Source organism: Pezoporus flaviventris, unplaced genomic scaffold (assembly GCF_033815535.1).
Source record: "Pezoporus flaviventris isolate CSIRO_AGI_PZ_B2104156 unplaced genomic scaffold, CSIRO_AGI_Pfla_v1 ptg000002l, whole genome shotgun sequence".
Classification (NCBI taxonomy): Eukaryota; Metazoa; Chordata; class Aves; order Psittaciformes; family Psittacidae; genus Pezoporus; species Pezoporus flaviventris.
The window spans coordinates 88,957,142-89,029,038 of NW_026892550.1; the positions used below are offsets into that span (position 1 = coordinate 88,957,142).

The 71,897-nt window shown below is 42.4% G+C and overlaps 2 protein-coding genes across 2 annotated transcripts in view; both read right to left on the reverse strand.

The window, feature by feature from the left end:
* Window positions 1-12,071: 12,071 nt before the first annotated feature.
* On the reverse strand, window positions 12,072-42,754 carry LOC133274979 (tyrosine 3-monooxygenase-like). The gene is made up of 12 exons (XM_061464624.1): window positions 42,557-42,754; window positions 41,454-41,631; window positions 40,152-40,240; window positions 36,858-36,925; window positions 35,635-35,685; window positions 31,786-31,931; window positions 24,576-24,711; window positions 23,870-23,939; window positions 22,134-22,190; window positions 19,900-19,995; window positions 14,626-14,759; window positions 12,072-13,030 (listed from the first exon to the last, which is right to left on the reverse strand). The coding sequence occupies exons 1-12, from the start codon at window positions 42,752-42,754 to the stop codon at window positions 12,871-12,873; spliced, it is 1,383 nt and encodes a 460-aa protein (XP_061320608.1). The 3' UTR covers window positions 12,072-12,870.
* Window positions 42,755-46,045: 3,291 nt separating this feature from the next.
* PAH (phenylalanine hydroxylase) overlaps window positions 46,046-71,897 on the reverse strand; it is a 41,255-nt gene continuing 15,403 nt past the window's right edge. The window contains exons 4-13 of the mRNA XM_061444997.1: window positions 64,737-64,825; window positions 62,486-62,553; window positions 57,611-57,807; window positions 57,119-57,254; window positions 55,758-55,827; window positions 54,347-54,403; window positions 53,237-53,332; window positions 52,781-52,914; window positions 49,778-49,893; window positions 46,046-46,591 (exon numbers count right to left, since the gene is read on the reverse strand). Of these exons, the coding sequence (XP_061300981.1) occupies window positions 46,548-46,591; window positions 49,778-49,893; window positions 52,781-52,914; window positions 53,237-53,332; window positions 54,347-54,403; window positions 55,758-55,827; window positions 57,119-57,254; window positions 57,611-57,807; window positions 62,486-62,553; window positions 64,737-64,825 (1,007 nt within the window). The 3' untranslated portion in view covers window positions 46,046-46,547. The remainder of the gene's footprint in view (window positions 46,592-49,777; window positions 49,894-52,780; window positions 52,915-53,236; window positions 53,333-54,346; window positions 54,404-55,757; window positions 55,828-57,118; window positions 57,255-57,610; window positions 57,808-62,485; window positions 62,554-64,736; window positions 64,826-71,897) is intronic.

Sequence of the window (71,897 nt, forward strand, 5' to 3'; positions counted from 1 at the left end):
TCCAGTCAGGCAACTGAATTACTAGTCGTTTTAAAACTCTCAGGCTCATTCTTTTCTTTTTTCCTCATCTTTTTCTCTTTTCCTCTTCTCTTTTCTATTAAGGTCAAATCCTGCTTCTCCTGATGCCAATAATAAAACTCACATTGATTTCAACATGAGCAGGAAATATGCAGTTTGCTGTTTACCACAACCACCACAATGAATCTCTGGGAAGAATTCATTTATATTCATTCCAACGATGCCATGAAAAATGGGCTTTTGCTATTTTATCACATCCAAACTGTTGCTCTAACTCTAACATCCTAGCTATTGCTAACAAGTCAGTGATGATTTGTAAACCAACAATTTATGGTAACCACATTCCATCCCCATTATGATGTGTGGTTTGGAAATGGAAAAGTAATCAAGACCTCCTGTTAAGAGGCTTTATTTCAGTTGAATGTTTCTGTAAATAAAAGCATTTTGAAAGGATCACTGCTATATGTTTCTAACTCCAAATTGTTCATTTGATCTAGGCCCCATCTACACTCCAAATTCCTGCAGGGTCTGTCTGTCAGGAGTGTGAGATCCCCAATGGTGGCATGAGCATACTGGCAAAACCGTTTCCATCTTTAGAAATATTTTCACTCAACTGGATAGTTTCACTAGACTGTAACAGCAGTTCCATTTCTTGGAGACAGCTATGTCCATTCCTTTGAATACTTCATAATACTTTATCAGCACACTATAAGGGTACTCTGACATAAATAAAGGCCTCCTACCACAGTTACAGTAACGATGAAGAATTATACTCAGACCCATGGTATGTAGTAACGCCCTTGGGAACTAAGAGACTGCGTAGTTTGTGCAAGACTTTGTCTTGGTTGTAAGGGTTGTGGGCAGTCACTATGACACTAAGGAGGACTTTCCAGCACTTTGATGGGAGACCACCTAGAATGACTGGTAAATAGATTCAAACAAGCAAATTTTGTTCCAGTGCTAGGTTCCAGTACCAACTAGTTTATGAGCCTTCTCTTGATCTCTTGAACACTACTACACTCTGTCCTTTCAACCCTGTATAAGGAGCCTAGCAGCCTGGATTTGAGGTCAGAGACACTTTATTTGGTAACCTGCTAAAGGAGATACCAAATTAGGCAATCTAGAGTGTGTTCTAGTTAAGCAGCACTAACTGTGATGTGATATGAAGACAGAGACCACACTTATTAGGAGATAAAACGCTCTTCCTACCCCTTCCTCTGCAGCAAAAATCACTAGTTGATTAGTTGATGTATCCTAGGATTGATCACAATTCATGGGGGTAGTAGGATGTCAGCTCAAAGGGATTATATGAATGCTCTGATTTTCTGTTGAACAAAAGACTGATTACTAAAAATCACTCTCAAACTGACTTTTGTGACCTAAGAGTATGAAAAGGTTTTGAAGCATGTATGAAGTCCATGATAAAAAGTGTTCATGAGCTTAACTCCAGTTTGATGTTGTCTTTCCCACTCCTAACTCTCTGCTGCAAGAGCAGTGCTTTCTCATGAGTTGGTAACACAACCATTCACATTCTCCTGTGAACTAGACCTCTGAAACGTGTTGTAAAAAAGCAGCATGTGTAAGGGAGAGAATAATAAAGTTGAAGTAGTTTCCTGATCTGTTAGTCATGCTGCCAGGTGTGGCAGGCAGCAATGAGAGGTGGAAAGTGGGAAGAGGTGGTAGCTGGGATTGTCTGAAACCAGTAGTAGTGTTGCCAAAGGCAAAACTATAATCTGAACTAGCTTTAAAAGAGAGCCTAAATATCTCACTAAAGAGATGATCAACATATAGTCCTACAAACTGCTAGATATGGGTTGTGGTGGGCCTTGAAAGGACAAGTTCTACCACGCCACAGTGCAGCCAGAGAGCCACTCAAGTGTGATGTTAGGGACCATTGCAGCCCAGGAATTTTCATCCCCCTTGAACAGAATTTGATAATATCTGGCCTCACCAGTTAGGGAAAAAAGTCAAAAATCTCAAGGCTGGGTTACATGATTTTATCCCTACCACTTACTGTTTCCAAATAGCCCTTTTGGGCATGGAAATAGATTACCGTATCTCTCCTTTATTTTCACAAATATTTGCTATCCCAGTGTATATGTCTTCATCCTAACAAATCACACTGTTCTTTAATTAGAAAGTTAACAAAAGGAAGAAGTTTGTCATCGTTTGTCCAATAGTAGGAGTCTTCCCGGTAACTGGACAGAAGTTAAACCTGCTTAATGCTAATGCTGCGCTACCACCTTGTGGACAGAAGGTAAATAGCACTGAGCTGCTCGACACGCAGGTACGGTGTCCATATGAAATAAATACAGCACCCGGTGGGAAGGTTACTTTGGGCAGTCCAACTGAAAAGGACAGTGTAGTCTGAATCCTTCAGCCTGAGCCAGTTCAGGATCTGGGCAGCCAACGGAAGCCAGATTGTGAATATCTGCTGGATTTCTAAAGTGTGAGAGCAGGTGATGGGTATTCCTCAAAGGGATAGGACGGCCTGATTCTCCTCTAGGACAGAGACAGAAACAAGTAGGAATAAAATCATGTTCCTATCATATTAGTTTACTAATGCTTTTATATAGGCAACTCCTCTGATCTGCCTGCTCTCAACTGCAGTCCTCAGAGCTGCTAGCTCCTTTCTTGACTTTGTTCTGCCTGCTAGCTCAACTGACAAGTCCTTTGGCAGTGTAATACCCTGGAGTTCCTACTCCTCTATGGTCTTCTTTCCACATGTTGGGATTAGAGCACCTCTGCATTTTAGTGCTGTGCTTCAGGGAAAATAGAAACAGAGCACTACCCAAAATTTCAGTTACTGAACATGCTATTAATATTATTGGTAGCCTGCTCATCAGGATGGGATGAAGAGCTTCCCCTATGGCATAGGTCTGTTATGGCATTAACAGATTCCAGAAGAAGGTGTATTCTAGACCTCATCTTCCTTTTCCCTAAAACTGAAGGCAACCCCATGGACCAAGAGAAGGTTTACTGACTGATGTGCTTCCTCACACATGAAATACACTAAGATTTAAAAAATAAGTGTTACTCAGGCATTTCAATTACATGCCAAAGATGATGGTTCTGATTTGGGTCTTATATGGTTGAAGGCAAAAACTTTCAGGAGACTGAGCCTCTTGTTGGTCAACAGGTTAGAGATCCAGATTTATAATGATGCCAAATTCTCTCTGTGGCCTGATGTGACATAAAATCAAACTGAGGCTTTCCACATCCAGAGAACATATCCAAAACTCCCCAGTTTATCTGATATTATAGAAAATTCCTCAATTGCATTTCTATTAGGGTAGATATTCTTTTGGTAAATTAGGCTTCCACGGGAACAAGAACAAGATTTTGGGTCTCTAACATGGCTATAAATTGCCTTAATGGTAGGTAGCAGGATTCCTGCTGCTTTTCTCCATCTCACCTCCCCCATCCTCTACATTTTCATAAAACAGTTTGAGCATTTTTCCAGAATTTCCTCTTCCGAGCTCAAGAATGGTCAATCCTGTCACACAGGAAGGCAAGGAAAGACACCCGTGCAGGAGGCCTGCAAGTGTGAAACAAGTAGCTCCAGACAAACCTAAAACAGAAAAAGAAACATGCAAGAGGTGGCATTAGTTTCAGATCTCCCATAAGGAATATAGATATATCGTGCAGGGATACAATTAGGAAAACCAAAGAATCTGGTAAGCGATGTAAAGGGCAACAGGAAGGGCTTCTACAGACATATCTGCAGAAAAATCTGGAAGAAATGTAGGTGTGCTGCTGAGTCAGGTCATGGAAAAGGCTGAGGAACTCCTTGACTTTTTGGCTGGAGAAATGGGGCAATGGGAATCTCAGGAAACTCAGTGAAGTACAAAATCCTGCACTTGAGGATGATTAGCCCCATGAACCAGTGCAGGCTGGGGAGATCCACCAGCTGAAAACAAACTTGTGAGAAAAAGTCTGCTAGCCTGGGGCTACCAGTGGTCGATAAATTGACTTTAAGCCAGGAATCTACCTTTAAGGCAAAGATGGTCAACAGCATCCTAGGCTGCATTAGGGAGACCATTGAAGGTGGATGGAGGAAGGTGATCCTTCCTTTCTGCTCATCACCGGTGAAACCACATCTGGAGTGCTGCAGCCAGGGCAGAGCTCCCTGTACAAGGACATGGACATACAGGAGCATGTCTAAGGAAGGACCATGAACATGATTTAGGGATTAGAGCATGTGAAATACAAGGAGATGCTGAGAGAGCTGGGACTGTTCAGCCTGGAAAAGAGAAGGCTCAGAGAGATCTTATCAGTATGTATAAATACCAGATGAGGGGAGTGAGGAAGGTACAGACTCTTCTCAGCAGTAACCTGTGAAATGACAAGAGGCAATGGGCATAATTTCAAATACAGGAAATTCCATTTAAACATAAAAACCTTTTTTTTTTACTGTAAAAGTGATCAAACACTAGAACAGGCTGCCCAGAGAGGTTGTGGAGACCCTGTCCTTGAAGATATTAAAATCCTGATGGGACACAGTACTGATCAACCTGCTCTAGTGACCCTGCTTTCAGTAAGATCTTGGACTAGACAGACTCCAGAGGTCCCTTCCAACCTCTGTGATTCTGTTAAATAACATGTTCGTTATTCCAGACACAGTTCTGATAGGAGCAATGTTCCTGTGCACAATTTTTTGTTCCCTTTTTGGCAAAGGGAGGAAAAACATTTCTATCTTTTGATTCTGCTTGCACGATAACATTTAGCTCACAACTACTGTGGGACATGAATGAGTCCTCATGCTCTTTTCAGTGCTTTTCTCTGCCCTACTTCTCCTGTTACCCAAAGAAACTTACTTAAGCATCACAGCCCTCTTCTGGCCCCAGCTTCTGTCTTACAAGGAGATGGGAAAGACCAAAGTATATATATTATTTTTTGGTCTGTCAGAAAAACAGAATAAGCTTAGGGCATGAAGGGTAGTAAATGTATTGCAGGTGTTCTTCCTGTGCAGCCATATGGAATAGTGGTCCTTTAATTCAGGATCTGATTGCTCACACCTTGTTCTGCCTCAAGTGCAGCAAAATTACTACACGGGACTACCATGAATCTAGGACTCTCATTTATGCTTCCCTGCTGTCCTTTTGATCCTCTCTTCCAGTGACCAATACTGTGAAATAGCAAAGGTGCCATGGAGAAATAGGTTGTGTACCAAAGACTTTAATCTTAAAGATATGTTAATTTCATCTACTGAGATCTTGCTAGTGACAAATTTCCATGTCATACCAAAAATAACAGTTTCTTTACTGAGGGTGGAAGTCTGGTAATGTGACAAATGCTGAATCTGTTTCTCTGGAGAGAAATTTCTAGCAGAAGACTCTGTGATGGTGTTGTAGGAGGAATTCAGAGCAAAACAGTTCTTGCTGGGTTTTGTTGGTGCCCTCAGCTACCGAAGCACATTCTTTCTCACTTACAGGAGTTTGGTTACTTGTGTAAAAAATTATTTCTTTTTGCTCCATGTTTCCCAGTTGTGTCTTCAACATAAAAAGGACATGGAGCTTGTTGGAGCAAGTTGGAGCAAGTTGGAGCTGTTGGAGCAAGTCCAGAGGGCCACAAGGATGACAAAGGGGCTGGAGCACCTCCAGTATGAAGACAGGCTGAGAAAGTTGGGGCTGTTCAGCCTGGAGAAGAGAAGGCTGTGTGGAGACCTCACAGCAGCCTTCCAGTATCTGAAGGGGCCTACAAGGATGCTAGGGAGGGACTCATCATTAGAGACTGTAGTGATAGGATAAAAGGGGTAGCGGGTTCAAACTTAGAGGAAGTTTAGATTTGGATATAAGGAGGAAGTTCTTTACTGTAAGGGTGGTGAGGCACTGGAATGGGTTGCCCAGAGGAGTGGTTAATGCTCCATCCCTGGTGGCGTTCAAGGCCAGGTTGGACAGAGCCTTGGGAGACATGGTTTACTGTGAGGTGTCCCTGCCCACGGCAGGGAGTTGGAACTAGATGACCTAAAGGTCCTTTCCAACCCTAGCTATTCTATGATTCTACAATTCTATGATATTATCTATCTTACTCTGTCTTGTATGCAAATATAAACAGGATTCCATAATGTCAAAACTGATATATTAGAAAGTGCAAAATTCAAACTTCCTTTCATGAATTCTCAGGCGACACAGCAGGCCATGTAGCATAGCCTAAGACAGCTCTTTTGTAACTGGTGTTGTAATAACTTTTTAATAGCACCTTAAGATACAAACTAAGCCATCAGTGGGAATCATACTGGGCCAAACAATCTTCTGTAATAACTTTAGTTTCTTCAGCTGTTAGTCAGAACCTAAAGACTTTACAAAACTGCTGGAATATAAAGAACAATTTTCATAAATTAATTAGAAAAATCTTTGTACAGCCCATCTTTGCCATTCAAGGTGTTATAAATTATGTGTTCTCTAGTTTTCTGCATAATGACATCATTGCTTCCTTGATTCATTTTTCAGTCTGGTTCCTGGACAAATAGAGATGTCAAAGCAATAGGAAAGTCAGTTTTCTCCACTCGAATTTGTTTTTTGTCTAACTCCATTTAACCAAGTAAGATATCAATGCAGAAACTAATCAAGTACTGAGAAAATATGCTTGCATGGTTTGCCACAACCCAAACAGGCAATATCATCATAAAGCCATTACCACATTAGTGAGAGAGTGGAATCATTACCAAACTATATGCACTTACAGAGTTATTGGATGATACATCTGTAATAGAAAATTCCTTCTGGTAAGCTTTGACTTGTTTGCTGCATGGGGATAAAGATCGTAATAGGAAAAAAGTTAGAAGCAACACAGCAATTAGCAAGTTTCATTTATGAAACCCCTTCCCCCTCAAGCTCCCTGCAGCTAACATAATGTTTTGTAAAGGGGGGCTAAAATTCAGATTCAGTTATAAAACCTGCCTTTGTAGGACACTAGAGACACAAGAATCTAGTGAAATCATTTTGTTTACTCAGATTTAAACCAAGAAATATGAACTAATGCAAAAGGACCAAATTGAAATGTCTGAAGTACAAGACTTAAGCACTGTACAAAATTCATACCATCATCCAACACACATACCATTTCTAACCCATCAGTTTTGGGATTGATTCAAGGAAATACTTAAAAACGTAAAGAAGATCATCCATGTAATATTGTGAGATGTTCTTGAAAGACGGCTTTTGTTAATAAACAAACTAATAGGTATTTTCCTTCTACAAGTCCATTTTAATTGTCTATTTATGTCAGAATATTTACAGTGTGCCAGTTTACCACTTCATGGAATATTTCTATAATACTGATAGTTGGGTTTTCTTTTCTCTGTCAGTAAATGTAAGAGGAAAGTACTAAAGGCTGCACAGTAACATGACTATGAACGAATCCGTCATTTTTACTTCCATGTTTTAGCTCTCAGCCTGGTCCACAGAAATTTTGCTGTTGATTCATAGTCTTTAAGTGGGATCGGTCAAACTGACATTGCTAAAGGCAACAGCATATCCTGTTTTCTTGCATGCCATGCTCAAACTCCACAACTTAAGTGACAGCTGAAATATGCCACATAATTTTAAATGGTGTCCAAAATCGTTACAAACCAGCCAGTTCAGATACTGAACTTCGAAACTGGAGGATTTTTCTAGTTACTCTACCCGACAGGTGTTATGTGCTATGATGTTTTATATTTAGTAGTTTATGTTAAAGTCTATCTTTTGTGAAAAACGTAGCTTGAAGGCTAACACTGCTGGTTGTGGATGGGAGTAAAGATTTGGCTTGGGTACATTAAATGGCAGCTGTCACCTCTTTTACCCAAATGTAACTATTTCACTAGGTCTTAACCACCTTTGGCAACGGCCAGGTTTAAGTTTAAGAGGGTCCGTTTGTTGCTTAAGTTCCATCAAAATCCTGGGAAAACAATATTGAACTTTCTCATGTTCGGTCTGCTGATTTTTGCCATTTGCAAACACAGGTCAAAGGGATCAATAAATAAAGAGAAAAAGAAAACTCTTGACAAAATAGATAAGCAGGGTAAAAGACAGAACCTACCATACAGTCACAGCACTAATGATTTCACAGTCATCTGCCGTAGGGGTAGTGCTTGGCCAGCAGCTTGCTTTCCCCTCCTAAGGTATCCTTCACTCAAAATTTAGGATTCTTATGTTTTGCAGGGCAGCAAGACCTCATCAGCTTCAGCTTTCCCACACACTATTAAAAAATCCTTTCACAAAGACCTCTTTTCTACTTTCTAACCTTTGTATCCTGTGCTGAAAGTAAATGTCCTTAGATAAGGCTAAAGCTCCTCAGGCACAGTTAAGAAAGCTTAGCTGGCCTTGGTTCATCTACAGTTCTACAGGTAGGAAATTTCCTCCTTTGTGCTAAAAAGCTCCCTTTCAAGCAGAAATGTTTCTCAAGTACAATGAAACAGCATATGCAAAACAAATATGCTTTAGGCCTATCTACTGGCCCTTTCCATTCCTCATCCCTTTGCTCTGCCGGTTTTCAGCCAGACTCTTTCTAGTCTGACTTTCTTTCCCCTAAGGAATTCTTGTGGTGGGAGAGAGTGCCAGAGATTTTCTTTCACTTTGGGCCTCAGCCACCAGCATTACCCAAAGTTAATGTATATTTAATATGATACAGCCAGTAACCCTTTCTGCCAACTTCTGATCATAAGCCAGCTGAAGAATGCTGAGAAGTTATGTCCTCTAACTAAACCTCAAAGCCCACGTATAAACTCCTGATTAGTGGTGGGTGAGATTACTAGGGATGTATGTATATACCCCTCTGTTTCTTTGCCAGCTGGAATTCCTCCATGCTGTAGGATATCTGCAGAAGCAGGCTCCAGAGAACCTTCTGTTTTTGCAGTACGTGCCTAAGGCAAAGATACCAGAGGGTTTTTCCTGGTAGCTTCATTCCTTGCCTCAAGCAGTCATGTTACACTTCTGTGCGTGATTAATTTGTTGGGCATGATTTACTGGGTAAATTATGGCATTTCAGTGATGGGTGTAAGGGGATCTTCGTGCGTATAGTTGTACATAAAACAATTTAATGGTTTAGGTTTCTTCAGGAATACGCTATCATTTCCATGGAAGTTTGCTTTTCTGTTTTGTTTTCTTCTTTCTCCATGGATCAGCAGAGACAAGGAATACTGACTGTAATGAAGTTTCCTCTCTTGGGAAGTCTTTTGTTTGTTTGTTTGTTTCTTGTTCCACCTCTTTGGTGTGTCTTTACTTAATTAAGGTTTATGTTCACCAGGTAGTATAAAGGTCAAAATGTTAAGGGATCCAGGGGGAAATGTTTGAGAAGGTCTTTCTGAGGGTGACAGCTCTGCCTTGTAATACAATACTATTTCTCATGGGAGTGGGTGGGAGGCCTGCCTAAATTTCCTCTTCCTGTCCTGCCAAATTCCCCAAATTGCATAACTGTGTATTCTCCTTACACAGTGGTACCCTTGGCATCCCTAGTAAATCTGCAGGGAAGCAGTGAAGCAGCTGGAGGCTTGAAGGTGGACCAAAATTGGTAGAGGATAGACTTGGTTAGCCAAAAAACAAAACAAACCCAAACCCACAAACTGAATTACTAACTCTCCCATGTATAACAGAACAACACAATACAGATTTAATAACATACACTATTTTGTTCTAAATGCACTCCATCTAGGAAAAATAAGTTTATCGGATAAGCAAAGGACCCATGGGGAGTTCATCAGTTCAGTTTCAAGTCACAAGATGTGTTTTATTTGGCTTTGGAGGCTTCTTGTGCAAGATTAATGTGAAACTGCTGAAATGCAAACTGACAAAAAGACATATTTTTACTGGTTGGTGCTTTTTCCTCTGTGCCATTATTTTCATGAGGAGGCCCCATAACTGCCTTCCCCATCACCCCTGCTTTAGACTGACAGGAGTATGAGGTACTTCTTGGGTTCTGTGAGGAAATGAAAGAATGACTATTAGAAAAGCAGCATGACCAGTGTACCTCATAAGGATGTAACACTGAAGGCTTTCACTTTATCACTACACTGAATCAGAAGAGAAGAATTTGGACCTTCTTAGAGGGGAGTGTCAAACATGGCTATCCTAGGGTAGGTCTTGCCTGAGTAAGGAGGGTAAGGTTTGCCTCCTTTGGAAAAACTTGTATGTTTCTTTAAAGTTCAGGTAGCCAAATTCATTACTTTTGAAGCTTTGCTAAGCTTCACTAGATCCTACCTTAGCCGCATACACTGCCTGACTGTCATTAAGACAATAAAAATGCAAGTACACCCGCAGAGGTTTTGACAATCCTGGTTTAACTGTCTGTGTACAGCACTTTAAATAGGCTCAGTACGGTCTCTGAGATTGTTCAAGAGAGATCGGGTACTACTCAGCGTGTGTAAGGGTGGGAGAATCTGGCTCCAAATGGTTTCTTTTTCTCTCCTTGCTACAGGAACTGGAAAAGACAAGGGTGTGTGGGCGGGCCTGGAGTCCCTCCAAGGAAAGTGTGAGGCCTTGGGCAAAACAAATCCATCAGGTCTCTCATTTCTTCCAAATATAGGTCTGTTCTGAGCAATAGCCAAGCTCAAGTCTAAACTCCACATCCAACTGTTTCAGAGGGAATACATGAAAAAGACCCTATGGCCTACAGAGTCCGTCTACAGAAAATATTTTGATAGCTCTTCCGCTCTGGCATTATCTTTCACTTAAAAAGAAAGAAAAAGAAAACACACAAAACTGGAGCACATGGTTCAATTTTCACTGTAAAACAACTGATTGATGAAAATGATACTTCTGAAAACAATCTGTTGCGAACTATCAAGCATTTTTGCCTACGCACCAATTGGCAGGAATAAGACAGATAAATTATTACAATATGTAACAAAACAAATTGCTCTGAAGAGAAATGGTATTTCTCTGCGTGTGTATTAGCAGGATGAGTAGAATTAAATCCATGAAAGTATGCTGAGAGATCATTCTCCATCACAGCAGAAAAATACTGGAAGCAAAGGAACTCACTTCAGCTCTGTCACTGTCTCTACCAAAACAGAGTTTATGATATGCAAGTGTTCTCTTGGAGTAGAGCAGAAGAATCCTGGACTTAAAAACAAAGAATAAACTTGGGATGTATCTGTTGTTGAGTGGAAGAGGTTTCAGAGCCATTTTTGCCAAGATACTTCCAAATATTTCAGGCATCACCACGTATTAATAAAATGGAGCAATTGCAGCAGCTTCCTAAACCTTGAATACTCTATTACTGCCCACGGGATAATTTTCTGATGTGCTTATAGACATGAAGATTTAAAAGACAAAATCCCATTAACTTTCAATAATACTTTCTTTAGAGCCTGGCGCATGGACCAATTACAGAGATAAGCGCTCTATGCAGTAACAGCATCTGAATTGTTCTGTTGTGACTTTCTGTGTGCATGCTCCTATCCCACAGCAACCAGTTAAGGCAAAGATGATGACTCATTTTCCATCAAGAGCCAAAGCACATCACAGTTACCTCAAACTTCATACCCTGTACACTGGCAGTTAGTGGATAGCCGTGGATGAGCCTACTATCCAATCTACTTTTGAAAAAAATAAGTAGAGCTTCTAAATTACACAAGGTACCTTGACACTTGTGGATCATGATCACCCACCCTGAGCCATGAGATCCATGTTGCCCTTGTAACCTGCACCAACTCTGCACTGTTGTTAACAGGAGAAGGAATCCTAGGCATAAGCATTGTTGTCTTTTCCTGAACTAGTCTCTACTTGTGGATAAGAGAGGAAAAAAGGGGACACAAAGAGCATGGGAGTCTGAAAAATGTAATTATGAGCTCTATTCTGGGAAACGTATCCTGTAGAGTATAGATAAATTTCAGACACATCTCAGAGAGGGACTGGAGAGGGAGCAAGATGAGTTGGAGTATGTATCTGATATTGTTTCCACAGCAAAGCTGTATGGCTGCTAGTGGTTGATCTTAAGTTTTGCACCAGGTGTTCCATATATTTGGCCTTTTGGCTGTTACTACAATCATCATGACATCAACAAGAAACACAAAGCATAGCTTGCTTTTGAAGTTCTTCAGGGGTATCTGAAGATGAAATACTAATGGGACTTTATTTTTTAAAGGCTTCTTCAAAAATCATTCCTTACACTTAGATTTCCTTTCCAGGATCCAAAATTCCTTTTTAAATTAAGCATCCTTGTATGTGACAGAACCAGAGTATCATGAGCCTATTATTTTCTGCCTTTTTTTTTTTTTAGCCAAGGGACAAACATTCTGAGAAGTCAAATATGACAGGAAATTATTTTGACATATTTGAAGGCTACTGAATGAAATGAGTGTCTAAAAAATAAATAGTGAGCAGAAGTAAAGGGTTCCTTTTATAAGCTTTTGCATTTGCACATTGTAAGGGAACCATTCATAGTTTGTGAGCACAATAGCTGATAGTAATTGCTAACAGAAATGAGCTAACTGCAAGGACTGCTAACAGTAGGCAACTAGCCAACCTAAAAAGACTGTGATCATGTCATTTAAGCAGCAAGTAAAGGACTGTGTAGCAGAAGAGTTACTGTGCTATTCTGTGACAGATAACTTGAAAAGGTGGCAGGTGAATTAAAAAAACACCTGTAAGAGTCCAATAATAACAGATAAATACACTCCAAACAGCTGTAGCTCATATCACCTACCAAAAATTGGAGTAATTTGGTCTTGCTTGTCATTGAAATATACTCAATAGGAACTTATTACTGTGGCTAAATCAGCAGCCTAATTTACAGTGAAAAGATTAGCTTAACGGAGCCGTTTTGCGGCTTAAAAACTTTCATATGCAACTACAACTTCATCACTAAATCTTCAAGTGCTGGAACCATCTACAAGTATCTCAGTGCCAGGTGAGTTGTACTGCTGTAGTTTTAAGAGATGTTTTCAAGGGCCAAGCAGAGGTTTTTCAATTCCCCTTTCATCTGACAGAGTGCCTTCTTGACTTTCTGAGGTGTGTTCATAACCTCTACACTGCTGGTGAATGGGTTGTAGTGCAGAGAAAAGGGCTTCTTGATCTTCATTGTGTAGTTTCTGTGGAGGGAAGAAGACAGAGCTGCTAATTCAGAATTCGTTTCCCAAAGCGTAAAACCTGCAGGACCTGGTTTCTTAATATGTAGGCATGGACTTGTTGGAGAGCAGAGGCTGCTGTGACACCTCCTCACTGTTACTCGTTAACGTTGTCTGGTGCAGCACACTCTCCCCACGGCTGAGCTACTTGCAGCCCAAAAGATCTGCAGTGCCTGCTTTTCAGTGTGGCTGGCTCAGACCCGCCTGCGCTCTTACAGCTCTATGCTAGCACAATTCAGAGTTATTACAACCACAAGCTGAGGAATGCAGGAACACAGCATGTCTGCTGCCTTCACTTCCAAGAAATAACCTGGAGTAGCTCTCCGTAAAATTCTAAAAACCTGTTGATAGTAGGTATCTTGGACTATTTTTCTGTCTCTATTAAAAAAAAAAAAAAAATCATGATTTCTTGCCATCTTTGACAATGTTTCCATTAAGTACATGCTGGTAGGAGCCCCCTATTCTGATGTTGCTTTATGGTTTTAATTCTGACAAGGTTTTTGTGCCTTTGGTTATTTTGAGCTGCTTTGGCTGCACAGCTATCTTGAAAAACATGTATGAAAAAGCTTCAAGTCTGAGAATGGCGTATTCCCTATCCTTGCAAGTTCTTTTCAGGTTTGCCTGAGTCAAATACTCTTTAAAGTCTTCTTATTTCTGCCAGTGAGTTCTCAGCCACGTTTTTACACACATTAACAACTGACTGTGAACCTTCACATTTAGAATGAGGGGCCTAAATTGCTATTGTTATAACCCCAGCAGACAGTGCTTCTAGGGAAGAGGCAGGGGGAGTAGGGAAGTCTGGCCCACATTCTCTTCCTCTAATAAATTCTTCATTTCAGCTCCTGCATGCTTTCTCCCCAGTAGTTCCACAACCAGCCTCCTGCCTCCAGCCAGAATTGGTTATGTTGTTCTAACTGTTGGAGATGAAGGCCAGGATTTGAACCCTGCTTACTTTAAAAAGAATAAATCTTTACTGCATAACACAGTCAAAGAAATGCATTTAGAAACACCTCTAGCTAATTTGAAATAATGTTATTCAAGTTGCAGTCAGCTACTTTGTAGAAATTAGATTGCCTGTGAATGCTGATTCTGCGTTCTTGTGCAGATATAATCAGAGGAAAAAGGCAATCTTGTTTTTAAGACCCCTGCTGATCCATGTTAATTCCTAAGTCTGCTATAAAATTTATGCATGGCCTTGGGTAAATCAGTTTTTCATGACCTCTTATTTGTATGAACTAGCACATTGGCACCCCAACTGTTGGGTTGCTCTCTATTCTTACTGTTCAGTTTCAGATTTTACTTCAGAAGTTGCTAAAATGAGGTACTGCTAAGATGAAGCATGGGACAGGGAGTAACAATATATAGTTATGGTTTTCTGTGAAGCTTTTCTGAGATAAACAACCTCATGTTTACCTTTGCTGTGAAAAAGCCACTGTGCTAATGAAGGGCACAGTGAGATAGCCTGCCATGGTTAATGCAGTTGAGGTGGATGTATTTGAGATTAGGATTCAAGCCAGTGTGCCCCCCTCAATGAAGACACCTACAAACACTTTACTTACTGAAGCTTGGCCTTGGCATCTTCCAGACTTTCTGCTATGAAATAGACAGGTTGAAAGGCTTGATCCTGATAGGGGTGAACTGCAGTCACTTCTGGATCAAAAGGCTTGTACTCTGGCTTGTTGGATAAAGCATACTTCGCAATGGGAACAACATAGGTTAGAGCAGGTGAGTGAATGTAGCAAGAATTAGTGCCCACATAGCCATGAAATGCTCTTTGCGAAATAGTTGAAGGTAATATCAGGTCCTGTTCTGTTACAGGTGAAAGCTGCTTTTCATAATTAGTAGCTAATAAACCAAATAGTACATAATTTTTAAAAGAAAAAAAAAGAAAGAGAAAACCAAGACACGTATTTCCTGCATTAAAGTGATGTATGATTTGGTACCAAGGCCACATTCTCAGACAGGGAGGGGAAAGTCTATGCCAGCCCTGAAAACTGAATATCTAGAAAAAAAAATAACTTCGTGCTACTTTCTTTTCCAGCTAGTATCATAGAAGATTCACAGACCTGTGCAGCACTATTTCAAAGTCCCCAGCCACAAATTTCACATTTCCTGCTGCAAGGAAGAACAGACAGAATGCTCCTTGTATTTTTTGCACAGCTCCATGCCAGTTAAGCCACCTAAAATCTTCCCTGAAATCCAATATATAAATATGCACTATACTCTGTGGATGCATGCTTGTGTTTTGGGCCCACAGAGGTTCTTCTATTTTTTCTTCTCAGGTCCTTCTACATTGTCCCCTTAGGCAGACAGGAGGATTATGGAAGTCTCTCATGTCCACACTGCAGTCCATAGGCACAACTATTATTTGTTTACACATACTGGAGATACCTTCAAACCAACCAGCACCAGAGCAGGGAACAGCATGGTTGCTCAGGTATTGGCATTGGCTATCTAGCACATGCACAAAGTCCTGGGAAAACAGCACAATTCAGGCTTAAAGTGAGCTCCTGCATGGTTTTTCTGCCCCTGAATCCTGAGTGAGATATTTTAAAGCCAGATTAGCTCCAGTGAGAACAGAGCTGCGCTGGTAGATGTGCTAAAACCTGGTTTGGTCTCCAGTTGTCCAAGCTGGGAGTGCCATGGCCACTTTGATGAAGTGTCCTTTGTACAAGGATACTTTGTACAAAAAGGGAAAACACAACTCATTCCAGTCGATACTGAGACATTTCTTTCCACCTTCAGCCTGGGCAGTGGGCCCCATCCACCTAGGGACAGCCTTTTAATACCCACCTATTCTTTGAGATCTGCCTGTTTGTGTTTCTGTCTTCTTCCCCAGCCTTCAGAAGCCACCCTTCATTGTTTGATGATCCAAATACCAATTCCCATGGTACCTGTATATAACTAGTAGATGTGCATGACACTTCACAAGACTTTCAGCTCAATCTGCTAACTGGAAAAATGCAGACAGTACCTTAAGCACAGTTTTGGATATTACACTGAACTGAACTTGAACTCTCCATCACTGGAGGCCTGCCTTAGCTGGTAGGCCAATTTGCTGCAGAAGTGGTGCAGAAATTAATACAGGCCTTAAAAAATAAAAATAATTATATATAAACTGCTAAAAGATCATGTTTTTCCTGTTCTCCATTTGCAGTGTGTAATTGAAGAATAAATCTTGGAGAGCACTCTTACAATCTAAGATGGATGGTATACACAAACATGAGGCTGCTCTTATAATCTTAGAAGCTCTGGGGACTAATGGGAAAAGATTTCAGAAACTCAGAACCTGACAGGGGTCCCACTATGCTGTCAGTTTTGAAGCAGAACTGAAATCCCATTGATTTCAGTGGAAGTTCAGCTTAAAACCGGATGGCCTTAAAGGCCTCTACAAGTTAAGTACTTCTTGTGCTGCAAGAAAAGCATATGTAGCACTGAGTGCTGCCAGAAGTGTGGTATGAGCCATAAGATTTTACAGTATGTAGGACACAGACCAGCTGAGTGTTAACAGGAGAAGCATTTTGGATAATGTAGAACAGCTGACAGAATATAGTGAAATAAACAGTGCAATACTGAGAGCTGTTGGAGAGGAATTCTTACAGTTCAGAGGAGGCAAGGTTGGCCAGCAGTCAGACCCATTACAACTACTCAGTTTAGACTTGGTATGGCTATCCTGTCCCTTCTAATACCTAGCTGCTGTCACTAAATTATTTGTTAAATAATACATATTCAAGTGCAAATCACATGCAGAGGATTTCTAGCTCTACTTCTTATCCTCTGCCCTTCTCCCATGTTATGACCCCAGTTTGAGCAGAACCAGCCCACAGAAAAAAACTACCTGAAGCTGAGTTCAAACTGGTCAGAGTGGGTGCTGTGGAGAAGAGGAAAGCATTTTGAAGATTTCATAGTCAGGATGTGGTTCCCTGGGTTACAGTCACACACCCACAGACAGTCGGTCCAGTCTGCAGTTCAGAGATGTTCCCAGGTTCCTTGCTGATGATGAGTTCTCAGACAACATTAGCTGGACATGCTGCTGCTCACCCTCTCCAGCTGGTTAGATGTTGTCTTCTTGTAGCCAGCCACCTAGCCTTATTAACTCCTGCCTTTATTGCCTCCTCAGTGTTCATCATCCTGCTGTTCCTGGCTCTGGAACCTTCAGGAATGAGGAAACTTCTTTGCGCAGGTTGCTACAGCATGTCTCCTTCTATCACATGAGCTGCAGTTAGTCTGCCTGTGCCAGATATGCTGATCAGCTAAATCATATGGAACCAAGTTTGGGGCCTCCATGCAGAAGCCCTCATCTGGACCCATACTGAGAAAACAGATGGATAATTACAAGGATGGACAATGGCTTTCTCCCATGCAGTAGCAAAACTTATCTAGAGCTTTCTCAAGAGCCAGGCTAAGACTGCAAAATGAGCTTTGTAAGAAACTGAAAGCTATCATAAGCCTCACTATCTTCTAAATTTCATCTTCTCTAACAAAGCTGCCTAGACACTGCTGTACCTCTAAAAATATCCCTTCTATAAAATAAGCATTGCACTACACATATTTCCTCTCTTCAGCTGAGAAAGAAACAGTTGGTATACATTTTCAAGTTGCTATCAGGTGCTTAGGCATGGGACCTCAGCACTTTACTCATACTGCCACTCTCCATACTGAAGTTAGAATCAGATGCTTATGCAGTCTAGAATGATTCAATGTAAACATTTTTTTTATTTTGGTTTTTTTCCAAATAAAAACCTGTGAGATAAGTCACCTGTAAAAGGAAACTTCAGCACTTAAGGCAGTGGATATAATTAATCTGTGTACAAGAAGTTTGAGATGTTCAAGGTGAAGTGCACAGAATCCACTAAGCTGCTGTCTCAAAAACTATGTGGTGATGTACTTGCAGAGGTCACATAGGGATTGTACACGGCATACAGCCACATTGTTGGTGAATTGCTTGCCCATCTTCAGACTGTCTTAGGTGTTACATGCAAGATGGACACACTTTTGGAAGCGGGGTAATCTTTCTTCGTCACCTATTAAATATAAATGTTATCACATCTGCATGTAATTTCAGTAATGTGATGAATGAAGACTTAGGTGGACCCAGCTGTATCAAAAGTTTATCCAGCAGCATTACCCAACAACTACTGATGATAAAAGAATCCACCACTTACCAACTCAAGGACACTTCCACTGTCAACCTTAGTGGCAGGGAATTAGAGGTGCAGTTATACTTTTGTGTTATATAGCACAGTTTTGTGAACAAGCAGCTCTTGCCTACCACTTTAATCAAAAGCAGGAGAGCTAGTCAGTGTCTGGTGAACAAAAGGGTAGAGAGGAGAGTAAATTTGATATACTCAATTTCAGCCACCAAATTGAACATTTCTGATGCGACTTTTACCTTCATCTGTGTCAGAATTAAACAGAAAAAAGGAGGTAACATCACGCAGACAGATTCTGTGGTGCATATTACTAAGAAAGCTACGTAAGTATTGGAGTCATTATTTTAGTAGCATGTTTAACATGTAAATGAATTTAAAATTATAAGGTATTCAGGCAGGCAGAGTAGAATAAATGTTGCCTTGAACTGTGCTTTGTTATTGGACCTTTTTAGTTTTATCAGGTGGACAAAAGCAAGCTCTGCAAATCATATGCCAGAATTTATGCACAAAGTCTCCAAATTGCAAGTGTTGGCAGAAAACCAATGCTAAACTCAGCAGGAAGGCTGACATGTGGGAGGGTTCCCCTTTCTATATATTAACTCTCAACTGCCCCTCTGTAGGGACTCCTATTATAAATGTCTTGAGATATGTTAACATGCAGTTTCTTCCTTCTGTCCATTGACTGGAAAGCTAGCTGACCTGTATACCATTAGGAGAGTTTTGTAATATGTTTATTGTCATAACAATCCAACCATCTCCAGTTATGGGAGTCCAAGCTGTGCTAATCCTGCAATGGTTTCATATGAATGTATCATGTAGCTAGCTGTTAGGCTGATGTGTCTATGTGTTAAGATATATCACCCATGAAAACAAATGGTTTCTGGTCTATAAAAATGCTTGAAAAGAATGTTTTTTTATTTTCCTTTGGCTCTTACTAATTCAAAAAAAATCATCTATTATCTGCACAACCCAAAGCAATTGAGACCTAGTGATACCAGTTTAGGGCTTTTAGCTTCAGGGCTCTGTGAAACTGAGGACAAATTACTGCCTCCCCTGTAAGCTGTTTTTCTGAAGGAGGGGAAACCTTTTTGTAAAGGTGTACAGCCCCTCCTTCTACAGTTAATCTGTCCAGGCAGGACACTGTCAAATCTGTGTACGCAGATTTTAATCTCCATAAATTTAGTTTTGAAATGTATTTATGAATGTGAAATACTAAAGCATTTTCTTTTTTGTCAGTGTCTGTGATATTTACAATTTCTTTGCACTTTATTCTGTCGATGACTTTCTGATTCATATATGCATAAATGGCAATGGCATGGATGAAGTATCGGAGCTCATTATAGGCATAATATTGCCCTCTAGTGTGTAACTCAGAAAGGTACATGAGTTTGATGTTAAAAGTCAACTGTATTAACTGGCCAGGAACACTATGAAGAAAATCTAACGTTTTACAGGCTGTTTGCTTTCACTGCATTTCATCTCTTTAGGTGAAAGACAGGTACAATCCTACAGTAGTTCTTCCCCTACTCAGTAGCTTCTGGGAAGGAAGAATTAATTTCTTTGAAAAATACGTATTTTACATCATATTGGTTTGTGTGAAGAACCAATATTTTGCTTTTACCAGAGATTTCAGCAAACAACATTATGGAAATCTTTCAATCCCATGCATTTGATACATACCATAAGTTCCCCATAGGACGAAAGCAGTCCTGCCCCGTAAGCTTTGATCGATCCGTTTTGCTTGCAGAGACCAAACTCCACAGTGAACCAATAAACCTGGTAATAAGAACAACTTGTGAAAAACAGTCTCAACAGGTAGTTCATTTTTCCTTTCATTTTCTTTCATCCTTATATTTTAATGTCTTTTTATCTTTAAATTTTACACTTGTATATTTTAAGAAAATTATTTTTTCTCTCAATGCATGTAACAAACACATATTTTTTTTCAGAACTTGCCATCCTTCCTATTATCACTCCCCCCCAAAAAAAAATGAAAAAAAAAACCAACAAAACAAACCAGTAGTGATAATTATATGTGTACATAACAACATAAAGTCCTACTCCCTTCTTTCTTTGGAAGATGTTACAAATTACCCTGCAACCTCTTAGACCTGAGTTTCATCACAGTCAGTGGAAGCTGACAGATTTCAACCCATAGTTCCCAGAAGGACAGGCAGACCCCTATTGCAGGTTCAAGACCTTAGGAAAGGTACTTGAAAGGGCAGCTTCCTTTCTCCTTTGTCTGTGTGATAGCATTCAGAAAAATTGAAGAATGACTTCTCCTTTAGCAGCAATGTGCCCCTTAAGTTTATACCAGTTATACCTTTATAATGTTGAAAATAAAGATACGTGCCACTGGGATTCTCTTGCAATAAAGTATGCTTAGGACCATACTTCCTTTACCTGCTGGACAGTAGTGGGATAAAAGCAGCTCTTGGCTCTGCCAACCTGTTAGCCCTTCCCTTATTATAGCACCTAAGGAAATGGGCAGTAAAGGACCAATTCTGGTCAAAGCCTGACCCCTGAGCAGCTGGATAAATGTTGTGCAAAAGAAAAACATGGAAAACATGAGGCATTTCAAGAATATGGCTCTGTGTCGCAACTCTTCAAGGCTCCTTTAGGGACACATAGGTCTTTGCTGCCTTGTACACAGGGCTTGACTTTGGCTTCAGTTTAGACGTAAGTATTGCATTCTCAACACCCTTCTCAAAGAACTACAGGCAGGTTGTAAAATAATTTGAAACTCTATGCCATTCTGTTTATTCTGCTGTTTACTTTCTTCTATTTCTTTCTCCCACTCTCTTTCGTATCTTTTAATTTTGATGACTTTGTTTCAGCCTGCAAATTTACTTCTAGAGAAACAGCATGCCGGGATCTTTCTTTCTGCAGAAACCTAAGATGCTTTCTCTACAGTACAGCTAATAATTCTTCATTCTAATTGTGTTAATAATCTTAATTCTTATTATTTCAGAGTGAAAAGTCTTTCAAGTATCTCCTCATTTAGCAGAAGGTCTTTTTGTCTGAAGAATGAGACTCGAAAGGAGGAGGAAAAATTCTTTTAAACGTTATCTTAGATGTCCTGAATTTGGCTTTTAATTAGTGAGGTTCTTTCAACTCTCACTGTTTTAACAGGATACAAGATGCAGTACTACTGGCATTCTGGAGACAACATAAACACTGGCAATTTTCCATCTCTTGTGCACCACGAGTGGAGCTGGGGGATGTGAGGAATTTCAGAAATGACAGTCTCCTCCCATCTACCCCCTTTCCTGAATGAGCCTCACCCAGCTGCAGGAAGGTAAGGCTTCTTTCCTCCCTTGAAAAAATCATCAAGACTTGGAAATAGCTGCCATTATTGGAAAAACAAATTATGTGGCCTCCAGCCCACTTTCAGAACAAATCACGATAGCAGCAAGGGACTGCATGACTTGTTTTGGCAGATGTATACAGCCTAGTGACTCAGAACTGAATGGCAGTACCTGCTCTCAACTTGCTTTTAAGTGCTCACCTATTTTGTGAGATTAATGACTATAGAGTGAAACAAATTCTGACAGTTCTCCGCACCTTATGTAGGAGAAAATGCAGAAATCAGATAGGGTATCCAGTCTACTAGGTGAATCTGGAAAGTGAGTTGGTTGATATTGTAGTAACTCAGCTTCGGCAGTATATTCTTACAGAAGCAAAAAGTATAAGCATTCCCTCAGGTGGAATCACATGCTTCTGGGGTCTGCCACAGGGGCTCCAGCCCCTGCTCCAGTACCTCCCTACTGTTCATGAGGAGAGACAATAATCCTGATTCTCCTATTTTCGTAGCTAATCTGAGATACTGCAGAAGAGCCTTCCCTGCACAGTAAGGGATAAGCAGTGAATCGTTTGAGTTTTGCCTCTGATATTAAACTGCCATCTGTACTTACTGTGGCCAGTTTCTCAATCTCCGCTTCAGATGATCCAAGAGAAGCCAGTCCAATATCCTAAAGCAAGTAAGCAAGCAGGCAGTGTTACACTAGTGTGATTATTCAGCCCAAGGGAGAGAAAGAGGGGAAGGGGGAGGACCACATCATTTCTAGCATGAATAGCATGAACTATTCATTGTTTTTGTCACCCAAAATGACCTTCCATGGCTTCCAGGATGCCTACCTCTCCCTGGCCCCCAGCTACATACCACTGGGAGCAACATTAGATGAGTGTTTAATCCTCAGTGTTCTCTGTGTAAAGTTAACTATCTCTTGTCTTAATGCTGGACTATTCGTGGTAGAGATTTATGGGAAGGCATAAGAAGGAAGGACAGCAAGGTGGGTTTTATCATGGCCATTGCCTTTCTGTGTTTCACTCTCTTTCTGACAGCCCTTATGACTGGGTCAGATCCATTCAGGGAGGATTCAGTTTACTCCAGTCTGTGCTCCCTGTTGTTATTCTCACAATAAGAATCTGTAGATGTCTCATCTTAAACTATCCCGGGAGCCATATCATGCAGAAAACAATCAAAATTAGGGCATTTTCACCATTCATCATCTCATATTGAATGGAACAAAAAAGAATATTCATGGGGTGAATTTCAGCTGTGAAAATACTTCATGGGAAAAAAAAAAAAAGTGAAATGTGAAATTCATTTAATGTGATCCCATGCTGTATAATCTGTGTTATAGATGAAAAAAAGAGGAAAGCTGAAAGTTCTGAAATTGCTATAATCTCTTATTTCTAATGTATCTTCAGTCTTGGTACTGAACTGAAGATGTTTCTTCCAGAATAAATTATAGATCGCTAGGATATTTTAAGTAGTATTCATCTGAATCTGATAACAAACAATATATATGTCTAAAATGGAAACTGGCATATATCCTAGTCAATACAATTGGAAACCACATTGTATGAGGTAAACTGGCTTTTTTTAAAAGATATTCTGACAAGGACCTATATTGTGTGACCTTTGTGCTCTTATTGCCAGTTTCCACACTGACCACTGATTGATAAGCCTAGAATGTGAGTTATCTTCCTCCCTCAGCTATGGTTTTGAGGGACATTCATAGTTCTGAAGTCTTTAATTACACAAGGTCAGTGAGTTCCCTTGGGTCTGATGCTCACTGCTCACACTAAATAGCCCCTTTGTATACAAAGAAGCCCTGTTTCCTTTTTGGAGCCTCCTGATCAGTATGAGCAATGCTGTGAGAATCTGGTGAGTTGTAAAAGGAAAAACAACTCTAATGAATGACACGGTGATGGACACAATTAAAGTATCATGTGAGATAAAAATGTACATCCAGAGACAGAACTAGCCTGGGGGCTCGATGGCTGTTGTTGGTTAGGTTCATGTGGTTGTAGGACAGGAAACCAGAGGAACAGCATAGTCAGCACAGCTCAAACATGCATCACCACAGAGGCTCCACTAGCATCCTTCTGCAAATTGGCATGGCCCTCCCACAGAGAAGTCCCACATGCACTGCCTATCCTTCCTTTTACACGATATCCACAGGGAGCAGTGCTACCACTCCCTTGGAGTAAACATCTCTCAGAGTGCTGCTAGCCCACCACCTGAGGCTGCAACTCAAGTCTAAATTAGTGTTTCAAGCATGGTGAGCTGCATGCCTCTGAGGCACAACTGGACTGCTAGCCAGAGCAGTTGGTTAAACAGCCAGCATAACAAGCGTCTTACCTGTGAGAACTGGGCAAACTCTTCGTCAGCTAACATGGGAACATGACCCAGTAACTCATGGCAGCAGTCTCTGGAAAACAAGTGACCTTTATATTTAATAAAGGTATCTTTTCCTATCCTACATGAACTTCCTGTGAAGGACTTCAGCCAGTAGATCCACAGAGGGAACAAATGTGGGAGATGCTCCACAGTAGCTGCCTCCATACCTGGTTTGTCTCTGGAGGGAACATGTCAGAGCATTCCCTTTCACCATGGGGATCTAGCTACTCCCCACTGCCTTGGCTATTGTCTCACTTGGGATGGCATGAGCACCAGTCTCCTATGTCACAACATCTTTGAAAGGCTCCTGTTTTGTCCCAGCATACAACAAAAGTCTGTGTGAACTTGTAATTTCTCATGAAATGTAATTGCTGTTGTCTGGCCAGCACTTACTGGGAGAGTTTCACAGCAGGCAATCAAACCCCAGCAGATGGTAACTGAAGGCAGGATGAAAAGATTAAACCAGATATTCTCCAGTCTCTTCCTTCCCCAGACAGCTTTGCAAGAGAGACAGAGATCCACACCCTCTCATGCATGACTTCCCCTTCGAACTCTCCAGCTACCAGTTTCTCAAATTGTTTCATTTTGTGGACTACTGGACAGACCTCCAGAGTGATTCCCCCAACACATTCAGAAGAATGAAACTGTGCCAGGGCACCAAACTTACGGTTCTGGGGAATGCATAGGAGAAGAGAAATGCCTTATATACTGTGTGCTCTGGAAGACACGAAATGCCAGGCTGGCAAGGAAGTCACGAGCAGACAGCAGCCCTGCAGCTGGTCTCAGCTGGAAACCTGTTCTCTCTGCAAAGGGAAGTAAGTCTGAATTTAGGCATTTCTAGGCTTAACTACATGGCACACGTACTTCAGGTAACCAGTTTCAGAGGACTCTTGTGCTCTGTTGCAGTAGCTCTCTCTTCCAAAGCACAGTAGGAACATCCTGGCTTATCATTATCAACATGCTCCTAAGCTGCTATGGGTCCATTTACTGCAACATCAAATCACCTAGCCATCCATCATACGCTTATCCATACTGCCTACTCCAGTTTACATTTTTAGCACATTTATACACATTTATCTACTATGTCACACATATCAGTGGTATATATGAGGTCACATATGATCCTTACGATCAAACATGGAACAGAACTGGTATTTTCAGTCTTGACTAGTCTATTCATTCTTGGATTCTCTCTCTCATTTCCTATACAACATTTGTAAAACTAAAACAGGAGCTGAATAAGAGCTGCATCCCACCCCTACCCTTATCTGAGAGCACCTGGCTCTTCCCCAGTACTAGGTTATTCTTTAGCCCCGTCCTGCAGACTTTCTTATTCCTTACACTGAAAGCCCTAGTACCTTGCACTGTTGAAGACGGAAGGTGGACCATGGGTCTGGGTCTGCTCCAGTCTGTGCAGTTCTTCTGCTCCTTAATGGGCCTAGTTCAACATATCTCAGTGGCAGATTTAGAGCATACTATTCAACTTCATTTCCCTTTATGAATGCATGCTCCATATGTATAAACTAGCTCAGCACTGGCAAAAACTTCTTATCTATTTTATCCTTCTGTACTTCATTAGAATGGGAACACACAGAAGAAAGAGCAAACAGGTCCTTGTCAGAGATAAGGGTGCTGAAATTTGGCCTTAACCATTTAGTATCAGCTTCCATCAGTGTTTTCACCCATTTTTCTCCTCTGGGTTTTTTGATTTTTTTTTCCCATTATGTTTTTCTAGAACTAACTGCACAGTCTCCCTGTCATGTGATACTACTTGTTTTGCTTTGCATGTGTCCATAGAACAGGACCAAAGGATGCAAAAATTTGGAACGATAATTTCAGCTATCAGTGTTACTCCAGGACACCCTGCTTTGAGAGGTCTTTTAGAGATGACTAACAAAATAACCAGCCCTATGGTCAGCAGAATACACAATCTGCATTTCCATGGGAAACACATTGGTGGTCTGCAAAGCTAAGAAAATTGAAAATCACTGCTTTAAAAGAGAGCCAATGATAGCCTTTTTGAAGGCCTATATTCAAAATCTGTGTTGCATTCTCAGTTCCCATAAATGACATTTCATCGTCTTTAAAGTATAAAACAACATTGAAAAAAAATCAGAAATGGCTTTATTCTCCCTTCTCTGTCCATATTCTATTGTGTTATGAATCCTGGAACCTAATTTCTTTTATGTAAACAAACAAAAAAATCCCACCCAGAAACCAAGCCATTTACAAGTTTTTGGGGTGGTTTGGTTTTTAATGTTTCTTCCAGCATTTCTTGTCTTGCTCTGTCTGGCAATTAGCACTTCTCTCATTTATATAAAAAAAAAAAAGAGAGAGAAGAAAAAGGAAGGGGGAGGAAGGGAAGACTTCACTGGAAGAATTAGAAGAGACAAAACATCTGAAGTGATACAGGACTTTAGTGGACAGCAAGGAATGCTTCTACTTGACAATGTGAGGTAGAGGTGGTGAGCATTTGTCATGGTTATCTTCTATTGCCGCATCAAATACAACGGTAATGCATACAGAACTACCTCAAAGCTGAACCTCAACAAAACCCACGGAGATTATGTCTTCATCTTTTTTATATGCTGAGCAAAGGTATCAGAGTTAAACAGGGAATCAGAAGAGATTATAATGCAGCTTATTATTCTCCCCCATCCCCAATTAATAAAGCAGAGTGTTTGAGGGAACAGACAGTCTACCAACTATGCCTCCTTTGGCACTGATCAGAACCTGGCACAAGAAGGGTACTCCCTTGCTGCTGATGCCATACTAAACCAATCCAGAGGAATGTGAAAATCTCAGAATCCAGTCATCTTTGCGTTAAATTCTGAGTCTGAGTAAAGTGAAAACTGCAACAGCTGAAAAACATATCAGACGAGAACTAAGCCCTACGTAACTCAGTTTTGGAAGGACTATGAAAGAGTCTAGGAAAATTTATATTGCTTTAGCATCCATGTTGGAGGAGCAGGAGGGAAAATGAAAATTACAGCCTATGTTCCCTGAGGTGCCCTTTTAAATATAGGCCAGTGAATCAGACAGTCTGCTGATGGAACAGACTTGGCCAGTTGTCTTGAAAAGCCATAGGAAAAAGTTATCTGCTGGAGGTAATATCTGCAAAATCCGAACTTCTATTTCATTACTGCACAATAAAACCAGCAATCAGCAGAGAATTGGGGGTGTGGCTGATTGGACTTGCTGCCTAAAGACCTACGAAATAAAAATGAGTTGAAGAAAAGGTCTTGAGCAGTTGACCTAAAGTGATCTATAAGGCTTAATTCTTGGCCTTAAAAACTCATGTGTATAGTCCTGTGCATTGTAGTGTCAGCTTACTTGAATTCACTGGCTGTAATTTCTTCCAGCTGCAGAGGACAATGAATGCCTAAATCCTAACATCTTTCCTAGAAAGAAAGATGTGCTTAGGTTCATCTAGTTAACTCTTCAGAAAAACACTTGACAGGTTGAACAGTTACATGGTTAACCATTTAAACCCCCTTTAAGTACTTATGAAGTACTTATGATGCAAAGTTCATTTCTGTTCAGACCAGCCTCAGTAGCAGGTCACATAACAGTAGACAGATCTTACTGTTCAACTTTCATTGAAGTCAAAAGGAATAACTTGTTTCAGTTCACAGATACTGCTGGGCAAAAGAGAAGATGGATGTTTATCTGGCTGTGAGGGCTGGTTATAACATGATCTCTCATACAGATCATGTTATAACATGATCTGTTATAACAGAATATCCCCTCCTCTCTCTTTCTGCATCTCTACAGCTTATTAAATTCAAAGCTGTGCTAGGGGTAGGTTTTTCAAAGCTGCTCCACAGGATGTTCACACTGGGCATACATTAGAAAGCATTTGTCAACCAAGAAGGTGGTCAAACATCGTAATGTGCATTCTAGAGAGGTGGTTGATGCCCCAAGCCTGTCAGTGTTTAAAGAGGCATGTGGAACATTAACTTTTGGTCACCCCTGAATTGATCAAGCAGTTGGACTAGATGATCATTGCAAGTCTATTCCAATTGAATTATTCTATTCTGTTCTGTTCTATTACATTCTATATAAAGTGTTAGCATCACATATGCTAAAGAATATTCCAGTTCTTAGAGGTAGTATTTAGCAAAGATACGTGCTAGGATTTATGTCCTACATGGGAGACTGGGGCAATTCAGGGCTCACCAGGAGCTACCAAGTGACTGGAGGAACTGCCCTATGCATTTCCACACAGGCTGTAGTTGAAATACATCCACTGTATGCCAGAAATTCTGGGAGACACATTGCAGTCTATAGTTTGGTCAAGGTTTGATTGGTTAAGCACTGCAGCACAGTGATGTGTTGCAGTGCTCAACTCTAAGACAGGAAAGAGCCTAAGTGCACAGTTGATTGATGAGTTGCGAGGAGAAAAATTTCTCTCCTTGTTAACACTGGTGGTAAGAGCTACCCGAATTAGTAATAAATCACTACTTATAACTCATTATAAATCATACCCCTCATCCAGTGGCTGCTTGGCATGAAGCTGTCTTTAACACAGATTTTACAGGCCTTGCAGATGCAGGCCTGTGCTCAGACTGAGTTTGTAACAAAGGGACCTTGCAGTAATGTCAATCTTCTTATTAGAGGGAATCATCAAAGATAAGATATTAGGTCAAAGCCCCATATAATGGAACTAAAATAACTTTAGCAGCCTAGTTAGTATAGGAGGGAAGTAAAATGGATAGTTGAATAGAAAGGAAAATACATAATGCAAACATAGAAGAATCCCTACAGCTGTATGTAATGGTGCTCATGGGAGATGATTTTCATATGCCAACCCTCTGGTTCCTTACACTAAAGGCGCAATAAAATCTTTGTCATTGAACAACTTAATCTTCCCTAAAAGATGGCAATGTCATAGAAAACTTCAGCAACAGAAAGCTCATGCAAGTTCACTAGCATCACCTACTGATACATGGAGCGGGTGACTAGATTTCCTGAATATTGTATGTAAATATAACTTAAAGTTAAGCCATACTTTTTATTATTTATTTCATCATAGTGATCAGCTGACCTCCTTTCTCTGGCAGATCTCCTTATTCCTGAGAAAGAAGAAAACTTTAAAAGCCTTAAATGAGGAAACACACTCGCACCATGAACAACCGGCTGATGCACTGGTAAAGAAGATCAATACTTTTGTCACCAGGAAAAAGCAGCAAGTCATAGTGGTAGGGGTCTCTACTTTGAAATGAACAGAAGTACCCATCTGTCAGCCTGACCCAGTCTCAAGGGAGGTGTGTTGCCTAGCAGGAGCACGGATCAGGGATGTTGCAGAGAGGCTGCCTGCTCTAGTAGGTCCCACTGACTATTACCCACTTCTACTGATCCATGGAGGTGCTAGTGGTATAGATATCAGTAGCCTAGAGAGCATAAAAAAGGACTACAGAGACCTGGGAGAGGTAGTTAGAGGCTCTGGGGCTCAGATTGTCTTCTCGTCAGTTCTCCAGGATACAGGGGAGGACCTTAAAAAGGCTAGAAGGATTGGCCAGGTTAATAAAGGGTTAGAAGGGTGCTGCCATAGTCTGGGGTTTGGGTATCTAGAACATGGGACTCAATTTAGTAGGCCAGGTCTACTGGGGGCTGGTGGAGCTTTTGTCAAGCACAGTTTTGGTAGGAGGTTTGCCAGACTGGTCAAGGAAGCTTTAAACTAGATGTGTTGAGGGAAGGGGGCATCATTCCATCCCAACACACCCAGTCAGTTGCCAGCACCTATAATAAATGCTCAGAGCCAATGAGCCGGCTTCATTTGGAGCTTGGCTCAGATGCCTCTATACAAATGCTTGTAGCATGGGGACCAAACATGAAGAATTAGAGATGTGTGCACGTCTATGTGGGTATGATATAATAGGTATCACAGAAACATGGTGGGATAGCTCCTATGACAGGAGTGTTGGAATGGAAGGTCTTTAGGAAAGACAGGTCTGGCAGACAGGGAGGGGGAGTTGCCCTTCATGTACATTACTGTGAGGATCTGTTACAGACCACCTGATCAAGAGGACTCTGTGGATGAAGCACTCTACAGACAGATAGGAACAGCCTCACGCTTGCAGGCCCTTGTTCTCACTGGGGACTTCAACCAGCCTGACATCTGTTGGAGCGACGGTACAGCCCAGCACAAGCAATCCAGCAGGTTCTTCAATTGTGTGGAAGACAACTTCCTTCTGCAAGTAATAGAGGAGCCGACAGGAGAGGTGCCATGCTTGACCTCGTGCTCACCAACAGGGAAGGGCTCGTTGGAAATGTGACTCTCCAGGGCAGCCTTGGATGCAGCGATCACGAGATGGTCGAATTCGAGACCCTCAGGACAGTGAGAAGAGCATGCAGCCAGCTCACTGCCCTGGTCTTCAAAAGAGCAGACTCTGGTCTCTTCAGGAACCTGCTTAGTAAGGTTCCATGGGAAATAGCTCTAGAGGGCAGGGGGCCCAAGACTGTTGGTTGATATTCAAGGATCACCTGCTACAATCTCAGGAGTGTTGCATCCCAACTAGAATGAGGTGCACCAGGAGGGCCAGGAAACCTCCTTGGATGGATAAAGAGCTGTTGAAGAAACTCTGAAGGAAAAAAGAGGCTTATAAAAAGTGGAAGCCAAGTTTAATGCCTAGGACATGGAACTGCTGGAACAAGTCCAGAGGATGGCCACAAGGACCATCAGGGGATTGGAGCACCTCCCATATGAAGATAGGCTGAGAAAGTTGGGGCTGTTCAGCTTGGAGAAGAGAAGGCTGCGTGGAGACCTCATAGCAGCCTTCCAGTATCTGAAGGTGGTCTATAAGGATGCTGAGGTGGGACTCTTCATTAGGGACTGTAGTGATAGGACAAGGGGTAGCGGGTTCAAACTTGAACAGGGGAAGTTTAGATTGGATATAAGAAGGAAGTTCTTTACTGTAAGGGTGGTGAGGCACTGGAATGGGTTGCCCAAGGAAGTTGTGAATGCTTCATCCCTGGCAGTGTTCAAGGCCAGGTTGGACAGAGCCTTGGGTGACATGGTTTAGTGTGAGGTGTCCCAGCCCATGGCAAGGGGGGTGGAACTAGATGGTCTTAAGGTCCTTTCCAGCCCTAAGTGTTCTATGATTCTGTATATCAGCTGGTTGACAGAAAGCACCTGGATTTAGCAATCCAAATGCAGCCTCATCAAAAATAATGCAGTCTCCCTTCCTCTGGTGTCTCTTGCTAGTCAGGCCCCAGGAAACAGGAGGTAGGTCAGCCTAGCAATCTTATGTGTTCTTTCATCTAAGGCCACATCTTCATGCACTTACAAACTAGTACCACAGCCTTTTTGCTCTCCTGTCACAGCTACACAGTAGGTATCAAGGAGTTTAGTGTGGCAAATGGGACTAAGACAGAAGAAGCAGTGTTGTTTCAAGGTAGCTGTTGACTTGAGTCCTGGAAATCATTTCTTCTAGCAAATATTGCCATCCTGCCTCAGACACTGTCAAAAAAGGAGGACTTTAGAGGTATGTACCTGTATTTGTGTTTGGATCTTATGAGCAGCGTAGCTATAGAAGCATGAAATATAGCCAAACCCCTAGAAAACCTGTGTATGAAGTCATGCTGAGCAGTGTGCTGTGTGGCTGCACTGCTGCTAGCACTGGAGTTAGCTGAGTAGTGCTACCATAACTGCACCCAGACGCAGAACAAACACAAGCTTACCTACAGCTTCATACCTAGATATGCCTGGTACTGATGCCCTGTGCTACAGCTGTTCTTGCATGAGGGAACCCTACAGCTAATCAGCTCTGCTCAGCAGCTTGGGTCGTATGAGATGGCTTATATGTGTACACAATATATGTTGCACAAACATATCCAGGAAACCCTGGAATAAACCATGGTTCATCATGACTGACCTTTTAAAAATCTGGAGATGTCCTGAAGTTGAGGTATGTTATTCTCTTGGTAGCCACAGTATTTCTCCAGCTGCTGGAAAGCATCCAGATACTGCATACAAGCATGAGTAGGGTAAAGGCTGCTCAGCTTTCTGTAGACTTCTCTCCTGAAAAAATAAAGCCATATAGCATGGCCCGCCTCCATAAAGCAGTACATATCTGCCCTATTTACAGAGAGGCGTAAACCCCAGCACTAGAAGTGGTCTAAAAATATGAACTCAAGGCACTAGTTCCAAGTTCTTGGAAGCTGATGCCTGGGTGGATGTAGTAAAGCATAAGGATTTTTAGTTACACTTTTCCTTCAGAAGTTGGGTTCTGTTCAGTAAATCTGTTTTATCCCTTCCTACACCCTCCCTTAACAAGAGGATCCTGATTCAGAAGTGTTTCTTGCTTAGGTATAAATGCATTGGAGGTACCAGAGAAATACCAGAGAGGAAGTTGGAGCTGTGGCCCTCTCCATGTTTTGCAGTTTAGGGATGGAATGAGTCAATTATTCTCTCCCTTTCTATGTTTGGGTACAGCATGAAATGCTGGTCCCTCCACCTCCATGCTGAAGCCTAGCCTATATTTGATTCTTACAAACCTCCTCCTAAAAAAGCACATTTTTTGATATTGAAGAGTGATATATGGACAGTCAAAGAGGTTCATACTTTTGCTGTTCAAAATGCCTGGCATGGGCTATGTATTTGAAAGACTTGCCAATTTCTTGAAGCATTTAGCCCATTATACAAAAAGAGACCAGCTGAAGAAAAATATATATAACCAGATTTTGGCACAGGCTTCAAGCTTCTCCCAAACTTGATGGTGCTTGGATTTAGAGCTGTGGTTTGGAATATATTTAGCTGTTGCAAAATAAACAAGTAGTAATAGGATGGCAAGAAACCTTATAGAAATGGTTATTTTTGTTCAGACATGGCCCTAGGGTGTTCACAATTTTATAAACATTGTTTTATGAAAATTGAGATCATTCTTGGAAATGCTGGGTACGGAAAGTGACCTTTTGTTGGTTTTGTATTGTATTTTTTTTGTGATGCTATTGTTGCTATGGAGGTGATAACCAATCCCTGGTAATGGCTCTCCTCATTTGTATGAATGTCTTACACAGTGTGGGAGTAATGAACCAGAATGAAGGGGGGAAGGAAAACCTTAGGAGGAAAAAAAAGAACAGAAGAAAACAATGACTGCTGTCACTATTGCAAAAGTCACAGGAGACTGGGCCATTTCCATAGAAGAACTAGGAAAAAATGTGGAGGACTAGAGTTCAAGTGTTTCCCTGGCTTATTTCCCCATAGAATACTACTGATTTCAGTGGGATTGCATAGGATCTGAACCGGTACACAGTTCATCCCCAGACTGGAGTCTAGAGACTATTTTAAACTTCTGCACATATGGTCTCTTTTATCAAAGTATCTACTGTGAGCCCAAACATCAACTATCACAGAAACATGGGCAGTCTCGGAGACTAATGGTCAGCTATCTAAAGCTAAGTGTCCATCCTCTCTAAGTACCTCTGAGGCAATTATTTAAGTTCCCTCCAAAGTCAATAGAATATCAGATATTTCCAGACAACAATTTAGCTTGCGCTAATGTCTCAAACAGGTGTAATGCCCCACCGTATGGAGGTGCTATCCCTCAAAGGACCATTAAGCTGCTATTTGATGGTACTTCAGTCCAGAGATGGAAAGAGAAACCACTGAAAGTGTGGTCTATGAAATACTCTAGAAAGGAGCCTCAGAACAAAGGATAGAGCAGCCACTTGACTTTATTGGCAATGACCTTATTTTACATAAACATTAGCTAAGAAAAAAGTGACACTATTCAGCTTTGTTAGGAAGATGTGACAGGTGCATCCGCATAATTTTGTCCTAGATTCTTCCTTTTCTTATACAGCTTTTACTCATAAAACAACTTAGTTTCAGAGCCTTCCAAGAAGCCTGCTTGAAAACAGAAACTCTGATCATCTCTACCCTCTGTTTTCTGAAAGCTGTATTTCTTCACTTGATTATTTTCATTTTTATAGCCATGTTGCTACAAACTGAAGGCATCCAGCAACTCTTCAGAGTGAGCACCGAGGGAATTTAATCTGTGCTACAAATTTCCCGTTCAATTGCACAGCGCTCAATTAAGTTGTGCTGTAATGCAGCTGACCTCAGGGCACAGCCCCAGGGGGTTCTGATAACCATTGGGAGGGTCTAATTTTGGAAACAGCTTTACATAACAAGACAACCTGGGTTTCTGAGGCTCACTGTTTGGGGAAATGGGCAGATATTCCTTTAAAGATCTATTCTGTTACCACAGTGGGACTAATTCTAGGTGGAGAATGGCTGGAATGACGGAGGTTGGCAACAAAAGAGAAAAACAGGAAAGAACACAAAATTAAATTTTCTTAAATATGACGTTCCCACACACCATCCCATGCCAAGATTGTTGGCTGATGGTAGCAATCATGAGAATGACACCGACCATCAATCTTTGACAATTCAAGGATGCTATAAAAACCTATTTGAGCTTAATAAAAATGTGATCGCCTGGATGAGTTAGATGCAAGGTTTTTATGTGATTGTGGGCAGCACCACTCAAGCTTTCTATGGCACGGTAGATTTTATTTAAAATAAAATGATCACTGAAAGAGATGGGATGGCCTCGTGGTTGAGATTCTGGCATGTGACATCTAGTGTATGGACTTAATTCCTGACATTGATATAAACTTTGTATATAATTTGGGGCAAATTACTTAAGCTCCAGCTTTTTCATATCTACAGTTATAAAATGTGGTCATCATTCTTCCTTTTTCCCACCTTTAGGCTGTCTTTTAATTGCCATTGTAAACTTTTCTGAACAAAGATCCTCTCTTATTATGTGCACATGTGGCACAATCCTCACACTCTGCTCTAGTTGGGTCATTTGGACATATTTATGTTTGTATTATCATGCAAATGTGTAATCATTGCTGCTTACTGAGATTTGTTAAAGTTAGTGGGAGAAAGTGAAAACAAAGGTATAAGAAATAAGCAGTCTGTTTTCTTTCAGTTCTGCCACATATTTCACATCGTGTCTACAAACATCCTTTGAATTTAATTAATTTTGTTTGTTTGTTTGGCTTTGGGGATTTTTTTGATGCCAAATCTTCAGGAGAAACAAAGTCCCAGTGCAGAAATGCTGCACCCATGTGAAAGTCACTTGCCATCATTTTATATGACATCAAAGGACTTTTTACAGTGTAAATAATACATCATAAGAACACTTTGAATTTTCCTTTACCATCCATTTGAGAGAATAACATCTATTCATGTTAACAGCAATGAATACTTGCAGGAGAACAAGCAAGGCAGGTCTGTCCTATGAACATTCGGTTAGCTGCATCCTATCGTTGAACTTCCATCCTGCAAGTGGGCGTTTGCTCCTTATAACAAAGTTGGACCTGTGATATTAATGACACCACCATAGTTATGGTTAATTAGAGAACAGTTAGAAGAAGTTGTTGGAACTAGGTGATCTCAAGGTCCTTTCCTAATTCTGTGGTTCTAAATTATACTATTGGCTCCATTTTTTTCTGGCTTCTGATATTTTGATAGGATTGGCAGGCAGGGAGACAGTCAGAAAAATTCTGCTCTAGAAAGTGAATAGTTAAGACCAGCTCTGAGAATGGCTTTCTGCAAAACAAATGACCAAAAGGTGATACTTAACCAAGGAGTAAAATTTGAGGTAGATATAGATGGTATTAAAGTGGTTTAACTGTCTCACATTGAGAGTCTTTCCTGGAACTGCAGTGTAATGCCCCAGGAAGCAGAGTATAAGCAGCAAACTCACCAAGTTGCAGTCTCCTGTGCTGTGTATTCAATGCGAGGCAAAGGGTCTCCTCTGTAACGAAGAGAGGAAATAATGCATGTGTCTAAAGCAGATTACAGGTTTGGTTTCTAAGTATTATTTACTTTCCCTGCACCATGAATATTTGCCAGAATGAAAACAGAAACAGCAAAATTGTACATAAGTAACAACTTCTTAGTCTCAGTAGGTTCTAATGTGTGCATTTTCTCTTCTTTTCCAGTGTGGGGAGGAAACAGAGGGAACAGTAAGAAAGGGAGTCATGTTCTGCTTTACAGAAGAAAAAAGAAGCCTTCAGGCTTACCCCCACCTCTGCTGAAGGCAATCTAGCAACCAAAACACAGTGTCCATCCCTGAGGGATGTGATCAACACAGTAACATTGCAGGGAAGCATTCATAAACTCAGCAGCAGAGAGCTGCCTAGTGCATACACTGCATGATTATCACTAACTTCTCTGGTGGGCAGTCTTCTCTCCTTTTCCTCACTGTTGCTCCTTCAGTAGCTCTGAGTCAGTTCAGTGTGTGCTTTTGTCCTGTTTTGTGCTTCACCAGCTGTGCAACATGGTGGCAGTGAGAAAACTGTACTCAAACAGCAGTCTCTAAAGTCTTGGGAGATTTCAGAAGTTCTTGGACACCATGAAGATGATAATCCATAGCCAGTTCTACCTGTGCATCTAATTGACTCTATCAGACAGCAGTGTGATTCCGATGAAGTTTTACAAAAAGGCAGACATATTTTCAGCCACCCCCATCAGTCCTGGGAGGTTTTTAAGTACATGGATAGAGACATGTCAAATAAATAACAAAAATATTAAATTGATTTTCTTTGTCAAAAATACGTTCCTAAACATTATTCCGTGTATTTCCTTGAAAAACATCAACCTCAGCTCAGAGCAAGCCCTAAAAGGAACTCCAAAATTGAAATTAAGACATCCCATTGAAAAATCACCTCTGCTAAGACAAAATACAGCACTGAAGGAGATGTGAATGCAACCTTAAGATTTTCATCTTTAGGTATATCTGCTGCGTTGTGGGAAAAGTGTTTCATATGGAGTGAAAGCTTCTGTGGGTGGCTGAATTCTCTTTTGTAAAAGATAACCCCATTGATAGGTTGACAAAACATTAAATCTCTGGTATTTCTTGCACACAAAGATGTCTGAAAGAGCATGTGGACCACTGAAGTTTCTCCTCAGCAGTCTCGTACTTACGCTTTGTAATTAAAGGCAAGGTCAGCAAAGAATGCCCTCCGTTTCTTATACTCCAGGTCGGTATATCCCTGGGTTAAAAAACAATTTTTAAAAAGGTTTTACATCAAGAGACATTTGTGGGCATAAATGCTAACAAAAGCATTCAGGAAACCTAGGTCTCACATAGGTTGTTTCTCTGAAACAATGAACCTTGAACCTTATGAATAGGGTAAGGCAAAGTCTGAAAATCAGTTACATTCATGACATTTAGGTAAAAATTTGGCCCCTGTGCCTGGAAGGAAAGTAGCGTGGCTTCATGGGAAGGTTTTGGAGTTGTTCATAAACACTACAGCACAGACCAATACGCTTACCGTCAAATTTAAATGCAAACCACAATAAAAATGAAATTGAAGTAGGGGTGTCACTTCTGTTGGCAGAACAGCTGAATCTCTGAATCATTTCTTTCCTGCACTAAGCACGAATGTTGCAATATAGGGTCATCATGGACATGATAGTACCAAGCCTAGTACCACCTTGACAGAGAAAGTACACTGCACCTGAACAATACCCTGCACTTTGAGTTAAGAAGAGGTCCTCACTGGCTAGAAATCATATAGCTGTCACTGAATCTGTAGAAAGAACAGGCTTTCAGCTCAAGTCCCCCTTGCCTATTTATTAACCTGTAATGATAAAGACAGATTTAGTGGTATCTGTTTAAAGTGGCCGTTCACTTATTAAATACTGTAGTTTTCTTCTTGCCCCCTCAGTGTTTACTAGAAATTGAGCTTCAAGCATGAATCCGCAGCTATTGAATACAAATAGAGATGTGGAATCAAATTCCTTTGAATTTTACATCATTCATAATAGGAATAAAATCTGAAATCTGGCACTCTGTTATTAATATAACTCAGAAAGCAGTGTTGATCATCATCACTGTACAAATATTTATTATTCTAAAATATTCAGAATTTACTGGAACCACTTTGCATACTACAAGCCAAATTTGTCCCTTAGGTTTATTCACATAATTTTCAGTGTAGCAATAATACCAGTAATACTTCAGTTAATGAGTATTGTGTGCGCGAATCTGAGGAAAGAACTGGATCCTGACAGCATGTTTATTTTTGTCATGTGTTATGTTCATTCAGATGCCACCCTTGCTTGTCAGTAGCTGTAACAAGTCCATACGGAGCACACAGAAGAGACATTGGGCCAGACTAGCACTGATGCTGTCACTTTTCAGCTTGGTTGCTACTGTTCCCAGGGCTCTCTACCCATGCTCTGAGCAACAAGAGCCTCCTTGGGGGACCACTACAGTCAGTGCCAGTGTGCCCCAGAGAATGGTGTCACAGTGTCATCAGTTTGCTTTTCTGGCCATTAAAGAGACAGTAAAGAACAAAGCAAAGCTGTTGAGATCAACAGCCTAAACTGCCTATTTGGTAGTACATGTATATGCAGAATATTTGCTGAACTACTTGTACATCAGCTTGGTCCTTTCCTCCAACCTGCCTTTTTTTGAGCCATCCTCAATGGCACTGTAAATGAGCCCATGTTGTGATTCCTCCTGCCCCAGACAAATGATTTTCAGTGCCTGAACTAACTTGTTTCAAGCTAGTTTAGGTATTTCTACATTGCACTGCATTCTGCAGTGTAGATTTATCCGCACTCAATACTTTGGTAACTCTGCACTCCTGGTGTTTTCTCATCCTCTTCAGTGCTCATACCTTCTATTCAGTGACAAAGGAAGGGAACTTAGCCAAATTCAAAAAATTTAAAAGGAGCATTCATTTATCTCATGAGAAACAGCTATAGTGCTAGATCAGGAAAATTACCAACATTTGTATTGTTTCTATAAGAAAGATATTAAGAATAATTAAAGATGTCATGGTTAAGGAGGATGTGAAGCTCTCCTATAACATTGTAGCTTAATAAATGATTCTCAAAAATAGAAGATAGACTTGGAAAGTTTTGTCGTACCACACAGAACTGTACATAGCTAACATTAACATTGTGTAAGTTAACAAAAGGGTCTAAATAGAATTCAGACTTTTCAAGAAGGGAATGAAAATCTTGTAGATTCTGTTGGCACCCATCTAAATTTTCCTTGCTTTTTTCAGTGCAAAGTCTGTGGCTTTGTTTCTTCCCATGCATCACTTCTATGTGATGATTGTCAGCATACTTCACAACAGTTTCGTTACCTACCTTGTCAATCAGAAAATGGCCCTGTGGAGTCCCTTTCTTATCTGTACCTAACTCATATCTCATCTGTACTAAGTTGGGAAACTGATGAGAAATGAGTGTTGGATCCCAGTATTTTGCCATACTATTATCATCACTAGTGAAGGACTGTACAGTGCATGTTTCGTCTTCCTTCTCATAGGATTTCTGCTTATGGCAAGGTTGAGCGTACAAGCACAAAACTATTATGAGTAAAGCCCTTTTTGTAGCCCACTCATAACCAACGAATCCAAGGGAAAGCTCATCATAAACATTCTAACAATATTGTGCTGAGTACTATCAATAAACACTGGCAAAATCCTGGCTCCAAACACCTTGTGCAAAGTCAAATGTAAATTAGGATTATAATATTTCCAATTTACTTGCTATTTAAACTTTAGATCTGATTTAAACTGAAAGCACTAGACCTTTTGAGCTTCTCCAGTCATATTTACATCTCAGTTCAGTTATCCAGTTATCCAGTTATTCAGTGCTGTCATGTATTTATCTTATTTTCTGTCTAGACAATTTTTGCAAGTTTAAGCATTATACTCCCATCTGCGGGATCTGAGGATCTGGTATTTATTAGCTCTTTGCCATTTGTCCTCAATATCATCATCTTTACATCGGCACTTGAATAAGATTCCTGGCATGTTTGAAATTTAAAAATGCAGATATGGAATATCTGAAGTGTCAAAACATAGAAAACACAAAAAGCAGAAGGCTGGGGAACTTGACTCTTGTGTGGACCAGAAGTTACAAAGTGGGCATACTTCAAATATATCGGGGTGAAATAATAAACTAGATTTTTTTTAACTAAACAACAAAATGTAAACTTACGCTAAAGAAGATGTGAAATAGAAGTTACTTCAGTGTGTGCCTGATGTTAATCATAAGTGCCTTGGTGAGTAAGAGCCCATAAGTTTTTCTCAATATTAAGTTATTCATTCTGCAGTCCCTAATTCCACTTGGATCAGACTTTCTCTGGTCCTTTATTGTCCTTTCATGAATATTTCTTTACTCCTGAAATTTTCCTAACAATTTTTTTTTCTACAGTTTCTTTTTAAAAGATGGAAATAACAGTGATGGTAAACTTACAGGGTGACCACAGTCCAAACTGGGATCATACTTAGTGATCAGATGGTGACATTTGTCCAGATCTTGGACTTTCCTAGGGAACCAGGGCACTGGAGAGAAAGTAGCAAGACTTAAATGAGATAGGATTAAATAATTTTTAACAGGCACAGAAAATAAAAGTTGTGCTGATGATTACAAGCCTTTTGTTTTCATCAGCTACGTGTCACTGTGTGTCAGTAGTTGAATTCATCTGCCAAGCAAATTGGCAGACTGGACAAAAAATAATCTAAAACTAACTTGCAATGATACCACTCTTTTAATGAGTAGTAAGGGCAAAAAAAACATTTCCTTTTAGTCCAAACAAGGTATTCTGTTTGACACAGAAAAACAAATTTATTTCTACATTTTGGGTTTAAGAAAATGTTTTGATTTTGTCTAAAAAGTAGTCCTAAGTTTTTATACCTTTAAAAATGAAAACATTTTAAAAGGAAAACAAGAAATTTCTAAAAATAAAACAGGTCAAGAAGTATCCTGACTTCAAGTTTTTCCTTCTGGCACCTTTCGCCCCCCCCCCCCCCCGAATTATAACATTAGTTGAATTTCCAAACATTTTCTTTCCTCTCAAATGAGGACCTTTTCTGGTGAACAAAATAAACTGTGATCATTTTAAGTGCCAGCATTTATAACTAATGAATTTAAAACATTAATGAAAAAAGACAAAGTTGAGACTGTTTTTTGAGGTCAGACAGATGCTGCATTACAGCTCAGGAAAGGTCCATTTGGGGTCATTTTAACCTCATACTTGACAAGAGACCAGGAATCTCTGGCAAATGAATGATAAATTCAGCTATAGCTCTGTTATAGTATATCCAAGCACAGACAGCTCTCAAAAGTACAAGTCTACCAGTACACACTGATATTGGGAAATTCTAGTTCTTTCAATCAGTTATGGCCAGTTCTGCAATAAGAAGGAAGAAATAACTTGTCTGACAGATGCCTTAAGCCTACCCGGAATTTTTTTCTGAGCCTATGTCTTCAGCTGTGCCATACTGCATGCAAGATGCCTGCCCTGCCATCTATGGCTATATCTCCTCAAAACCTCTACCTGATCATAAGTCCACAGGCTATGACAAAGTGCCTCTCTTTCCACATCATTCCCATTGGGAAGTATCCCAATTCAGGGAAAAAAGTCATGCAGTGAAGAAAAATGAATGCACACTCACCTGCATGCCAAACAAATTAAATTACTATTAGGAAGCTGAAGCTTAACAAGTTACTCCAAAAAGAAACCAAACAGCACTAGCGGATGCTTATGTTTCTTACCTTTGTCTTCTCTGCTAGTTCTCACATCCTCTGCTACTCTCTTTAAGGAAGTGATAAGGGGACTAACATCAGCACTGTGAACTTCACATTCAACAAAAATATCAAGCATATCAGCAGCAGAGTTCTTGGGCTTCTTGGCTCGTCTGGTTTCAAAGTGATGTATCTGAGCTTCAGAAGTCTGCAAGAGCCAGATGTTCGTATGATGCAACTTCTCCAAAGACTGAAAATCCAGATAAGTCTAGATACACTTCTACAGTGTCTTTAAAAGGTGACTAAAAGAGCTATTAAGTCTTTTAAAGTAAAGTGCATATTAAGCAATGAAGCTTAATAATGTCCAGTTTAGGAGCTAAAATACAAGCAGAGCTAAAAATTAAATACCGTAGAATTAGGTAGAGATAGATGGAGATGAAAGATAAGATGCTGTTGACTGTAGCATTCCATCTCTGCAGAAATAACAAATGAGTAGCTGGGTAACTCTTAAAACCCTGGCAGAATGAAAGCAGATCTATTGATGTATAATGACACCATAATCATTAAATAATTGCAAACAATTAAAAATAAGTAACATATACAATACTTGTTTTTTCAGTTATTCATTTTTCACAGATGAGAGTGAGCACCTGGCAGGGACACTTCAAGTGCCCAGAATATATAATGCCTGTATGGTTTACAGCTCTTGTTCTCTGGATCTCCTTGCCAAATATGCAGAGAAAATTCATTGGCTTCTAACATCCCCACAATCTGAGTGCTTGAAATGCTGGCCTGTTGTTTAGTCGTGGCTGGCCACCACAACTGCTGGAAAGAAATAACAGATCAGTATCTGCTCTAAACAGCCCTTAAATAAAATGCTGATTCTTCTAAATGACTGTCCAGCTGCTCCCTCCCTCCAGAGCACTATCCTTTTTAACTTGGAGAGAACAGCTGACCTCTCTGAGCAGCTGTAGCAAAATAGAGACAATGAGAAAGGAGGAAGGCAACTGGAGGCATAAGTCAGGCAGGGAGCATGAGATGGATGAGAGAGGGTTGATGCAGAGTGGGAGAGGTGAAGGCAATAGTGGCAGAAGAGAGGGCTTGATGGAGGAAAAGAATGATGAGGTCTGTACCTCAAAGACTTTGACTGCCTTAGAGAGCTCAATCTTCCTGACATTGCAGAGGGTGAGGGTCAGGATAAGAGTGGTTCTGCTATCCTCCCTGTTGGAGTCCAGACTGCCTCGCCTGTTCAATGACTCTATGCCACGCATCTCCTTCTCCTTGCTGGCCTCTTCCTTTTGGCCTGAGATCCCCACCAAGTCAGTCTTCATTGGAGATGTTGAGTGGAAACTGCCTGAGGATGTGAGTGCTTTCGCAGAGCAATGACCAGGGGAGGTGGTGCGACTGGAGATCCAATGCGTCTACATGGGTAGTAAGATCAGAGCTGCCAGACAGCAGGGAAGCAAACTGTTTGATACTGTGTTAGGTGTACAGACATTTATGTTAGCCATGCCAGTCACATCAAGGGAAACCTCCTGCGTAGGATGTGCGCAAGAGCTCAAGATAACCCTCCTCCTCTGGGTAACTTCAAAGCATGGCCCTCCTGCTCTGTTTGAAGGTGTCTGCAAGTTGTTCAACCCTGGAGATTGGCTCCTTTGTGGAGAGGCAATTAGCCTGAGCCCCATTTACATCTCCTAGTCAGGACTGCACTGCATAATGCCTGAGACTGCCCTTCCTTCCCATCCTCTCTTAACTCACTGAGGCCCTCTCTGCATTGACCATGCCTTCAGGTAACAAAAGGGCCTCTTCCCCCAAATCCCAGCCCAATCCAAGTGGTGTTCCCTCTGCACAGACACCATTGTGGGAGTGCCAGAGAGACCTGAGCCAGACTCAAAGTTTATTGCCTACTTCTTAGCTTTTTCTGCCCAGAAGGTCTGTCTGACCTGTTCTGCCCTAGCCCTACAAGAGCTGAGTGTTGCCTCTATACTTAGATCATCTTTTGGAACTTACTTCTGTAATGATTTTATCTCCAGTGAAGTAGACTCTCAAAAAGCCCACGGTCACATTTTTCTAACAGCTAGTAGGGCAATCTCAGAGTGGGCATCAGCTCTGCTCTTGCCAGGGCATGGTATCCCTTGACATCCACAAGCATATTTCTGGGTATGAGCACCTGTATCTTCATACCCCAAGTTACAGTGTGCTGGAACCCCTGTGAAAGTCAACTTGCAGATCTACAGAGAAGACTATCTTTTGTCCTCCCTTTGCAGATGGAGCCACTTCTTATGTGCCCCTACCTGATCCTGTGACTGGGTCACACCCCACAATTCTATACTGCTTTTGCCTCCTCCATGGCCAGAAAAGATAAAGACAGTGCAGAGAAATTTTGTTCTCCAGAGACCATGGCAGCACCATGTTTCCCCTTTGCCCAAAACAGAGCACTGTGAAGATCTCAGTTTCACCATTATTGCCTGGCTTGAGACAGACAAACCCCAGGTGAATTTTGGAGCACCATGCCCAGAAGGCAGGTCTCAGTGTCCTGAGGAACATCAGCCCACGCAGACCTCAGGCACTGCGGGCTTTGCAGGGCATGGTGAGTGCCAGACTGAGAAGAGATGCTCCCTGTCCGGGCCTATTCCAGGTCCGGATGCCTCGGGGGAGGATGCCCGCGGTGAGGGCAGAGTCGGGCAAGGTGGGGCAGGGCAGGCAGCTGTCCGCGGTGCTGAACCTGGCCCGGCTCTGGCCTTTGGCACCCTCCGCTTTGCGGGCGGTTCCGGTCGTCCCGCCCCCGGCCTGGCTCGGCTCATGTCCCGGGTGAAGTCCGGGAGGGCAACGGGGCACTTCAGAGGCGGCTGAATTGCAGCTGCAAACTGGATGTGGCAGGGGAAGAAGAGGGGTGCCTTAAGGGGGGAAAAGGGCTCTTCCCCCTCCTACATACCCCCAGCAGTGGAGACAAGAGAGGGCATAAGAAAACAAGCCGAGCAGAGTCTATGTGAGTCCAAAGTGGGTCTTTCCCATGCATCCCCACATCCAGGCCACAGCCATGGCACAAACAACAAATGCACAAGGTCTCCTACTCCAGCTACATGTGGACATGTATGTGAAGGCCATAAAGCTCAAGATGCATGTTTAAGACACTGGTCACAGGTACAGGCAGATCAAGGACATCAGGCTTCTATGGCTGTCTTTTATGCTGTAGTGTGAGAGTCCTGTCTCTACGTGTTTGTACAGCATACAGCTCTAATCATAGTTCTGCATATGAATTGAGTCTTTTTTATAGAGCCAGAATGTGGGCAGAGCTTACGGCACAGCTTTGTAGCCCGCTGCAATAGCAGCACAGAAAGCTCTGGCTCTCCAGGTGGTTAAATGTCCTTGCCTAGCCTATAGACACTCCAATACAACCTTGAATCCATGCTTGGAACAGGCCCAGGAAGGTCTCATTCATGATGTAAGTCAGCTCTGATGAGACATTCTGGAGTCCTAATTTCAGCACTTTCAGGGACCTCTGGGAGTGCAGAGGAAAGGTCTCAGGCTGGGTGCTGCAGTTTAAAGGGTTGTAAAAGGATGGGAGCACAGTATGTCATCCTTTTACATGGGGACAGGCAGATTCTCCCTGCAGAAGGTGGGACTCTCCCGACCAAGAGTAGGCTCACCCCTCTCCTGCAGCCACTGGAGTGGGTGCTTTGAATGGCTGATCACCACAAATAACCTGCCCAATTTTGATTTGTTAATATTGTGGATGTCTCCATACTGTATGACCTCAGTGCTATTAATTTGAGATGGATATGGCATTAGTATTTCTGTTTATTTAGATTAATTCATATGGTTACATTTGAACATCAAGAAAGTCTTCTCTGCCAGCATAGTTTGAAGCCACAAAGAGACAGGTTTTCAAATAATGCACTCCTGTGGAGCCCTCCTGTGCTTAATCCCTCTTTCAATAATTTCCATGCCCTTAGGGGAATGAAGTGTCCCTTCTCCAGGCTGCTGCCAGATCTAGGCATCTTAAGACACCCAGAGGAGACCACCTCCCTGTGTCACCTGTGCTGACAAGCCCTCCCACCATCACCACCACTGACCTTGGCCAAGGTCACTGGAAAGAAAAAAAGCCTAGTGAAAGGGCTTCTCTAATCACCTAAACGGAGCTGGAGATGGGGAGATCAAGAAATGTGATCACAGTGGGGTAGAAGAGAGGAAGATTACTCACCGGATTAGCTTGGGATAGGTTAGTCAAAGTAGCATACAAAGATTTACAGAGAATGAAAAGATAGAGCAAGCAAGGCTTTGCTGTATATTTCTAGGCAATTACACACGTCAAGAGATACATTTTTTTAATAGCACTTTAATGATCTTTTCTGGATGAGTGATAGTCAGTCAGTCCAAGAAAGCTTTCTTTGTATTGCGGCACACACCTCTAATGGGCATTCCCACCTACCTGGGTATTTAATTCTGAACGACCTGTGTGGTTACCTTACAAAGAGGAGTTACACTGGCTACGTAATACAAAAAGCATTTTGCTACACAACATGAATTTTCCTTAAGCATGAAATAAGAATCCTCCCATGAATAAGTACTGTTTAAAATGCAAGTTAGTTGTACTAGTTAAAGCTAATTTGCTCTGCAAGTGTAAAAGTAGAGGTACAGAGGGCTAAGCAGTATATGTATACCCCCTGAAAGGTGTAGAGCTTGGGACTCCACAGAAACCTTGCACAAAAGTGAGGGACTGAGGGGAGAATGACTTTGAGAGAAAGCAAGGTGGATTAGTCTGCCTGTGGGCCCAGTGTGGTAATGCAGCCGCACAGCTGCAGCAGACTATAGCTCTGCATGGTGGAGATCTCTCTTTTCTGTTAACCTTTGGCACAAGACTTACGGAGGCTTTCCCCAGATTCCCAAAAATAAGGTCATTTTTATGCATTAGTGAGAAAAAAATATAAGTGTCTGAAGGCTAAAAGTGTCAAGGGTCGTCTGCAAATGTCTGTTTTTTTGCTAATCTCTAGAAATTAAGATATATACCATAGGCATTCATGCAGTGTACAGGAAGATAATAGACAGAGGCTAGATGAAGACTGGGGCTGCACAAGGCAGTTTCTAGGCAGTAGGCAATGACTGGTATGTTACAGCAAATCTTCATTTTATCTTCTGGAGGGCATTGCAGAGGATTCCCATCTCACCTGCAAAGGAAATAATCAAAGCAGTTAATTCTACAGCTAGCTGTTTCTAACACTCCTGTATATATTTACCCTTTCTATCATTCATTCCCTGAAAGAGTAAGGTGAACAAAGAAGTGCTGGATTGGACACGTGTATTAGGGTGTTACTGGAATGAGGTCTACAGAGTCAGGCCTTTGCCTTCATCAGCCGTACAAGGATGGCTCACGGGATCAGGGGTGCTGGCTCTCCACAGGCTAGCCAGTGTTAGGGGGCAAATGTATCAGGAAAAAGGCTACAATGGCAAAAGGAAATGGAATTAAAGCCAGGCTTTTCCTTTTGCTCTTTACTGAGAACAGATAGAGCCACCCATCAGAATCCATTGCAAAGCCTTTTGGACTTTTCTAGCACTGTCGCCAAAACTGGGTATTTCAAATGTAACAAACTACAGTCAAGTGGAAATGCTATTTTGAATCTTGAATAGAATTAGGAAGCATTTTTGCACGAGAAAGAAGATGTGTGCCACTTTATCTTGGTCAGGCTCAAAGCATTAAATGTAACCAAACAAAATCTGGTTTGTGGTTTGTCGTGGTTTAAACCCAGTCAGGTAATTCGTTCGCTCACTTCCCCCCCTTTCTTGCCCTCCCCCTGCTCTCGGAGGGACGGAGAGGAGAATCGAAAAGAATGCAACTCCCACGGGTTGAGATAAGAACAGTTTAGTAACTAAGGTATAACACAGATCACTACTGCTACCACCAATGATAATAATGATAAAGGAAATAACAAGGGAAGAGAATACAACACCTCACCACCCACTGACCGATAACTTGCCCCCCCTCAGCCCGACCAAGCTCCGACCGATACCTCCTCCAACCCTGCAGTCTCCCAGCCCTTCCGGCTAACTCCCAGTTACATCCTGGGCATGACGTGCTGTGGTATGGAATACCTCTTTGGTCAGTTTGGGTCAGGTGTCCTGTCTCTGCTTCCTCCCAGCTTCCCCTCCTCCCTGGCAGAGCATGAGGCTCACAAAGTCCTTGGCCAAACCAAAACATCTCTATCAGCTCTGTTCCCGAGCCGAAAGTCAAAACACTGCACTGCACCAGCTACCTAGGAGGAGAAACATGACTGCTACTGCTGAACCCAGGACATTATCCACCCCTTATTCCATACCATTCACGTCATGCTCAGATCCCACATTTTCAATATACCATCACTCTTATCTCGGTGCACTCTTATCTTAGTGCATGGACCAGTCCCTATAAGGCTGCTGCGTCCATCTGGTCCATGTCAGGCTCCATCTCTTGTAACAGTCTTCCAGAGCAGGAGAGACTGTGTGCAGTGTTCACACTCGTGAATAACCTGGGCAATAGTGTCCATTGCTAAGTCCACCCCTCGATCATGAGTCCATCTCTGTGTTGCATCTCTGCTCTGATGGCCTGAAGTGCCATGGGCCCACCAGGCTTAAAATAATTCACTGTCCCCTTAAGCAGTTTCTGCAGCTTGTTGCTGGGGACTCCATACAGCTGCCTTCCATCTCCGACGCTTCCAAAGCACTGGAGGGGCCCAGTGGACTAGATACTTGCCCATACTGTCCCACACACCCTGCCACTCATGACTCTCCAGCCTTGGGGAAAATCTCTTGGTCCCCCTATATTGTTGTCTAACCCCAGACAAGACCCAAACCTGACTCTGCTTAACTTTTGAGATCAGACAAAATGGTTGTGGGTAGAACACAGCCTGTGTGTGTGCCAACATGCTGATCCCCATCACAATCAGCAGGCAGGTCCCAAGGATACCCAAAGGCCATTCAGAGCCTTCAGAACTCTCAAACGATGCTGCTGTGCTTGTCACTGGGGCTGGTGTAGCTGCTGTGCTTGCCGGCTCTCCCACCACCAGCTTCTCTTTTCCTGAGTCCAGCTCTTCCTCCTCTGCCTTGCTGGGAAGTGCTGCGTGGTCTCCTGCATCCTCCTGGGGCTCGGCGGGTGGCTGCCGGGGAATGCTCTCGGCCGTCGCGGAGCTGGGCTCTTCCGCGGGGCTCGGCTCCTCCGCCGCCTTATCCCGCTGCTCGGCAGCCGCTTCCTTCTGCTCCTCGACAGCCCCGACCTCCTCCACCCGCAGCCGTCCCCTGGCGGCCTCCGGCCCCGCTCCCGCCGCCGCTTGGTCCCCGGGGCTGCTCTCCCGGGCCGCTTCAGGAGCCGCCGGCTCCCGGGACCGCTCCCCCTCAGTTCCCCGCAGCCTCACGAAGATGGAGAGTAGGGCGAGGGCCAGGACGGTGAAGAGCAGCCGGACGGCCAGGTACAAGTCCCCGGCCACGTCCGTCCCGCCCTGCTGCTGGAGCCCACCCGTGTTACAAGCCATTGCCATAAAGCACAGTGAGACAAGAACCTTAGCCCAGGCCCCATACTTGATAAACACTATCACAGCAAATACCGGCTCTACGTAAGTTACAACGGTCTGAAGCTGTGAGGTCAAGAAGAACAACTCTGATAGCCAATAAATCAGCATTGTGACGAATGACTATTAATCCAGTCAAATCTGTCGTTATCTCAACCCTTCGAGCCCCACGTTGGGCGCCAAAAAGAACTGTCGTGGTTTAAACCCAGTCAGGTAATTCGTTCGCTCACTTCCCCCCCTTTCTTGCCCTCCCCCTGCTCTCGGAGGGACGGAGAGGAGAATCGAAAAGAATGCAACTCCCACGGGTTGAGATAAGAACAGTTTAGTAACTAAGGTATAACACAGATCACTACTGCTACCACCAATGATAATAATGATAAAGGAAATAACAAGGGAAGAGAATACAACACCTCACCACCCACTGACCGATAACTTGCCCCCCCTCAGCCCGACCAAGCTCCGACCGATACCTCCTCCAACCCTGCAGTCTCCCAGCCCTTCCGGCTAACTCCCAGTTACATCCTGGGCATGACGTGCTGTGGTATGGAATACCTCTTTGGTCAGTTTGGGTCAGGTGTCCTGTCTCTGCTTCCTCCCAGCTTCCCCTCCTCCCTGGCAGAGCATGAGGCTCACAAAGTCCTTGGCCAAACCAAAACATCTCTATCAGCTCTGTTCCCGAGCCGAAAGTCAAAACACTGCACTGCACCAGCTACCTAGGAGGAGAAACATGACTGCTACTGCTGAACCCAGGACATGGTTTCTATTTCTGATCCAAGTTTTGAGGAAGTCAGGGTAAACAAATCTGTAGTTCCTTACTATTGATAGTGTCAGCTAAGTTCTTCAGCTGCTTTGCATTGTCCAAGACTTCAATCCTCTGCGTGTAGGGATTGTACCGAACAGAGAAAGGACGAGGGATCATTTGAGCAAATTTCCTGAGGCAAAAATACAAAAACACATACAAACTTGAAAAGCTCCTTTTTTTTCAGTAACTCACTCTTTTCTCGGTGTGTGCATTTGTTGATGAGGGGAATAAAAAAATCTATGACAGCAAATAACTGAAATTTTTGCTGAGTCAACTGAGACCTACAGCGTTCTATAATAAACTTGAATTTGCATTTGCCCTTACTACCTTTGTTGTTTTCCAAACATGACTAGTTATGCTATTGGCATGGCAATGCTGCTCCTGATATAGGCCAACTATGTAGCTATTGGGATTTGCCAAACTTGAAAACCTCATTTTCCCTTCAGTAATGCAAAATATAGGAAATCTGCAATTTCTGGGAAAATAAGGGCAAGTACTTATGCCATTGTGGCATAAAAGGAGCAAGCAGAGTGCTAACTTCTGGCATGTTTGGTAGTGGCTTCTAGGTCATTACAAAGATAGGAGATAGATAGCCAATGGAGCAAACCAGCATTCTTGCCACCCTTTATTTGCAGCCTTCCCTGCAGTAAAACAGTTAATTCCATGGCAGAAGTATTAAGATTTTTGAAAACATTAATTTGCATAATCACAGAACTGTGGAAAGGAGGACTCTGAATGGGATGAAATAGTCAGAGTCAGAGCTATTGTTCCAGGCTCCTTGTAGACCCCAGCAGGATACTAGCTTATGTATCTGCTTTGGATTAGTGAAGTTATTGCTGAAAGAGGAAGGAAAGCACGCAGGAGTTGATCATGTAGCCCCACTATACAGAGTGTGACTCAGCATGGTAAATCCCTTATGTCCAGAACAGTGGAATACGCTGGGTGCCACCGCCACATTGCTCCTTCAGTTTAGCCCTAATTATTATCAGCTAAGGCCATTGTCTCAAACAAAATTCAGTGTAAGCAAGCCACAAGGTGTGACAGTGGAAAAAATTATATTTGCTATGATGAAAGTGTTCCGTGGCACCAGTCCAGTTTTTCTTAAGGGGAGAGATCCACCTTAGAAGCCAGACTGCCTAAATCTCAGCTGAAGGTGAGATCCTAATTAGAAGATGAGTGCCTTGAGCTGAAATATTTTAGGTCAGCCTCAGAATAATTTTTCAGGGAGGTTTTCTATTACACACAAACACACGAGTCCAGGTGCAAGCCACAGACAGAGGCATTGGACCAACCTGCAGACCTCTATTTCAGTTAAACCACTTTTCCAATTTGGTCACTGAAACAGATAAAAGAATTTCCAAGATAGTTTGTACAGAGTAAGGCTGCATATTCCACTTTCTCAGGGAACTTGCTCTTCAGTTAGAGTATACAGAGAAGATGATAGAAACTGTGTGCGAGATACTAATAGCACAAACCAGAAGAGAAGGCCATATTTTTTAGGTATTACACCAGAGAAAAGGGCAGAAGGAGATGCTGTAGGCTTATGAAGACTGAAGAAGCAGCAGGGGAGGTAGCTAGGAAGCCCTTAGAGCTGGGAAGCCTGGGGCAGCAGAATGTCTTAGGCGTCAGTATGTGCTTATCTGTGAATGGGAGAAAGAAAGCAAGAGAAGACACTGTAGGCCTGGGACAAGTCCCTGTGTGGCATCTCCATGTGAAAAATTTGTTGAGTGCGAACTAAGGCTAACCCCCAGTAGCTTGACTAACATCCAGAAATACAGTGTTGGTTTTCTTAAACAGGAATAAAAATACTGCTGTGAGGTAGAACCCAAGCTGAACCCCAAATACAATCTGAGCCATTCCTGTTTCAAGAACCAGAGCTGAACCTGGACCATTTTTTTCAAAATCTTGTTGAACTGTATCTGTATTTCAGTCACAAATGACTGAAAGATTTACTGTGTAGCCTTGTTGTCTTGTAAACACATGGCTGGTAACAAGCTGGAGGCTCGGTATAAAAGTAACCACACAGGCCTCAGGATTGGGGTTATTAGGCTTGCTTGGAGTTTTGTTTAGCTTTAATAACAGTTGTCTAATGACCATGTAGCTATTACCTAATTTGTTTTAGTTTTGTTTAATTCTCAATAATTTTGCGCTACAATGTCTTTTTAAAATATTTTTCACATAGGCAGGAATCACAAGTAGTTACACTGTACATAGGGAACTAAGTCTGAACCTAAAGTAATGATGCACCATAAAGAAGCATGTGCTGATAACAGAGACCTTAAAGGTATGAGCATAGAATGCTGGTCCCCAGGCTATCAACAACTCCCCACTGGTCAGTTATTCACAGCAAAGCAAACTTAGGAGCTGAGGAGAAAAAAGGACAAAGAAAAAATTAACATAAATAGTAAATTAACACAGATTTGCAGACCTATGTAGAAAGAGCAAGATGTAAAGCATGTCAGAAAACATAAAAATGGCCCTGAAGAAACCTTGGGATGAGGAGAAAGAAAGAAAACATCCACACCAGCCACCTTCTTGCAAAAGAGAGGAAGGAACTCCCTTAATTAACATCACAGTCCTGCTCTGAAGACCTGAAGATGCTGATTGCTTGAGAACTTCATCCCCCACCACAAGACCGAAACTATTTACTTTAGGCACAAAAGACAGAGAAAAGAAGTAGATACTAGGATATTTTTTCTACAAGAACTTTTAACTATAGTAATATTATTAGACACCTGCTCTATATTAGTTAGTTAGCCTTGATCCTAAATGTTAGTATCATTGCTATTGGACTAATAATTTTTTGTTTCATTTTGGTTATACAGGAAATCTTAAACTAACCACAAATTCTTGGCTTTATGCATAAGGTAACAAATGCTTCATCTCTTTAAGCACTGCACATCTTTTTCTAATGTCTCTCAAAATGTTGCTGTCAATCCAAGATTTATTATGGCAATGGGATCCACTGTATTGGCAATGGACAGAAAACTGGGTCTTCTCTGGAATGACTGGATTACCTTAGCTTTTCTTTTGCATCTTTGAAACTTTCAGCAACATAGTAGATTGGCTGGAACTCAGTAACAGGGTACTTCTGCACAGCAGTCTTTTCCAGGACAAGAGGCTGAATCTCAGGCTTACTTGATAGACAATACTACAAGCAAAAAGGTAATAAATATATTTCAGTTTAGAAGTGCTAAGAAAGAAATATAAAGCTCCTGAATACCACCCAGTTTCAGACAGGAAAGGGTTGCTCCTGTGGAATACAATGACAATGTCACTTGTTAGGACAGAAGCAGAAATGAGTCCCCTGTGTGTGTATACACTGACATATTTATTAGAACTCTTCAGTGAAGTATGACATTTTGTGCTACTTCTATGCACAAAGTATGAAGCAAAATAAGGATCTGAAGACATTCAGAAGAGAAATTTGAGCAATTATAAACACCTTTGAAATGCTGTTTTATGGAACACACCTGCAGCTCCCCAAATGAAGACAGCAGCCCTGCACCATATGCCTTGAGTGAGTCGCCTTCCTTACATAGTCCAAACTCCACTGTAAACCAATAAACCTAAAAAGAAAATTAGTCAGAAGCATATGATTCCTTGACCAAAAAGAACAGGTGCTCATCATTGATTTGATTACATTTGGAGTTTAAGTTTCTATTTAAAATGTTGCCATGTGTCAAATATCAACTATATAAATACAATCAATGTCCCCACAGACTGAAATTCTTCTCCTGAAGGGGCACAGTGCTAGACTCAATGTGTCTGTGATTCAGTTCAGTTTCCTGACAAACACAGTTGTGTTTTATTGTGCTTACATTTGTCAGCAGAGAATAGACAATGAAACTATGGCAATAAAATTTCATTTTGGCTGGCTGACTGAAGTTTGAACCTTAGTTGACAGAAGTTTGTGTCCCGTTTCACACAGAAGGCATCTAGCTGCAGCAGCAAGAGAGGGAATGGGCTGTTAGTGCAATGTTGAAGGAAGATGGTGTGTGGCCTAGCTTGGTTTCTTGGTCTGTCATTTTGAAGGGATACCTGCTCTGGCTCGGAAGAACTACCTCATGTATTCAAAGCAGTGAAGATGGTGCAATGCTTTGCTCAGGTCAGTTGGTGCTGGGGACACTAATCTTAGAGGCATACCCTTGTTTTTATTAGAAGTTTGCAACTCTGGGCCTCAGCAGCCTCAGAGTAGGATTCAGGTGAGCCACACTGACTGCAGAGGACATTATCTACCTGGCAGCGTGGAAGAGAAGAAACACTTGCAGGTAGAATAGAAGCTGTCTCCTGAAATTTCCTGTGAGGATGTAGTAACATGTACTCTCTTCTTGCCCAATATGTTTGTGCTGGAGGAAATCTTGTCTGGGCTTCTGTGTTTAATCAGATCTGTCACTTTGAATAAGAGGTGCCAAAGCTATTTTTCTTTAATGTGACTGTTTCAGGGTGGGGTTTTCCAATCATGGGCTTTACTCTGTTTCCATTCAGCTCTATGGGAGTTCCATCAGTGACTTCAGTGGCAGCAGAATTAAGACAACATAGGGCACTTCTTTGGAAAATTGAACCCTCATTTATTAAATTACCGTAGCAAGTTTCTCGATGAAATCATCCGGAGCTCCCAGAGATGCCAGTCCAATTTCCTGTAACAATAAACCATTATTCTTCAAGCTGTTTATTACAAACATTCTTCCTGTCTTGTCTTATGTAATTTCTCACATTTTAAATGTTACCATCGCTTACTACCACACACAAATGTTTACAGGACATGTTCCTATCACGCAACATCAACTTGAAACCAGAAATCTCTCCAGAAATGAACAAAGGGTCTTGTCCAAATGTTATTTACAAGGCATGATCCTTTGTGCCCAGTACAAAGCCCATTGAGTTCAAATAAAATTCTCCTCTTGCTTTGACAGGCTTTTGATCAAGTATACAATGCACATCTGAGAGAATGATATGGTCAAAAGGAGGTAAATCAATCACACCCACACACCTTAAATATTTCTCTTTGTTCTGTGGGACTGTGATTGCATGAATTTTTCTGGAGTCTTGAATGAGATACTTTTTCTGAATGACGGGCATGATTTGAAAGAACTTATTCATACCTTGGGCGTTAATGCAGACTTTCCTAGGAGGTGTAGCTGGATTCAGAACACAGCCACAAAAGACTGTATATAACCAAGTTCCTTTCTTGGTTTGCCCCAGTGAGGACTGCGCAATGCAAAAATTGGAGCACCCCACACACACACACCAAGAGCATGGGAACAGACATCACCATGTCAAATCCTAGTGAGCCAAAAAGTCCATCCTTCCTTCCTTCCTTCCTTCCTATCTTCCTTCCTTCCTTCCTTCCCTCCCTCCCTCCCTTACCTCTTCCCTCCTTTCTCCCTCTTATTTCTTTTTCATTTTTATTCTTTCTTCTTTCCTTTTTTCCTCCTTCTCTCTTTGTGTCTTTTCATGGTAAGATGCAGCCAAAAGTTTACTCCTTCACCGAGGTTTGGCTTGTTTTCCAAAGATGTTAACACTACCAAAGAGAAAGGTCCTCTCCAGCCTTCTCCCATGCTTGCAGCTGGGGCAATTCCTCACTTTACTCAGCGACCTCTGTGGCTTCAATAGAAAACAAAAAAAAACCCTCCACTTTCCCTAACATTTAGACTGCATGGTGGGGCAATAATTCATCTGACTCATGAGCCATTTAACTTTGCTCAGCAGGATCAACATCTACAAAAGGGTTTTTAGATGATAGCTTTTCAAAGGGTCTGCCTGCAAAAAAACAGCTCACAGAAGACAGGCTTTTGGAGTTTGAGTGAATGAGTTCACGTAAGCAATTTGTGTCAAGACTTCAAGCAATAAATAAATCGGCCTCAGCCACTCTTAAACAGTATGCTTAAAGGTGAATCCACCCCAAAACTCATAGCTCTTGGCTCATCCTCTGAATTACCAAGTCCCTGGTGTGTTCAGTTATATAAATATTATAATTGCTGAGTAACTTACCTGGGAAAACTGAGCAAAACTGGGATCAGCAAAAAGAGGCACGTGTCCTAGCAGCTCATGACAAATATCACTGCAGGAAAACATGACATCTGAATAACTTTAAATTAGTAAAAGTCCAGCAATGCTGGATGAATGCCCTAGAGTCAGCACATAATCAAGAGTGCAGTGCATTTCCTTCTAACATCAAATAATGCTCAAGAATCATGGGAAAATGTTCCAAAATTATTCTTGTGATGGAAAAGCATACACACTCCAACGTTTTCAGTACTTCTACTATCATGCATCCCTCAGAGGGAGGTTGATATATTATCTGTTTATGCTTATGGAAGAAAACCATCCATTCAACTGCCTGCTCAGCTCAGGAAAGCCCAGAAAGAAAACAGCCCACAAAAGAGAGCATGGATTTTTCAATCTCAAGGACAACAAATGTCTTTAGACTAAGTTTAGGCTATTAAGGCAATTCACCATGGTGTCAACATCTGCATCAAGAGCTCAACTCCAGTCCACATTCAGGTGCACAGCCTCCCACTAAGATGTAGGAACTTGCCCTTCCTTAGGTCAAACTATTTTCATCACAAGTGGCATCTTGACAAACATATTTGGGGAAGAACTCACCTAAAGACCACTAGATTTTTCAAAGACAGAGAAGTGATTTCGTAAGAGGGAAAGGGGAGAGGAATAAGATGCTCCCAGGAGGGCCAGGCCTTTGGAAGACATTTCAGCATGGCTTTGTGCAGGATGAGAATGGGGTAAGCAGATGTAAGGAGGAAAATCAGAAAAATGAGGGATAGAAAAATAGAGACAGAAAGGAGGCTGTGGGAAGAAGTAGGAAGCAAAGTAAAGGTAAGGGAGGGGAGGAAGAATTGTAATAACATGAAGCAGAGGAAGAAAACTGTTTTGAAAATGACACATGGAAAAGGACAATGGACAGGGACGGAGAGAAACATTACAGCATAAAACTGAAAAAAAGAAGGGATCAATGATCTGGTCTTCCTTTATCTTAGTGCCAGAAGCTTGCATGCAACATGTTGAGTCATTCCTGCACTAGATTTCACGCCACTATTTGGGTGCTAAATGCCTTTGTACACTGCTCCCTCTTGCATCCCAACCACCACACAAGCATGCTTTCAGTAGCAAAACTGTCTCATCCATCCCAAGAGAACTTGCAGAAGAGGATGAAGCTTGTTAAAAAGACTAGAAATCTTCCAAAAAATGTTTTCAGAAGACAGCAGCCACTTGGCTGCTCTCCATTAGCTCTGTTCCCAAGAGTGCTCCAGAGTTCCACATGGTTATTATCAGTTGGGCTGACCCTCGTTTTAGCCTGCTGCAACTTTACACACTTTCTGTGCCAAAGTACTTACGGCTCTGGTGTGTACATGGGCTTGGACGCATGGCGAATATACTGTGTAGAATGGAACACTCGGAATGCCAGCCCAGCCAAGAAATCCCGAGAGGAGAGCAAGCCTGCAACAGGACGCAGGCGAAATCCAGTGCAGGCTGAAGGGACAAAAGAATGGTGTCATGTGTTTGATTTATCCTTATCCAGACTCCTCACAGTGGAAAAAGATTGTTAATTGTTTTGTTTGCTCTCTTTCTGTTAAACAGAGCTTAACTCTGAAAAAGCAGGGAATTTTCTGCCCATGCGTACCACCATCACAGTATCTGAGCATCTGTACCATTGTTCCCCTGGAAGGTTTAGAAAGGGACATGTGACATAGGCTAAGTGCTCCCCCAAGCACTGTGGGGAGCCTGTGTTAAAGCAGGGACCACTTTTCCATCTCTGGAAGCACCACCCCACTGACAGCTGAGGCCTTTGATTTGTTTTGGTATTTTTTAATATGCTGCAAACTTACTCTGCAGGAATTTGGAAACATCCTCAAGTTGGGGAATGTTGTCCTCCCGGTAGCCACAGTACTTCTCCAGCAGTGGGAACACGTGATTGTGTTCATAACAAGCATGAGTTGGATAGAGACTCTTCAGCTCCCTGAAGACGGTGCCCCAAGTTTTCCTTTCTTCTTCTGTGTAGGTGACTCGAGGAATAGGTTGGCCACTGAAAAGAAAAAGGATACACTCCATAAGAACAACAGAGAAAATGTCTTATGTCGCCACCATCATACTCAGGACCATTACATGGACTGGCATGTAAGGTGTTGGTGCAGGAGAGGAGATGCTTTTGATCTGACATGCAGGTGTAAAAGGAGCCTCACTTGCCCCTAGACACAGGCTGGGAAGGTCTTTACTGACCTTAGGTGACCTTAGGCCTTTAGAGAATACCTTGCGTTACTGTGGTGAAAACAAGTACATGCTTATTTGTCTTAGCGAGTTGTTCTAAGTGTATCTGTTGTCTGTTGGTTACAGTTTATTTGCATTTCTAAATATGGTGCAGTCGCTGTATTTCTTGCTCTAATACACATTATATTAGTTGTTTTGGTTACAATAGGGAAACTAAAAAACTGTTTCTTGGAGGGGCAAAGAAATTCTGATCGGTACTTTATGCTCTAACAGATGCAGAATCCAGCCAGATTGACTTTTTATAATTATAATGAGCAATTTTGAGTCAAATCCCACCCTCAGGCCTCCATGTGCTTAGTTTATGTTGAAGCTAGAAGGAATTAGACAATCACAAGCAATGTAGTTTGGCCTCCTGTGAATATCCAATTCCTTTGCAATAATGATAGGGCCATAGGTGAATCCAACAGCTTTGAAAAATCAAAGGGTTTTAAGTAACTTAATAGGGTTAACATCACTGCTGGAATAATGCTGGAGCTTTCCAAGCCCCAGAGACCCCATTGTTAAACTCTTGATGACACCCCACCATCTCCCACTCCCTCTTCTTTTCCTTGAGCCGCAGGGCAGCTCCTCTGGAACACCATCATTTTCTGTCTCTCTGTATCAGCCCTCCTTGATCTGTGGAGCTTTAAACACCATGTTGAATTATGAAGATTGCTGGGGATTGTTCTTCTATAGCACTCCCAGGTAATCCTCAAACACCTTCCAGGGTTACAGGGGGAAGCTATGGCTTAGAAACCTTTCAAATTTCAATTAAAATACTTCAGGGATCAACAGGGCTAGAAGCAACAGAAGGCAGAGGGAAGAGGCAAGCTAAAAGCAAAGAAAAGAGAAGTCAGGGAAATTAAGCATTCAACAAAACCAACAGGTAAATATATTAGGAGAGGAAGCAAAAGAGCAAAGCCAGAGTAGAGAGACAAACAGCAGTAGGAAAGAGGAGAGAAGAGGTACAAAAGTAGGGGCACAGAAGAGAGTAAAATTGATGGTGGGAAGAAGAGTACAAGACAAGCAACCACAAACCCAACTTACTTTTCTAGCAGGGTAACACCTTCACAAGCTAAGAACATTTGCCTTTTCAGATACTTCCCACAAAGCCTTATAACTTTGGATGTCCCTCTCCTCCTGCCAAGTTCTCTTGCATCTCTTTCCCTCCATGCTGAAGACACCTCCTTGACCTCTCCCTCCCCACAGTAGACCCTGAAAGGCATTTCTGCCATGTGTAACACCCAGGGCAGACGCATCATAGGTCCATCTAGGCCTTCATGAATCAACACCCAAAGTCACAAAAACGCATGCCTTCTTTCCACAAGCCCCAGAAGCCCAGATGCATGACAACCTACTTACTGCTCTGGTATGGAAAAACCTAGTTGGAAAATCCAGTAATTTCACATAAAAGGTGCTTTTGGGACATAGGTCCAGGTCTGTATAGCTTGTTACCAATGTGTCTGAGTATCTGGCTAACAGACTAAATATTAATTAGTTATATCTTGGAATATAATGGCTTCATCTCCATAAGATGGTTTCCATTTTAATCTTGGGGGGTGGGGGGAAATAACATGATTTTTGTTTTATTTCTATGTAGGATTTGGTGAAAGCATGCAAACTAGAGACCAGAATTTGCTACCCATTATGCAGGAAAGATAAATATTCTATGGGATACCTATAAATGGGCATTAGATCCAACTACATCTGACCATAAAGTCTTACCCAAATTTTATAGTTTTAAACTGTGCTCCTGATTTTTCACCTGACTTTTTTCACCTGACTTTTTTTCACGTTCCGTCAGTCAGTCCAATTTTGCCTCTCATTTTGAGATTAAATTATTAGCTCTTTGGCTCAGGGACTATCTTTTTATCGCAGTACTGCGAAAAGCAGAGCAACAAAGGTACAACATATGTTAGTTTATACTTTGCAATCACAATTTTTCCAGTCCCAGCAAGACACAGGCCCAATAGTACTGATATAAATGTGTGAGTGATTTTGGGAACAGAATTTTATCTCCACCAGATCTGATCACTGAAAGCAATCAAGCAAGCCTGTTCTAACTGTTCTAACTGTTCTAACTAGAGGTATTAAAGATAACAGGAAGGGATTCTACAAGTACATAGCAAATAAAAAACAGACTAGGGAGAACGTAGGCCCCCTCAGGAAGCTCTCGGGAGAACTGGCTACACAGGATTTGGAGAAGGCTGAGGTTCTGAATGACTTCTTTGCCTCAGTCTTCACTGGCAAAGGTTCTGACTGCACCACCCAAGTCTTGGAAGGCAGATGCAGGGACTGTGAGAATGAAGACCTTGGGCCCACTGTAGGAGAGGATCTGGTTCGAGACCATCTTAAAAATCTGAACGTGCACAAGTCCGTGGGTCCTGATGAGATCCATCCGCGGGTCCTGAAGGAGCTGGCAGATGAAGTTGTGAAGCCGCCGGCCATCATATTTGAGAAATCATGGCAGTCAGGTGAAGTTCCCGACGAATGGGAAAAGGGAAATATAACCCCCATTTTCAAGAAGGGGAAAATGGATGACCCGGGGAATTACAGACCAGTCAGTCTCACCTCTGTGCCTGGCAAAATCTTGGAGCAGATTCTCCTGGAAGGCATGCTAAGGCACATGAAAATCAACAAGGTGCTTGGTGACAGCCAGCATGGCTTCACTAAGGGGAAATCCTGCCTGACCAACCTGGTGGCCTTCTATGATGGGGCTACAGAACTGATGGACAGGGGTAGAGCAGTTGATGTCATCTACCTGGACTTGTGTAAAGCGTTCGACACTGTCCCACACAACATCCTTGTCTCTAAATTGGAGAGACATCAATTTGATGGATGGACCACTCGGTGGATAAAGAACTGGCTGGATGGCCGCACACAAAGAGTTGTGGTCAATGGCTCAATGTCCGGCTGGAGACCAGTAACGAGTGGTGTCCCTCAGGGATCGGTGTTGGGACCGGTCTTGTTTAACATCTTCGTCGCTGACATGGACAGTGGGATTGAGTGTGCCCTCAGCAAGTTTGCCGATGACACCAAGCTGTGTGGTTCGGTTGATAAGATGGAGGGAAGGAATGCCATCCAGAGGGACCTTGACACACTTGTGAGGTGGGCTGATGCCAACCTCATGAAGTTTAACCATGACAAGTGCAAGGTTCTACACCTGGGTCGGAGCAATCCCAGGCACAGCTACAGGTTGGGCAAAGAAGAGATTCAGAGCAGCCCTGCAGAGAAGGACTTGGGGGTGCTGGTGGATGAGAAAATGAACATGAGCCGGCTTCAATGTGTGCTTGCAGCCCAGAAAACCAACCGTATCCTGGGCTGCATCAAAAGGAGCATGACCAGCAGGTCGAAGGAGGTGATCCTGCCCTTCTACTCTGCTCACCTGGAGAGACCTCACCTGGAGTATTGTGTGCAGTTCTGGTGTCCTCAACATAAAATGGACATGGAAATGTTGGATCAAGTCCAGAGAAGGGCCACGAGGATGATCAGGGGATGGGAGCACCTCCCATATGAAGACAGGCTGAGGAAGTTGGGGCTGTTCAGCCTGGAGAAGAAAAGGCTGTGTGGAGACCTCATAGCAGCCTTCCAGTATCTGAAGGGGGCCTATAGGGATGCTGGGGAGGGACTCTTCATTAGGGACTGTAGTGATAGGACAAGGGGTAACGGGTTCAAACTTAAACAGGGGAAGTTTAGATTGGATATAAGGAGGAAATTCTTTCCTGTAAGGGTGGTGAGGCACTGGAATAGGTTGCCCAGGGAGGTTGTGAATGCTCCATCCCTGGCAGTGTTCAAGACCAGGTTGACGAGGCCTTGGGTGATATGATTTAGCGTAAGGTGTCCCTGCCCATGGCAGGGGGTTGGAACTAGATGATCTTAAGGTCCTTTCCAACCCTAACTATTCTATGATTCTATGATTCTATAACTGAATTTATCATCTCCATTTATTTTTCTTAGGAAATGAGAGCCCAAATTGCTGATTGCAGCTTGGTCAGACATGGTAAGTGTATCGAGCACAGGATTAGCATCAGAACCATAGCTTATTCATTATTTTTATAGCGTATGCAGTTCCTGCTTTAATGTAAATGACAGGCACTCCTCCTCCAACTCTGATTTAATGGGGAAAAAAACAGAAACGGCTTTATTCAAAGCTCAGGTCTTTGTAGTAGCAACAGAGTCTGATGCTTAATTAGACAACAAAGCTGGAGAAGAGGGGTGTTGTGGGGAAGGAAGGGAGGTGATGTTCTCTTCTGAACGTGTGCCTGGAACAATTTACTTTTGTTTTACTGCAATTTGGGGATAAATGCATGAACAGGAAGATTTAAACACATGACAGATTTACAGCTGACAACAGCAAAAGGACAGTTGTGGAAAAATACATATTACCAGGAGGGTGAAAGCCCAAAAAGAGGGAAGGAGATGTGGCCTTACTTTCTCCCCATACACTGAGCACTCACTGTTTGTAGTTGTAGGCGATATCTGCAAACTCCTTCCTCCGGGCCCGATACACAGGATCTTTGAACCCCTAAGGAGAAACAGGAATGGTGAGTCCCTATATAAATGCAAACAGAGAACTACCTCCCTCTCAATGAGCAGCCTCTGTCATGGCTACGTGCATGTCCAAGAAGTCCAAGAAGTGCAGTCCAAGAAGTGCAGTCCAAGAAGTGCAGGAAGGAGAGTGGGAAAGCTACCTCCATCCTGCCCAGCTCCACTCCTTCCCAGTCTGCAGAGCCACCAGAGCAACCATCCTGCCACAGTCTCCCTGCACCTCTCATCCCTCAAGTCCTTTCATTTTCTCACTTCTGCTTGCTACGAACAAAGGAAACATGCTCCTTTACAGTGCCAACAAGGTGCTCCCCTGGGAGCAGTACACTGAATTAATGGCACTCAAATAACCGTGTCCTTCTGGTTTCTCAGGAAGCTTGTTGCAGTTCCTGGCACAGCTGGGCTGACCTAGAGGAGCAGAGTTAAGACAAATTAGAAAGACACTCACCAACTCAGTCAGACTTCTTCGGCAGATTTTCAACATGAACCGCACTTAGAGGTGCTCATTTTCAAACTGTTAGAGCAAAAGTAGGCACTTACCAGGCCAAAAAAAGCACCCTATTTGCACTACAAATTCAACCATTTGAAAGTATTTAATTACTACAGAGAATGTCTACTAGACCTTGTGGTGGGGAGCTTGACTTTTTCAGGTTATTACTAACAAAACCAGGGATGAGAAATACAGTCTCTAAATCTTCATCTAGGATAACCATTCTCCTATCCCAGTGTGCCTCCTATTTAGACTCAAATTTCCTCAGGGCTAGGAGTGTCTTCACCACTTAAATTAGAGGGAAGTCCTTCCAAGCTAGGACACCCTTCTGCAGGGCAAATAGCAGCAACTCACTAGGCATTGCGGCAGTTCATGAACGCATCTCTGTAGTGCTCAGCACAGCTGGACTGAGCAACCGCGAAGCTACAACCAAGTACAGGAGGCAGCTGAAGTGGAGTAGGGATCCAACATTTTATGTCAAAAAGGGGCAGCCAGTGGCCTAAAAATGTGCTGTGCAAGATTAGCCTGGCATAGAGCTATTCATGATTAAATCCCATATCACTTAACCAATAAAAACACAGGCTCCTTTAATTTCTATTTTATGCACTCTATGTACTGTCACACCTATTTACTCCAGCAGCTGTGTTTCCTTTTTAAGGCATAAACTGCTAACTAATTCTAGGAACTGGAGCAGAGATGCTTCATTCTTTTTAACATCTTTTTTGTTTTGTTTTGTTTCTTTTTTCAAATACAATCCTGGTCTATTCCCGCATGACACACAAGGGGGCCATTGACTCAGTGTATCTCCTTTCATTCTGCCTTTCATATGACCAGGCGGAACATCATGAATCATTGTACATGATGCATAACACATCTCAAGTTAAGCAATAGGTAGTGAATGACTAATCACCCCATCTCAATTAAACTAATAGCAGCAATTTTTGTTGCACTGCATGTAATTTATTTATAATCACCCTATCTCAATTAAGCTAATAGCAGCAATTTCTGTTGCACTGCATGGAACTCAGTGTGTTTTGACAAATGAAAATAAGTTGTTGTTTGCTTGGAGAGGGAATAGAGGCAGAAAGTGTTCTTGTATCTGGAAAAGCTGAAAAAATGCTGAATATTTTATTTTTATCAGCTAAACCAATGAACAAAACTTTCTGACCCTACCATTTAAACCACAAACTTTTTGAAACAAGGGCCTTTTCTTCTGTTGTGTCTCACAATACAAGAATCATGTCAGACTGAACAACCACATAACAAAGCATTAAGCTCAATCGTGTATATATAATCAAGGATGAAAAAAAATACAGTCTTCTTATCTCTGGGCTCTGATATGCTGCTTCTAAAGTTGCTAGTGATTCTCAAAATGAGTCTAAAGTTACCATGTCAGAGCCACATGGGAAAGCTAGAGGCCCTTGTTGTGGCCTTGTGCTCTGGTGACTACTAAGTTCTCCCGGTATTTGCCCAAATTAAAGCAACCTGTAGTCTGATTTACTTCATAACCAGGGATTGGGCTGGTTCTGACCCTACAAATGTGGTACTCTTCTTTTTCTGTATCATGTGAGACAGTCTACTAGGTTTGTCTGACAGCAGAGCAAGTGCAAATGAGAGAAACATCTGTCCCAATAACTAGAAGCATGTTAAAAACATAAAGCTCTTTTTCTTACAGGATGATCAGCATCCAGTTCTGCTCCACAGCTTAGGATCTGATTGGCAAACCTGTCCAGCTCTTGGATACTTCTTGGGAACCACGGCACTGCAAAACAGAAAAGAAATTGAGAGTGGTATGCTTCTTCATTACTTGGTTTGGGCCTGCTTTCTGGTCTTTCCTTCTTTTCATCATAAATATAAAGAAACATATGCAAAGGTCTAAATTCTTTGGGCAGCAATGGTCTTTCCCTGTAACAGGAAGCAAGAGCAAACCCTGCAAGTTGTCTTGAATTTGTGACTGTTTTGCACTGTTGGAAGAATACAGAGCATCAGGAATGTCTAGCTCTTGGCACAGAGCTGGCTTGTAATGTTTATGGTTTTCTGTTTATTATTCTGGTTTCTTGGCTTACCAAAATGTAGGAATTTTTCCAGAGTGTGCTTCCTTTCACAGTAGCTGGAATCAGCCATTTTAAAGGAACAGCAAGAAGCCCCACAACAAGAAGGATACAGGATTATTTGACCCTCCGAAAATCTTTTTCTAAGAAAGACCTACTTGGTGGCCTCACTTAAGCTAGGATGCTGAAATAAAATGATGAATGGCACCCTAATACTTCAGACTGGCATTGTATTACTGTAGCCATTATGCAATAATGCATTCATTTAACTGACATTTTGGGTCTGGTTCTCTATTGCCTAGTAACTCCCTATACACACTGCCTAGAGCACAGTTCAGGGTATGAAATGTGACCACACTGACTATACAGCATGTAATGCCCATGTGGTCCTCCCCTTACAGAAGGACATAAGGTGGAGGTCAAGGAAGAATCACAGAGCTTCACATATGTGATGTGTTCAGATAGGGGAAAGCAGAAAGCAAGTGACTTCATGGCAATTGCACTACAAGGAAAGGCTCTTTGCAGCTCGTGAGGTACATGGGGCAGTCGTACCATGTCAGACCTCCTTTTCCGGTGCCAACACCTCCACCTAAGGATGTACTCCAAGCGCAGGGCGTGCAGTCATATCCCATATGGTCCCCACATTGAGTAAAAGTCAGCAACATGAACTTCAACACTAATACCATGCATAAGCCTGCTGGTCCAAGCCCAAAGGCTTTCAGCAGTCTATCAGTAACATGTTTGCAGTTCATTTAGTGACTTTCTTGCACAGATGGATGCCACTTGTCAATGCTTGGAAAACAGCTCATTCCCCTGTGTGGCTCTCTGCTCAGCTGAGAGCACTGCCACTCAGCCATACCTCCCCATTTGATTTTGGGGGCTATGCCAAGTGAACCTGATCCCCAGCCAGCAGCTGCTGCATGAGTTCCCTGCACTGCTTTGCTGATGGGGCTCATCCCAGACCTGACAGACCACCTACAGAATAAGAGGATCACTGTATCCAGGACTATTCAGCCTTGCTTTGTACTGAATCTAACAACAGGGAGGGCACTTGCGGCACTGGGTTTCTGCAAGGCACCTGCACAGAGCAGCAGCATCACATTTACAGGGCATGCTTTGGGCTGCCACAGCTCAGCCCCACACAGAGTGCCCACCTTCCCTGACCTACTACTGTCCTACCACCACCCAACACTTCTCCTCGGAGCCCTCAGTTTGTTTCGGGCAGGGGCAGGGAGGGCAGGCGTCTGGTGGCTGCCAGCCTGGAGAGGTCCTTGGCTGCAGAAACCCCATGCTCCCACCCAGCATAAATGGGGTTTGGTCCCTTCTCCCCGAGCAGCGGACGCGAGTGCTTTGCCCTACAGAACAGACCTGAACAAGTCACTAGATGGCAGCAGCAGTCCCAGGAAGATCGCCCCAAAAAATTACTCCTTTTGCAGTGTTTCTCCGGAAATGCTCTCTCACCTTGCTGTTAGCACCCTTCCTGCACCTCCGACCCCTTGAGTTAAACTAGTCAGAGTAGAAAAAGGTGTGTTTGAGTCCTAGAGAGGAGTCACTACTCACACCATCTGATGGGCGAGCACACCAAGCCATCCTGCCCCAATTTTCTATATGGCAGCCAGGCACTGGGTTTATCCCCCAGCTCTGACACTGAGCTTTGTGCGATGGTGAAGGAACTGCTTCACTTTTTAGTGCTTCAGACTCACCACTATCAGGTTGGGGTGAGGCATACTGATAACTTTTGGATTAGGCACTGGCAAATAAAGCTGTCTGACAACCCCACAGCAAAGGATTTGTCAGTGTTAGAGTGAAGAACCACTACCTTCAGGGACACACCATGACCTGAAGGTTCCAGGCTATGCAGAAAAATCAGTGGGGGATTAAGTCTGCTGTGGATTTCAGCAGTAATGTCTCTGGGGTTTTGCTGCCCTGAATCAGAAAGGTGTAGGTGGGCAGGGTTTGAATCATTGCAGCTTCAATGGATAAAATAGCTATATAATAGTGACTTACTTTCATTAAATACATTTTATTCTCAAGATCTCCAGGGGACTTGGTGCAGAGCCCATGATAAACTCTGGGACAGACTGACTCCCAGGCTGATGCAGTGTCAACCCTAGGTGTGGAGATGTGTGTCTTGTTTTAACCCAACACAGGAGCAGCACCTTATCTTCTAGGTGTGCGGTCCTTGTGGATATCTGACCAATTTTCAGCAGATCTCTGCCCTTCTCCCTGTTCACCCCATATACTGACAGTCGCTAAGAGTCCAGCTTGAGCTTGCAGAAAGGGGCAGGCTGTGAAAGGGAAACCCTGAGGGTGCTTAGTGCTATTCGCACCACCATAGCTGATGTTAAGTCAGGTCCTGGAAAGTCCTGAGTCTTCTCGGCTCTCGTGGAAACAAGAATCAAAGGTCCTGAGCATAGCCCCAGAGCACTGCACAAAGCCCACCCAGCCCTCGCATCAGGGACCGGGGTGCAAAAGGGCTACTGGGTCTTTTGCCTAGCTGTGGTGTGCAGGAGGCCGTCCCCAGCCCTCCCAGCAACTATTTAAAAGATCAAATCAAATTACCCCCTGAGTGAATCTATCCCATATTTTGTTTGCAACATCCTCCTCCTGCCCATTAGCCAGACTTGCTGTCTGTCTGTACAGCTATTAATGAATTGCCAGGGCAAGCTGTTGCAACACTGGGCCTCTGTGAAGGTCTGAGTACCAAACGTGGGCTGATCAGTAATAAATATTGATTTGTCTGTAAGTGAAACAGCAGCATTTATGGGATCGTACTGGACACCCAAGTGGTGACCAAATTATCATGGGGTCAAATACTTAGCAGAATGCTAATAAGCCATTTATATATGAGGCAGCAAAGCAGGGGCAGCGAGGACTTCTGCAGAACTCCTCCATTTGGACCATTGTGAGGAGGGTCAAAGAAGGTCTATGCAATTTATAACAGTTCGAGGCCCAGGTTTAGTCCTTTTTTAAACAGTCGCAAATGCTTTGGTCAGCCTCAGGGTCTAGCAAACAAGGCCCCTACAGAACATCAGCTCCCAGCCTGTCTCAGAAATGCAATAAATTGTCTGCATTTCCCTAATGCTGCAACAGGATAATATTTAATTCTTTTTATTCATGGGCTCCAAGTGAACTGTAGATACCCAGCTTGTTTCCAAAAACAGCCATGAAGAGACACACTGTTTTCACAACAAATCTTTCCATCTCTACAAAAGGCTTCTGGCCCTGTGACTGCTAACCCGTATCATCTGAAGCTCTAAAGGTACCTTTGAATTTAGGTCATTTTGCTGGCCTGCTCTCAGCTAAAATTACACTGTTGATCCAAATCTGGCATTTGTAACCATTTGGGTCTGTCAAAGGGAAACCAAAATCGTATTTTGCATTTAATTGAGACAAAACCCTAAAAGCAGTTGAAATGACCAAAAAAAAAAAAAAAGGGGGAAAAAAAAAAAGACATTCATTTAACCCTTGCCCAATAACGGGTTACATACATACACATGTGCTTAATACTGATCTGTACTGAAGAGGAAGAATACAGAAATTTCCTCTGGCTGTCCACAAAGCAGTGCCCCAAGAATGGCACCATGTTCTTCCTATGGGAAACTGAGAAAAATTGGTTTGGGTTTGGGTTATCTCAAATCATGAGCTTGAACAAAATTAATCCTTTGCAAGGAAGGGGTGAGAGCATCTTCAGACAGCAAAGGAAGAATTGGTCCCATGGGAGCCTGAACAACCTCCAGGAGAAAACGTTCCCAGATTTTACCTGCCCACTGAAAGGAGTGTGACAATATACCCCTAAACCATATTTCTGAGCTTTTGCTCCCTGCGGATATATTGCTCTCATTGTGTGTTTTCAGAATAAAATTTCACAGAACACAGCTGTGGATTATAACCAGATTTGGAGGATACATTTGAAAGGCAGGGTGACCTAAAAGGCACCACAAGGCCTGCTATTTGTTAATGCCATCCCTGATAAAGGACAGCATCTTACCACGCTTTCTACAGCTCAGTCTGCTCCAGTCTCATTCTGCCCTTGTAGAGCTGTCTCAGCCCAGAATGTGCCACCCACAGTTCATCCCCTAAGCACGACGTGTTTGACCTTTCAAAATATGGCTCTTTGGGGATTTCAGTTTGACTGGACCCTTACTACTCTTGACAGAAGTTGAAATTGAAGAAAGAAAGAAAAAAAAAAAGGAAAAGGGGAAAGGGCAAAAAGAAATATCAATCTTCCTCTATTTCCTTGGCAATAAATTGCTCCCACTTTACACTATTTCTGAATTACTGAAACTAACAAACAAACACAAGTTATCCTCTCAAACAGAAGGGGATCAAGTCCCTTTCAGCCACAATGAAAGGATAATCTAGCTCAAAAAGCCTTTGATCAACACAGTAATATGCAGTGAAATCCTAATCCTACAGCTGATCATAGGAGTTTTGACTTCTGTGAGGTCAGAATTTCACTCACAAGCCTTTCTAGGCCTATATTTATACCTGTCTCTATCCAACTCTAGCCTATGCTTATGTACAACTTTATTATTTAATAAAGTTTATTATAAACTTCTTAAGAATAATCAGAAAAATAAAAGTAATGTCAACTGCTACTAGGCCCTGTAGCTTTCTTCTGGAAATAAAAGAGTCCCCAAAAGAGAGCCTCTTTGATTTGACGTGATCATAAATCACCTAATCAACCTTTTGTCCCTTCGTCTCATGAATGGAGAGAACTGACTCCAAAGAGTATCTGCCTTCTTTTTTTTCATCTTCAAATGTAATGTCATGGGTAGGACACAAAAGAAATGGTAAAAGGATTACCAGCACTGATCTCAAGAAGGTATTAATGTCCTTTCATGTTGTTCCTAGGAAGGAAGAGGAAGATCCAGACCTATAGTATTTAAAGTCTGAAATCCTATTAAAATCACATCTGTTATCTGAAAAGGCATTTAAGCATGTCTCAGACTGGATGCTGGGCAGCCACCACCATACCAAGCAGCCTCAACTCTAGCAAATTTCTGAGAATTAGGAATATCGCTTGCAAAATCTTTCCTATTTCGCTCTGAAGTCAGAATTATGACTGACATCCCTGGGATTTCCTACAAGAACGAAGAGTTATTCCTGCTTCCATCAAAGTGGATTGCAGAGACTTACTACAGCAGGAGTGAGGGGCATCCACAAGCCCAAAAGTCAGATGGATGGTGTGAGGGATAGCAGTGAGCGGGCAGGTAGCCACTCATGGGACTTTTCCTCCCTCCTCTCAGCTCAGCCCAGGGGCACAAGGGTCTCAAGGATGGGACTGCAGCAGCCACAGCCAGGGTCCATGAGGCCAAATGGAAAGTAAATCCAGGTGTTTAAAGGGGCATGCCAGCCCTAGGGAGCACAGGAGGGTAATCCCTCCCTCTGCCCCATGAGGATGCCACCCTTCCATACCAGACCTTGTACAGGACCGGGCTCTTGTTGACTCTGCTACACCACAGAGTTTGTGCCAGAGCGATCTGTGAGGTCTCAGAGACATTTGGCAAGAGGGAGGGCACTGTGACAGCACTTTGCAACACTTCAAGGTGGCAAAGTCTGTGTTGACAGGGTCTGTGCATCACTGAAAAGTTAATACACAGCTTTTTTTCACCTGAGTGCTCTCTGGGAGAAGTGTTCAAGATAGGGGAGCCCCCCAGCTGGGTCACACAATGCACCAGTCATTGTAAATGTCTCCAGGACACCCCCTTGGTGACCTCCCTGAGAGACTCCAGGGAGCCATCCTTCCTTAGGAAGGTGAAAGGCATTTTTCAGTAGGTGACATTTTTCCACAAAATGTCACTGTAGAGGCTTTACTCTGCTGGGTACTGAACAGACACAGATTTATTATGGGGATGGGGTGGGAAGGAATAACGCCTGGATTTCTCAAGGGAATTGATCTGCTATCTACAAGCCAAGCCCATGCATGCAACCACAGATTTTGCTGGAACTATTTGCCCTTTTAAATAGTAATGGAGTTTATGTGGGTTTTTCGAATCAGGGCAGACAGTAACTAGACAGATGTAGTGCATCCCACAGAGATCCTTGTTTACTCTCTTCTTCAAAGTTCTCATGTGTACGGAGAGCATAAGAAAAGGTTGAAAGTGTACAAGCCCTGCAGTGACTTTTATTGCTCAGTGGTCCAAAGGCTATGGGATGACAGTCAGAGATTCAGTGAACATGTCATTGGGCTTGATAAGCTAATGTATCTGCATTAAACATGGTGGTATGGATCCCACCTGCACCCCTGTTATTCCTTCATATTATAGGTGTGAATCAAGAGCAAAAGTTGCCACCCTACATGACTTGCACAAAGCTGTGTATATAAATGCTGCCTAATTTAAAATAAGGCAGAGACTGGGAGCAGAAAATAGATGTACCTACAACTTCCTGCACTGCTCCTTAGGGATGTACAAGTTGAGCCCTTAGCCTGTAATTCAAATCATTCTTTGATGCCTGGTAACTTCTGCAGGCAGTGTAACAAGCTACCGCAACAATGCTGTATTTAAGAGACTGAGAGTGCTGTCAACCAGACAGATGACAGCATAACACCATAACACCAGTTCCCAGGAGAACTAAGCATGGCAAAAGATGGAGCATGTCAGTTTACATTGAGAGAAAATCTCCAAATGAAAAGTCTTACAACACAGGCAAAATAGCAGAGGTAGGGAAACATAGCCATACAGATCCAAAAGGAACTCCATTGCTACAGGAAAAAGAAGTCAATATTTACGTGTGATGTAAACATTCCTTGGCAATGTCATCCTTGTTACTGTATCC

Excerpts from the sequence above, each read along its gene's own strand:
- LOC133274979 (XM_061464624.1), bottom strand. The coding sequence starts at position 42,754 with ATGAAGACTGACTTGGTGGGGATCTCAGGCCAAAAGGAAGAGGCCAGC. Across the intron at positions 35,686-36,857 it reads CTTGCCTTTAATTACAAAGC|AGGAGACCCTTTGCCTCGCA; the intron begins GTAAGTACGAGA and ends TCTTCGTTACAG. Across the intron at positions 24,712-31,785 it reads CATCTCCAGATTTTTAAAAG|AGAGAACAGGTTTCCAGCTG; the intron begins GTCAGTCATGAT and ends TTCCCTTTGCAG.